At 41.7% G+C, this 60,948-nt stretch overlaps 3 protein-coding genes and 1 pseudogene across 6 annotated transcripts; all 4 read right to left on the minus strand.

The window, feature by feature from the left end:
- Positions 1-29,412: 29,412 nt before the first annotated feature.
- On the minus strand, positions 29,413-35,607 carry LOC129821819 (hepatitis A virus cellular receptor 2 homolog; annotated as a pseudogene).
- Positions 35,608-36,003: 396 nt separating this feature from the next.
- LOC129868932 (T-cell immunoglobulin and mucin domain-containing protein 4-like) lies at positions 36,004-39,657 on the minus strand. The gene is made up of 7 exons (XM_055943285.1): positions 39,464-39,657; positions 38,859-39,200; positions 38,230-38,304; positions 38,044-38,111; positions 37,851-37,944; positions 37,681-37,717; positions 36,004-36,613 (listed from the first exon to the last, which is right to left on the minus strand). The coding sequence occupies exons 1-7, from the start codon at positions 39,510-39,512 to the stop codon at positions 36,475-36,477; spliced, it is 804 nt and encodes a 267-aa protein (XP_055799260.1). The 5' UTR covers positions 39,513-39,657; the 3' UTR covers positions 36,004-36,474.
- A 2,813-nt stretch (positions 39,658-42,470) lies between these two features.
- Positions 42,471-46,797, minus strand: LOC129821843 (T-cell immunoglobulin and mucin domain-containing protein 4-like). Of its 2 annotated transcripts, none has more exons than XM_055879546.1 (7): positions 46,050-46,797; positions 45,445-45,786; positions 44,816-44,890; positions 44,630-44,697; positions 44,437-44,530; positions 44,267-44,303; positions 42,471-43,526 (listed from the first exon to the last, which is right to left on the minus strand). In XM_055879546.1, exons 1-7 carry the CDS (start codon positions 46,096-46,098, stop codon positions 43,355-43,357), a joined length of 837 nt encoding a protein of 278 aa, XP_055735521.1. In that variant the 5' UTR covers positions 46,099-46,797; the 3' UTR covers positions 42,471-43,354. The 2 variants fall into 2 exon arrangements, with proteins under 2 accessions (XP_055735521.1, XP_055735513.1); XM_055879538.1 differs by having other exon boundaries at positions 42,471-43,529.
- havcr2 (hepatitis A virus cellular receptor 2) lies at positions 46,791-56,700 on the minus strand. Of its 3 annotated transcripts, none has more exons than XM_055879517.1 (8): positions 56,618-56,700; positions 56,107-56,451; positions 52,083-52,199; positions 48,174-48,272; positions 47,849-47,959; positions 47,648-47,718; positions 47,350-47,446; positions 46,791-47,076 (listed from the first exon to the last, which is right to left on the minus strand). In XM_055879517.1, exons 1-8 carry the CDS (start codon positions 56,676-56,678, stop codon positions 46,934-46,936), a joined length of 1,044 nt encoding a protein of 347 aa, XP_055735492.1. In that variant the 5' UTR covers positions 56,679-56,700; the 3' UTR covers positions 46,791-46,933. The 3 variants fall into 3 exon arrangements, with proteins under 3 accessions (XP_055735492.1, XP_055735484.1, XP_055735500.1); XM_055879509.1 differs by having other exon boundaries at positions 47,350-47,449; XM_055879525.1 differs by lacking the exon at positions 52,083-52,199 and having other exon boundaries at positions 47,350-47,449.
- Between the last annotated feature and the right edge of the window lie 4,248 nt (positions 56,701-60,948).

Raw genomic sequence — 60,948 nt, forward strand, 5'->3', positions numbered from 1 at the left:
ACATGAGGGGACTGAGCATCCACCCCTGAGGGGCCCCCGTGTTGAGGATCAGCGTGGCGGATGTGCTGTTACCTACCCCTACGACCTGGGGGCGGCCCGTCAGGAAGTTCAGGATCCAGATGCAGAAGGAGGTGTTTAGTCCCAGGGTCCTTAGCTTAGTGATGAGCTTTGAGGGCACTATGGAGTTGAACGTTGAGCTGTAGTCAATGAATAGCATTCTCACATAGGTTTTCCTTTTGTCCAGGTGGGAAAGGGCAGTGTTGAGTGCAATAGAGATTGCGTCATCTGTGGATCTGTTGGGTATGCAGATTGGAGTGGGTCTAGGGTTATTGGGATAATAGCGTTGATGTGAGCCATGACCAGCCTTTCAAAGCACTTCATGGCAACAGATGTGAGTGCTATGGGTTGGTAGTCATTTAGGCAGGTTACCTTAGTGTTCTTGGGCACAGGGACTATGGTGGTCTGCTTGGAACATGTTGGTATTACAGACTCAGTCAAGGACAGGTTGAAAATGTCAGTGAAGATACTTGCCAGTTTATCAGCGCATGCTCGTAGTACACGTCCTGGTAATCCATCTAGTCCTGCGGCCTTGTGAATGCTGACTTGTTTAAAGGTCTTACTCACATCGGCTACAGAGAGCGTGATCATACAGTCATCCGGAACAGCTGATGCTCTCATGCTCTCGTGTTATTTGCCTCGAAGCGAGCATAGAAGTCCTGTAGCTTAGCATCTGCTTCATCTGACCACTTTCTTATTGACCGAGTCACTGGTGCTTCCTGCTTTAGTTTTTCTTGTAAGCAGGAATCAGGAGGATAAAATTATGGTCAGATTTGCCAAATGGAGGGCGAGGGAGAGCTTTGTACGTGTCTCTTAGATTTCGTGCACCAGATGTTGTTTACAAATATACATAGACCGCCACCCCTTGTCTTACCGAAAAAGCTTAAAACCCACCAGCTATATGTTATTCATGTTGTCGTTCAGCCACAACTCGGTGAAACATAAGATATTCCAGTTTTTAATGTCCTGTTGGTAGGATATACCTGATCGTAGTTTGACAATTTTATTATCGATTGTACATTGGCTAAAGGGACCGATGGTCAAGGTAGATTACCCTCTCGGCAACGAATCCTTATGATTCACTCTTCGTCCTCAATACCTCCATCTCTATCTCCTGCACATGACGGGGATGAGGGCCTTGTCGGGTGTCTGAAGTAAATCCTTCCCGTCTGACTTGTTGAAGAAAAAGTATTCCTCCAGTGTGGGGTGAGTAATCGCTGTCCTGATATCTAGAAGCTCTTTTTGGTCATAAGACAAGGTGGCAGAAACGTTATTTACAAAATAAGTTACAAATAACACGAAAAAACATACACAATAGCACAATTGGATACGGGATTGTAAAACGGCAGCTGTTCTCATAATGTCTATTGCTCGTATTCCTTTGCCCAAGCAAGTCTCTTCTTATTATTGGTGTTCTTTTGTAGTGGTTTCATTGCAGCTATTCGACCACGAAGGCCTGATTCATGCAGTCTCCTCTGACCAGTTGATGTTGAGATGTGTCTGTTACTTGAATTTTGTGAAGTATTTATTTGGGCTGCAATCAGAGATGTAGTTAACTCTAATGAACTTATCCTCTGTAGCAAAGGTAGCTCTGGTTCTTCTTTTCCTGCGGCGGTCTGTAACAGCTCTCATTGGTGGTAGAATGAAGAGTGGACCAAGGCGCAGCGCTGTAGGCGTACATCGTCTTTTTATTTGATGACACCAAACAAAATAACAAAGTCAAAAAACGAAAGCGCACAGTTCTGTAAGGCTAAGAAACTAAACAGAAAACAAGATTTCACAAAATCAAAAAGGAAAATGACAACTTATATATGATCCCCAATCAGATAGACAGCTGCCTCTGATTGGTAACCACACTCGCCAAAAACAAAGAAATAGAAAACATAGACTTTCCCATCTGAGTCACACCCTGACCTAACCAAACATAGAGTATAATAAGGATCTCTAAGGTCAGGGCGTGACACTGTCCTCATGAGAGCCAGTTTCATCATAGCACTTCATGGTTTTTGAAACAGCACTTGAAGAAACTTTCAAAGTTCTTGACATTTTCCGAATTGACTGATCTTCATGTCTTAAAGTAATGAAGGACTGTTGTTTCTCTTTGCTTATTTGAGCTGTTCTTGCCATAATATGGAGTTGTTTTTTTACCAAATAGGGCTATATTCTGTATACCACCCCATACCTTGTGACAACACAGCTGATTGGCTCAAACACATTAAGAAGGAAAGAAATTCCACAAATTAACTTGTAAGAAGGCACACCTTTAAATTGAAATGCATTCCAGGAGACTACCTCATGAAGCTGGTTGAGAGAATGCCAAGAGTGTGCAAAGCTGTCATCAAGGGTGGGTGGCTACTTTGAAGAATCTCAAATATAAAATATATTGATTGGTTACTACATGATAAAATATATTTTTTGGTTACCATATGATTCTATATGTGTTATTTCATAGTTTTGATGTCTTCCCTATTATTCTACAATGTAGAACATAGTAAAAATAAAGAAAAACCCTTGAATGAGTCAGTGTGCCCCAAACTTTATGACTGGTACTGTATAAAATAAGGGACAATGGCTTATATACATAAGGGATGGCATCAACATATATAGTGAATATGCATCTAAGGGATGGCATCAACATGCCAACAAGCTAAACATAGCACACAATGGAGACAATATATACAATAGCTAAGGCAGCAGCTATGCATTGACAATAGGCTAATGCCCTAGTCTAGGCCATTGGCTAGTAGGCTAAATACCTTTCATGGTATATACAAAGCAACTAGCATCAGCAGGGCTAGGCTAGCATTGTTGGCTAGCATTGCTAACATAGTACACAGTAACATATTCAACAGCAGCTAGCCCACTAGGCTAGGCTACACAGCGGGGTATAGCACAGTGATATGGCAGTATACAATTAGCAGCAAGCAAAGTGCTAGCATGCTAGGTGGCTAAGCTAATACTGTATGTACACGGTAGTCCTCTAGGATATGAGCATGGGGGTAGCCATATTAGGTTAGGCAACAATGTGTCATAGACAGGTTGTTATACATACATAACATATATAAATAAATGTGCCCAGTCCGAGTAGAGTTCACATACGTAGGTCACAGGGCCAGGGCTGCAGGAGAAAGGTCAATTGGTTGTGGCCCATCTGTTGGTGTGCAGGGAAGAGGTTTATGAGAGAGCCCCTCCCTCTGCCACTGATTGCTGATCTCTGTAGCAAGATGGTGCCGACATCTACTTCCGGCGCCGACAGAGATGGCCGCCTCGCTTCGCGTTCCGAGGAAACTATGCAGTATTTTGTTTTTTTATGTATTATTTCTTACGTTGTTACCCCAGGAAATCTTAAGTTTTATTATATACAGCCGGGAGGAACTATTGGATATAAGAGCAACGTCAATTCACCAACACTACGACCAGGAATACGACTTTCCCGAAGAGGATCCTCTGTTTGGTCCACCACCCAGGACAATGGATCGGATCCCAGCCCGCGACCCAAAACAATGGCGTCACAGAAAGTGCAGACGGAGCGGTCTTCTGGTCAGGCTCCGTAGACGGGCACATCGCTCACCGCTCCCGAGTATACTACTCGCCAATATCCAGTCTCTTGACAACAAGGTAGACGAAATCCGAGCAAGGGTTGCCTTCCAGAGTGACATCAGAGATTGTAACGTTCTTTGTTTCACGGAAACATGGCTCACTCGGGATACGTTATCAGAGTTGGGTACAGCCACCTGGTTTCTTCACGCATCGTGCCGACAGAAACAAACATCTCTCTGGTAAGAAGAAGGGCGGGGGTGTATGCCTTATGATTAACGAGACGTGGTGTGATCATAACAACATACAGGAACTCAAGTCCTTTTGCTCATCTGACCTAGAATTCCTTACAATCAAATGCCGACCGCATTATCTACCAAGAGAATTCTCTACGATTATAATCACAGCCGTGTATATCCCCCCAAAGCGGACACATTGACAGCCCTGAAAGAACTTAAACTGGAAACCACATATCCTGAGGCTGCATTTATTGTAGCTGAGGATTTTAACAAGGCTAATCTGAAAACAACGCTCCCTAAATTTTATCAGTATATCGGATGCGCGACCCGGGCTGGCAAAACCCTGGATCATTGTTACTCTTCTGCGACGAATACAAAGCCCTCCCCTGCCCTCCTTTCGGACAATCTGACCACGACTCCATTTTGTTGCTCCCAGCCAATAGACAGAAACTAAAACAGGAAACGCCCGTGCTCAGGTCTGTTCAACGCTGGTCCGACCAATCAGATTCCACGCTTCAAGATTGCTTCGATCACGTGGACTGGGATATGTTCCGCATAGCATCGGACAATAACATTCGGTGAGCGAGTTTATTAGCAAGTGCATCGGTGATGTTGTACCCACAGCGACTATTTAAACCTTCCCAACCAGAAACCGTGGATTGATAGCAGCATTCATGCAAAACTGAAAGCGTGAACCACTGCTTTTAATCAGGGCAAGGCGACCGGAAACATGACCGAATACAAACAGTGTAGCTATTCCCCCTGCAAGGAAATCAAACAAGCTAACCGTTAGTATAGAGACAAAGTGGAGTCGCAATTCAACGACTCAGACACAAGAGGTATGTGGCAGGGTCTACAGTCAATCACGGACTATAAAAAGAAAACTAGCCCTGTCGCGGACCACGATGTCTTGCTCCCAGACAAACTAAACAACTTATTTGCTCGCTTTGAGGACAATACAGTGCCACCTACACGGCCCGCTACCAAAACCTGCGAGCTCTCCTTCACTGCAGCCAATGTGAGTAAAACATTTAAACGTGTTAACCCTCGCAAGGCTGCCGGCCCAGACGGCATCCCTAGCCACGTCCTCAGAGCATGCGCAGACCAGCTGGCCGGTGTGTTTACGGACCTATTCACTCAATCCTTATCCCAGTGTGCTGTTCCCACACGCTTCAAGAGGGTCACTATTGTTCCTGTACCCAAGAAAGCTAAGGTAACTGAACTAAATGACTATCGCCCCATAGCACTCACTTCCGTCATCATGAAGTGCTTTGAGAGACTAGTCAAGGACCATATCACCTCCACCCTACCTGACACCCTAGACCCACTCCAATTTGCTTGCCGCCCCAATAGGTCCACAGACGACGCAATCGCAATCACACTGCCCTAACCCATCTGGACAAGAGGAATACCTATGTAAGAATGCTGTTCATCGACTACAGCTCAGCATTTAACACTATAGTACCCTCCAAACTCATCATTAAGGGTCTCGACCACGCACTGTGCAACTGGGTCCTGGACTTCCTGACGGACCGCCCGCAGGTGGTGAGGGTAGGAAACAACATCTCCACCCTGCTGATCCTCAACACTGGGGCCCCACAAGGGTGCGTTCTCAGCCCTCTCCTGCACTCCCTGTTCACCCATGACTGCGTGGCCATGCACGCCTCCAACTCAATCATCATGTTTGCAGACGACACTACAGTGGTAGGCTTGATTACCAACAACGACGAGACCGACAACAGCAGAGGGAGCAGCCCCCTATCCACATCGACGGGACAGTAGTGGAGAAGGTGGAAAGTTTTAAGTTCATCGGCGTACACATCACAGACAAACGGAATTGGTCCACCCACACAGACAGCGTGGTGAAGATGGCGCAGCAGCGCCTCTTCAACCTCAGGAGGCTGAAGAAATTCAGCTTGTCACCAAAAACACTCACAAACCTTTACAGATGCACAATCGAGAGCATCCTATCGGGCTGTATCACCGCCTGGTACGGCAACTGCTCCGCCCACAACCGTAAGACTCCAGAGGGTAGTGACGTCTGCACATCGCATCACTGGGGGCAACTACCTGCCCTCCAGGACACCTACACCACCCGATGTCACAGAAAGACCAAAAAGACCATCAAGGACATCATCCACCCGAGCCACTGCCTGTTCACCCTGTTTCCATACAGAAGGCGAGGTCAGTACAGGTGCATCAAAGCTGGGACCGAGATACTGAAAAACAGCTTCTATCTCAAGGCCATCAGACTGTTAAACAGCCATCACTAACACATAGAGGATGCTGCCTACATACAGACTTGACATCATTGGCCACTCTAACAAATGGATCACTAGTCACTTCATTTTTGCCACTTTAATAATGATGTTTACATATCTTGCACTACTCATCCCAAATGTATATACTCTATTTTATACCATTTATTGCAGCTTGCCTATGCCGTTCTGTCATTGCTCATCCATATATTGATATGTATATATTCTTATCCCATTCCTTTACTTAGATTTGTGTGTATTAGGTAGTTTTTGTGGAATTGTTAGATTACTTGTTAGATATTTCTGCACTGTCGGAACTAGAAGCACAAGCATTTTGCTACACTCGCAATAACATCTGCTAACCATGTGTATGTGACCAATACAATTTGATTTGATTTGATTTGATGACTGAGCGAAACAGGCAGGAATGGGGGATCTATGACCCCAGATGACTGCCTGTGATCGGCTGACCCCATGGTGTTATCTGGCAACTTGGCCTAGCAACAAAGGTATGAAGTGTCAGTTTATGTCCCCTTAGGCTCAGGCAGGTGTGGGGTGTCTACTTGGTGCAGTTAGAAGTCACACAGAATTAGAAGTTGTGTCTCTGTGTACCAGTGCCAGAGAGAGGGTTTTCTACAATGACATTGTAATCAATAAATACATTCCTATTAGAGGATCATGCCAACACGGGCATGTTTGCAGGAAAGTATTGGCTTATTTCAGGCAAAGTGAGGTCTGCCTTCACCAGATATATTGCCCACAATGCGCCACACTGGGAAAATGCCTTCGGGGCCAATGTGGAGCCGATAATCAAAGGCGAATTGGTCTAATATTGACAACCTACATGGGGCCAATATTTGTAGACGTACTTGCTGGGTATCCCTCCCATTGATAAACCATATGGGGGAAAAAGTAAGCTAGTCAGCTAGCCTCAAATACGTAACATAGTAAATGTAAATATGTGACACCCAAAAATAGTATGATATGTTATGTTTTGTATGATTACATAAAAGAGAAGGTTTCTTACTGTAAGCCAAAAAAACTAAAGGAGGGAGGCTGGTCGAGGAGGATAGAAGGGCACGTAATGGGAACATCTAGCAACCCAAAGGTTGTGTGTTTAAATCACACCACAGACAACTTTGGTATTTGAGCAACTTTGCAACTACTTACTACTTTTAACTACTTTGCAGCTACTTAGCATGTCATCTAACCCTTCCCGCTAACCATAACCCTAACTTGACCCATAACCCTAACTCCTAACCTTAACCTTAACCCCTTACCCTACCCTAACCTTAACCTTAACCCCTATCCCTAACCCCCAGCTTAGCTAACGTTAACCACCTAACCACCTACAGTAGCTAACGTTAACCAAAACAAAGTGGAATTCGTATGATATGTTATACAGTATATTGCGAATTCGGAACATATCATACTAAATGGATGATGGATACCCATGAAATGAATACATAACATATGAAACATATCATTCTGAGTGGAGGGAGATAGATTTACGTTTACTATGTTATGTCTATCCCTAAGTCCAGGTTGCAGTAGTAGAAAACTGTGCGAGGCACAGATGCAACATTAGGCTACCTGCTCTCAATTCATTTGGAAAAAATACACATTTTGCCCATTAATCAAATAAACGACATGTCTTTTACTTATCAATGTAAACCCATTTCTTTATATTTATTCTTCCAATTGAATTAACCAGTACATTATTAGCTAAACTATTGACCGACATCTATTTGGAGCTATTTCTGACAAAGTGATTACTTGGTGTGATAAGAATCCCTTCACCACCAAGGAAAGAAATCACAGAGATTCACATACAGCTGCATGGCACATGTGAAAGGCAGCGAGAGTATTACTTAAATCAAGCATGGCTGTGGGGGAAATCCTCTAAGTGCAACTGCCAGGGAGGCAGATGTGGAACCGCACAATATCTGTGAGATGTGAGAGAGCAGGAGTGTGGAGAGAGAGAGAGAGAACAGATGGAAAATTCCACGGTACTGGAATTATGCTGAGACTCAGATTTTTAATTTAAAATGTGTGCCAAACAAACAACATTGAATTCAAAGTTTAACAAACCATACAACTCCATGCAAGAGGACTACTTCGAACAATTTACATAGAAAATGTCACAAAAACACATATGCAGATGCAAAGTTTGGTAACCGAATTATGGTAAAATCCACCTCGGTTTTTTATGCGACCACATTTTCCAAAAACTCTGTTAGCTATCTTCTACGCATTAAGATTGAAAGATGTCTTGAGGAAGAATGGGATGTCAGCCATGACATGACACCTTGAGTTTGAAAAAAAATCTATCTTTGGTTATTGAAATACAGTAAGTTAAGTGGATTTACACCCTGTAACAGAATTACGATAACGGAATTACATCATGGGTCCCTGATCTGTACCACACATAAATCATTATGGATATCATTATCTTCATGGTGATGTATCCTGAATAGGTACACAAAGGTAAACATGTGCAATATCATCCTTTACATATTTGGATATTATTCTACATACTGGCTATTATTCTAATGAGCTCCGCCCCCAAACAAGGCCAAATTTGGTTGGTCTGGACCGGACCAAATCTGAACCAATCATAGACGTCTATGTTTCACAAGTTTGGACAGTACAGCACTTCACAGTAGAGTAGAGTTCAGTGCAGTAGAGTTCTGTATAGTACAGTAGAGTACAGTAGAGTAGAGTATATTATACTGTACTCTACTCTCGTGTAATCTAGTGTACTGTACTGAACTCTACTCTACTGTACTCTACTCTACTGTACTCTACTGAGATCTACTCTACTTCTATTTACTGTACTGTACTCTACTGTGCTTCACTGTACTGGACTGTATTCTACTGTGCTGTCTAAACTTGTGAAACATAGACGTCAAGGATTGGTTCAGATGTGGTCCGGTCACCAATCACGGACATCTGTGTTGAGCCAAATCAAGGCGGTCTGGAACGGACCAAAAATCTACATCTGTAGATATTGAAATCAAGTGCATTCCGGACCAAATAACGATATCTGTGTATCTTGAAAGACCAGAGTGGAGTGTCCAAAATTGAACTACTTTCCAACGTCCATGGACGTCCAGTGTCGGTCAGTGCTTTTACTGGTATCAGTAAAAACAGTACAACTAATTGATAGGTCTACCTTGTTACTTCTGTGAACCTTTCATGATCCTCCCTCATGTGAGAGAGAAATAAAAAATATCTTAAAGATATGTGGGGGGGGGTTTTGGTAACGGAATTACAAGGCACAAGGGATGTTTCTTAAACTTACAGAAGGCAAATAATTTCTCCAAAACGAAATATAAGTGTTGATATTAGCAAAAATATAAATGCAACATACAACAATTTCAACAATTTTACTGAATTGCAGTTCATATAAGAAAACCAAGCAATTTAAATAAATAAATTAGGCCCCAATCTATGGATTTCACATGACTGGGAATACAGATATGCATTGGTTAGCCACAGATATCTTAAAAAATACGGTAAGGGTGTGGATCAGAAAACCAGTCAGTATCTGGTGTGACCACCATTTGCCTCATGCAGCGCGACACATCTCTTTCACATAGAGTTGATCAGTTTGTTGATTGTGGCCTGTGAAATGTTGTCCCACTCCTCTTCAATGGCTGTGCGAAGATGCTGGATATTGGCGGGAGCTGGAACACATTGTCGTACATGTTGATCCAGAGCATCCCAAACATGCTCAATATGTGACATGTCTGGTGAGTATGAAGGCCATGGAAGAACTGGGACATTTTCAGCTTCCAGGAATTGTGTACAGATCCTTGCGACATGGGGCTGTGCATTATCATGCTGAAACATGAGGTGATGGCGGCGGATGAATGGCATTACAATGGGCCTCAGGATCTCGCCACAGTATCTCTGTGCATTGAAATTGCCATCGATAAAATGTTATTGTGTCCGTAGCTTTTGCTGCCCATACCATAACCCCACTCTGTTCACAACATTGACATACAAGCATGCCTACAAAATCTGCTTGGTACAGTTGAAACTGGGATTCATTCGTGAAGAGCACACTTCTCCAGCGTGCCAGTGGACATTGAAGGTGAGCATTTGCTCGCTGAAGTCGGTTATGACACTGAACTGCAGTCAGGTCAAGACCCTGGTGAGGATGACGAGCACGCAGATGAGCTTCCCTGAGATGGTATCTGACAGTTTGTACAGAAATTCTTCTGTTGTGCGAACCCACAGTTCCATCAGCTGTCTGGTTGGCTGGTCCTAGACAATCCCGCAGGTTAAGAAGCTGGATGTGGCGGATCCTGGGCTGGCAGTACGTCAGGGATGGACGTACCGCCAAATTCTCTAAAACGACTTTGGAGGCGGCTTATGGTAGAGAAATGAACAAGGAATTGTCTGGCAACAGCTCTGGTGGACATTCCTGCAGTCAGCATTCCAATTCCACGCTCCCTCAGAACGTGAGACATCTTGGTATTGTGTTGTGTGACAAAACTGCACACTTTAGAGTGGCCTTTTATTGACCCCAGCACAAGGTGCACCTGTGTAATGCTCATGCTGTTTAATCATCTTCTTGATATGACACACCTGTCAGGTGGATGGATTTATCTTGGGAAAGGAGAAATGCTCACTAACAGGGAGGTAAAAAAAATTGTGCACAACATTTGAGAGAAATACGCTTTTTGTGAGTATGGTTCAGCTCATGAAACATGGGACAAACACTTTACATGTTGCGTTTATATTCTGTTCAGTGTAGTTGGCAGCGGTCTTTACTTCAAAATTATTGTGTTATATGTATTTCTCACACATTTTAAGACTTTTTTTGGTAGATGTTCTGTTTGACCAGAAATCAAAGCCATTACTTTTTCATTTTTAAGATGGAAAATGTTTTTTAAAAAAGTATATATTAGTTGGTTGACTCATAATCCACCCATGGGTTTAGCGTCATAAAATGCGTGGCCATGCACGCCTCAAACTCAATCATCAACATTACAGACGACACAACAGTAGTGGGCTTGATTACCAACAATGACGAGACAGCGGTCTGCACAACACATCACCGGGGGCAAACTACCTGCCCTCCAGGACACCTACAGCACCCGATGTCACAGGAAGGCCAAAAAGATCATCAAGGACATCAACCATCTGAGCCACTGCCTGTTCACACCGCTACCATCCAGAAGGCCAGGTCAGTACAGGTGCATCAAAGCTGTGACCGAGAGACTGAAAAACAGCTTCTATCTGAAGGCCATCAGACTGCTAAACAGCAATCACGAACTCAGAGAGGCTGCTGCCTACATTAAGACCCAATCACTGGCCACTTTAATAAATGGATCACTAGTCACTTTACACAATGCACTCTAAATAATGCCACTGTTAATGTTTACATATTTTACATTACTCATATCACATGTATATACTGTATTTTATACCATCTATTGCACCTTGCCTATGTCACTCGGCCATCGCTCATCCATATACTTATATGTACATATTCTCATTCACCTCTTTTAGATTTGTGTGCATTAGGTAGTTGTTGGGGAACTGTTAGATTACTTGTTAGATTTTACTGCACTGTCGGAACTAGAAGCACAAGCCTTCCGCTAAATTCGCATCAACATCTGTTAGCCATGTGTATGTGACAAATACAATTTGATTTGATTTGATTTGAAATATTGTGCGGATGATGGGCAGGCAGGTGGGTGGCAGGCGGGTAGGTTGAATAAAGAGAAAACAGAAAATCCGTAAATGTATTATTCTTGTGCAATTTATATCTATAGACTACATGGAGGGTTTTCTTTCATTATTTTAGGCTATCTGGCATTAGTGCTAAAGCCTAAGCTTTAGAGCTTAACTGGAGTTATACACGCAGACGACAAATGTTTTTTGGAATGGACAGGAAAAGTTCATGTCATCCGCTGAGGCAAAAAAAGGACAATGTCAGAGTTTAGTTCAATGAGAGAATAGCAGTGAAATGGAGAGTTGAAAATAAAGAGAAGGGAGGGGCCAGAAAAGTAATGTTTGGGAAAGATTTGGTGAAGTGGTACAGAGGATGATAGCAGTGTCTCTATGTTATGTGTGATTGTGAGGCGCTATACAAATTCGACAGTCACAAGACGGGGACTTCAAATAGGCCTATGGCACATCAAGGGAACTGTAGCCTACTGTTTAGATGGGTTAAATGGAAACTGAAATCTGGACACTGACTGTGGGTCTACAACCTCTCACATTGCTGAAATATCAACTCCTGCAGAATTAAAAGATTCTTGCAAAAAGTATACACTAATTCTAGGCAAAATTTGGACTCGGGAACAAGAGAAATATGATGCATTTCTTTCAGCATCTTGAGAGAAGGCGAATGCGCACTTAGCGATTCTGTAGCGATTCTATCTTTATCAGCGTCATAAAAGCTGATAGTATTTAAACCACATAAAATAGGCTACGTATCCAAGCCAAACTGAAGTCTTATCAGAAACGTGTTGGTCGTTTTCACATGCAGCTTCTATTTCCTTACAATCGGTCAAACTGATGTCACTTGGAAATATCTTTTTTTCCCCTGGAGTTACTGCATTTTATCCATAAATGTCTTTGCTGGGATGAAAGAAGCAGGAGATTACAGAGGAAACTTGACCAATGTCAACTAGATTGAAGCATTCACTTTATCGTTTTATGACATTATTCTGTTGAGCAAGGGTTTATTTAGTCTTCTAGGGCAACTTACAGTACACTGAGTGTACAAAACATTAAGACCATGACAGACTGACATAGATTGACCAGGTGAATCCAGGTGAAAGCTATGATCCCTTATACAGTTGAAGTTGGAAGTTTACATACAGTTAGGTTGGAGTCATTAAAACTTGTTTTTCAACCACCACAAATTTCTTGTTAACAAACTATAGTTCTGGCAAGTCGGTTAGGTCATCTACTTTGTGCATGACACAAGTAATTTTTCCAACAATTGTTTACAGACAGATTATTTCATTTATAATTCACTGTATCACAATTCCAGTGGGTCAGACACTAAGTTGACCCTGCCTTTAAACAGCTTGGAAAATTCCAGAAAATGATGTCATGGCTTTAGAAGCTTCTGATAGGCTAAGTGACATCATTGGAGTCAATTGGTGTACCTGTGGATGTTTTTCAGATCCTACCATCAACCTTGGTGCCTCTTTGCTTGACATCATGGGAAAATCAAAAGAAATCAGCCAAGAATGTAAACCTCCACAAGTCTGGTTCATCCTTGGGAGCAATTTCCAACCGCCTGAAAGTACCACGTTCATCTGTACAAACAATAGTACGCAAGTATAAACACCATGGGACCACGCAGCCGTTATACCGCTCAGGAAGGAGACGCCTTCTGTCTCCTAGAGATGAACGTATTTTGGTGCGAAAAGTGCAAATCAATCCCAGAACAACAGTAAAGGACCTTGTGAAGATGCTGGGGGAAACAGGTACAAAAGTATCCACAGTAGAAACGAGTCCTATATCGACATAACCTGAAAGGCCACTCAGCAAGGAAGAAACCACGGCTCCAAAACCGCCATAAAAAAGCCAGACGACGGTTTACAACTCCACATGGGGACAAAGATCGTACTTTGTCGAGAAATGTCATCTGGTCTGATGAAACAAAAATAGAAGTGTTGGCCATAATGACCATCGTTATGTTTGGAGGAAAAAGGGGGAAGCTTGCAAGCCGAAGAACACCATCCCAACCATGAAGCACGGGGGTGGCAGCATCATGTTGTGGGGGTGCTTTGCTGCAGGAGGGACTGGTGCACTTCACAAAATAGATGGCATCATGAGTAGGATAATTATGTGGATATATCGAAGCAACATCTGAAAACATCAGTCAGGAAGTTTCATCAGGAAGTTTTTCATCAGGAAGTTTGGTTGCAAATTTATTTATTTTATTTTAATTTTACCGTTATTTTACCAGGTGAGTTGACTGAGAACACGTTCTCATTTGCAGCAACGACCTGGGGAATAGTTACAGGGGAGAGGAGGGGGATGAATGAGCCAATTGTAAACTGGGGATTATTAGGTGACCATGATGGTTTGAGGGCCAGATTGGGAATTTAGCCAGGACACCGGGGTTAACACCCCTACTCTTACGATAAGTGCCATGGGATCTTTAATGACCTCAGAGAGTCAGGACACCCGTTTAACGTCCCATCCGAAAGACGGCACCCTACACAGGGCAGTGTCCCCAATCACTGCCCTGGGGCATTGGGATATTTTTTAGACCAGAGGAAAGAGTGCCTCCTACTGGCCCTCCAACACCACTTCCAGCAGCATCTGGTCTCCCATCCAGGGACTGACCAGGACCAACCCTGCTTAGCTTCAGAAGCAAGCCAGCAGTGGTATGCAGGGTGGTATGCTGCTGGTAAATGGGTCTTCCAAATGGACAATGACCCCAAGCATACTTCCAACGTTGTGGCAAAATGGCTTAAGGACAACAAAGTCAAGGTATTGGAGTGGCCATCACAAAGCCCTGACCTCAATCCCATAGAAGATTCGTGGGCAGAACTGAAAAACCGTGTGCTAGAAAGGAGGCCTACAAACCTAACTCAGTTACACCAGCTCTGTCAGGAGGAATGGGCCAAAATTCACCCAACGTATTGTGGGAAGCTTGTGGAAAGCTACCTGAAACGTTTGACCCAAGTTAAACAATTTAAAGGCAATGCTACCAAATACTAATTAAGTGTATGTCAACTTCTGAACCACTGGGAATGTGATGAAAGAAATAAAAGCTGAAATAAATCTTTCTCTCTATTATTCTGACATTTCACATTCTTAAAATAAAGTGATGATCCTAACTGACCAAAAAGTAAATTTTTACTAGGATTAAATGTCAGGAATTGTGAAAAACGCAGTTTAAATTTATTTGGCTATGGTGTATGTGAACTTCCGACCTCAAATGTTGATGTCACTTGTTAAATCCACTTCAATCAGTGTAGATGAAGGGGAGGAGGCAGGTTAAAGGATTTTAAGCCTTGAGACAATTTAGACATGTATTGTGTATGTGTGCCATTCAGATGGTGAATGGGCAAGACATAAGATTTAAGTGCCTTTTAACGGGGTATGGTAGTAGATGCCAAGCTCACCAGCCTGGTCTCAAAGACTAGACGTAACATAGTAAATGTCAATCTGACACAAATTAGTATGATATGTTACTTTTTGGTATGGTTACATAAGACAGATGGTTACTTAAGGCAAAAACTAAAGTAGGGTGGTTTGTTGGGGTGGATGGTTGGACGTATAGCGCAAACGTCTAGCAACTCAAAGGTTGTGAGTTAGAATATCATCATGGACAACTATAGCACTTTAGCTAATTAGCAACTTTCAACTACTTAGCTTAACCCCTTTAACCTAACTCCTAAACTTAACCCTAACCCCTAACTTAGCTAACATTAGCCATCTAGCCACCTAGCTAGAATTCGAATAAATATGATACGTTTTGCACATTCATAACATATTGTATGTTTTGAAAAATTCTTAACATATAACACAAATTGAGTGTACAAAACATTAAGAGCACCTTCCTAATATTGAAATGCAATTTCGTATGATATGTTACGAATTACAGTGTATAATGATAGAAGAGAAGCCGTTTGGATCTAATTCTAAACAAGTTCACTAACATTTAGAATAGCAAAATGTCAGAGATTATAAGCAGAAACCTATCTAAATCAGGCAAAAATATATACTGCACTCCATGCCCCAAAAAATGTCCGCTGTCTCTGACTGTAGCCTATAGTGCATTTTCTATATTATCGGTTTAGGGTTGGGTGCAGGCCTCAGATTGTCACTTTTTCACATAAAGTGCATTCGGAAAGTATTCAGACCCCTTGAATTTTTCAACATTTGTTACCTTACATCCTTTTTCTCCACACACAATACACCATAATGACAAAGCAAAAACAGTTTTGTAGACATTGTTGGACATTTATTAAAAACAAAAAATGGAAATATAACATTTACATAAGTATTCAGACCCTTTACTCAGTACTTTGATGAAGCACATTTGGCAGCGATTACGGCCTTGAGTCTTCTTGGGTATGACGCTACAAGCTTGGCACACCTGTATTTAGGGAGTTTCTCCCATTCTTCTCTGCAGACCCTCTCAAGCTCTGTCAGGTTGGATGAGGAGCTTTACTGCACAACTATTTTCAGGTCTCTCTAGAGTTGTTGAATCGGGTTCAAGTCCGGGCTCTGGCTGGGAAACTCAAGGACATTCAGAGACTTGTCCCTATGCCACTCCTGCTTTGTCTTGGCTGTGTGCTTAGGGTCGTTGTCCTGTTGGAAGCTGAACCTTCGCCCCAGTCTGAGGTCCTGAGTGCTCTGGAGCAGGTTTCCATCAATGATCTCTCTGTACTTTGCTCCATTCATCTTTCCCTCGATCGTGACTGGTCTCCCAGTCCCTGCCGCTGAAAATGCTCAGTTTGGCCGGGCAGCCAGCTCTAGGAAGATTCTTGGTTGTTCCAAACTTCTTCCATTTAGGTATGATGGCCACTGTGTTCTTGGGGACCGTAAATGCTGCAGACAATTTTTGGTAGGCTTCCCCACATCTGTGCCTCCGCATAATCTTGTCTCGGAGCTCCATGGACAATTCCTTCAACCTCACGGCTTGATTATTGCTCTGACATGCACATGCACTGTGGGACCTTATATAGATAGGTGTGTACCTTTCCAAATCATGTCCAATCAATTGAATTTACCACAGGTGGACTCCAATCAAGTTGAAGAAACATCTCAAGGATGATCAATGGAAACAGGATGCACCTGAGCTCAATTTCATAGCAAAGGGTCTGAATACTAATGGAAATATGACTTTTCTGTAAGATTTCTAAAAATAAAATAGCAAAAAATAAAAACAATTTTAGAATTAGGCTGTAACGTAACAAAATGTTGAAGTCAAGGGGTCTGAATACTTTCCGAATGGACTTATAGTCAGGCTGTTGCTGACAGGTTACAGTTACGGGCGGGTGCCAATGAACAAACAGCTGACCTGCACACCACTAGTATCTATGTCTTAATTTCTCCAAAATATAGACTCTTGCCCACTGGGCAAAAACTGGTTGAATCAACATTGTTTCCAAGTCATTGAAAAAAACTAAACATGAAACTGAGTGGATTTTTTAAAGTCATCAAGGCAAGGGAATTTTGTCTTTTTATCACCCAACTTTGAACCTAAATCTAATGGCATGGTGAATTTCTTTGTTGATTTCACCTTGAATTCACGTTAGTTGACAACTCAATCAAATGTAAATCATTGAACTGACGCCTGTGCCCAGTGGTCAGTCTCTTTAATTTGACACCCAATTTTAAATGCTCCTCTGAACTTCACATTTATGCTCATGCGCCCTTTTACATGGAAATGGCCAGATCTAGGAAAACGGTGCTCATTCATCTTTGGGTGGTGATACGTTAACGAGATCACACTATTCTCCTCTTATTGCAGCTCATGAGATTACACTGTTCCCCTCTTATAGCAGGTCATCGATTTATGCCAGACAATGTGGCTCTCAAAGCGCACTGATCCAGAACTGGAGTCACTCCCTTTAAAACCATTAGCACACTTTCCCCCTATCAGTGCTCTGTTATCAATACACCTTGGCCTCACTCTTTAAAGGGGTAGTGGGGAAAGAGGAATTATCTTCAGAATTGTGCTACTGCTCTATTCAATACATTTTGTGTGGATTTCTAAGCGAACATGTCGAGAATTAATAGACATAGTTGCCATTGTAACAAGTTTATATTGATTCCTCGTGAGAGTTTTTAGTGAATAATTAGAGATTACCACATCAGCAGGAGCAGTAGGACTTGCGACAAACTTACATTTCAGGTCAGTATGAGATTGTCAGAGCTAGCTATCAAATATTTGACAAACACCACCAATAAAAGTCCTCATCTGTTTCCATGGGAACTCAGAGAATTGGGCTTGAGCCCAGACACATGCAGAGAGAGATAGAAGCAACACCAAGATCAAGTGCCTGATAGAAATTGTTGTCAGTGTTCTCTAGTCCCAAAGTATGTACTTTAGTTTTTATAATCACAATAACTGCATTGTACACAATATTATTGTTCTTGTAGGTATGACTTCAGCTACTTGATCTCCCTGATTAACTGTTGTCAAAAGGGAAACTTCACATTATCCAGCCACAAGTAGTGGCTGTAATGCATTTTCTGGGCTTAAACATGGTGGATAGCTATTCCACAAATAGCGCCTCAACGATTCCCAGAATAAGGTGATTAGTGGAACGAACGTTTTAGAGAGATTGGAACAGAGGAAGAAGTGACTCGTTTGATTAATTAGATATAAAAGCATTCTTCTGACCATAATGCTAGGGTATGCTGTAATGGTCCATTTCATTTCATGTATTACATTTATTTGACCTATCTGCTCAACGATATGTATAACAGTATGAAATATACTGTAATTCTGCATTAAAACTTATATCAAAAAGTGTACGCTTTTGAAAGAGAAAGGCGGGAAATACTTTCCTGTTTTTCTCTTTTTCCATGCTAAAGAGGAAAGCAGTGACCTACACATCACAAAGCTCAATGTTGTGGTGGAACAGACCACAGGCCGATTGGTGTGGCTGTGGCGAATAGCTCCACTCCGCAGGTGTAAGGTTACCTCAGGGAGCTGCACTCAGAGGATATTCTATCCTAATGTGTCTGGAGAGAGCAACTCACCCTCAAACACATACCTCATAGCAGAGGAACCATGTGTAAAGTCAGTGACCTTATACCTACGCTGTCATTACTTGCATTTTTTTTCTACAGAAGAGCTATTAATTATGACTAAAGTTAAAGAGCACAGGAGACATCTGCACTTCTTTTTTTGTTGGAGAGATAATTATCTAGTCTTACTCTAAGTATGTCTTCAGAGGGTCGCGATGGTAGCATTTCTGTCTGCCTATTGACTCAAAAACTCTACTGGTTAGTTATTATGTGTTGTACAACACGGTGTTCCTCTTGTGGAATGCTCAAACCAGATGAAAGTGCAGTGAGTGAGGAGGCCTATTCACGTTGAAGTGTACCGATGGTCAAAGCAGCAAACAAAGTCTTTCCATTTTCACAATGTTACTTCCTGATGACCTTCGTGGTGTGTATGTTCCTAATGTGTTTGTTTATGATGAGTCAACAAACTGCCCACTGAATCCACCTCATTCAAAGCCTCCACTTCAGAGGGCAAGAGCACTGCAATGCTGCTTTATGATGCTGTTTTGCTTTGACAGTGGGCGAAACGATCTTAGTCCCAATTTGTTGTGATGTACTCAAGTGGAGGGCTTGATTATACTGGATTGATCATACTTGAAGTAACTTATAATTCCTTATCACTTTGTTTTCAAAGAGGAAGTGAAATCCTTCAGATCCATGTGAAGACAAAGTGAATGCCCTGCTGCTGTTTTGTCAGCCTCTGGTTCAGTACACATGTTGTTCATGACTCGTTTCAAATGACTGAGAATTTAATTGCTTCCTTGTGTACAGTATTCAATATGTCAGGTCTGACATTTCGGTTACTTGAGAGTCAATAACTTTTTGTTATGGTCTCTTTAATCGTCCCCTCCCCGTTTTTATTTGTATTTCAATCTGTCCCCTGGCCTCCAGTGACTCCAGGCCTCTCCCATCTGGGATACCAAGTCCCCACATCTGGCTTCTCCTCTGGACCTTGCTGGGCAGGTTGTGTGTGTGTGTGTCTTTCTGTCTTTCTGTCTGTTTTTCTATCTGTCTCTCTGACTAGTCCTGGGACCAAGCTCTCTCTCCCTCCAATGGTGCACAGCCTTGAAGTGTGGCACATCCAGTCCCCGTTCCTCACTTCCGTCCATGTGGCTCCATGGTTGAGTGTTGATTATTCCCCATCTCTCAGTGGCTGCTGTTGCTGCTCTCCACTGGGGGCCTGATCTCCTTCCGCCACACAACTGTGTTTCTGTTTCTGCTGAGGAATGTGAGAAGCAATGTTTAGATTTACATCATTTGGTTTTTCCATCCAGTTTGCCACTGAGGTGTACTGGTTGTCAGCTTGAGGCTCTTGAGGGCACCCTGATCTGACACATCCAGACAGGCATTGTATTGCGTTGTCTGTCTGTCACAAACACAATGAACTGGGTGGTAGTAACATTATAGAGTCAACAATTAATCGTAAAAAAAATGATATTGGTTTAGTATCTTCATTCTGTAAATGAACTGTGAAATGAAAGTTTAATAGAAGTTGATGTTACAGGCAGAATTAAGCATATGGATATGTTAAAGCACATTCTGTACAGCTGAGCAACAGACCCTCAGGGTTACACTTCAAAAGCTCATTGACTTTGACCCTAAAAATAACTTGTACTTTGTATTGGTGCACTTTCATAACTATTTCAAAGAAGACAGTATTACCTGTTGCTGTGCAACATAAAATATCTTTGGCTTTCCTGACAGAAATCATCAGTACACTATGTAGCCTACGGTGTAGTTGCCTAACGTTCCATCTGTTTTACCACACATTTCCCAGGAAGACGAACTTGCAGTCAATACTTGCCCATCAAACACTCACTGTATAGTGCTGCCATCATGTGGAATATTTTTTAATTGCATCTTCTTTTTTTAACTTGATTTAATTTATTTAAGGAAAGTCAGTTAAGAACAAATTATTATTTTCAATGACGGCCTACCAAAAGGCAAAAGGCCACACATACAGTTGAAGTCGGAAGTTTACATACACCTTAGCCAAATACATTTAAACTCAGTTTTTCACAATTCCTGACATTTAATCCTAGTAACAATTCCCGGTCTTAGGTCAGTTAGGATCACCACTTTATTTTAAGAATGTGAAATGTCAGAATAATAGTAGAGAGAATGATTTATTTCAGCTTTTATTTCTTTCATCACATTCCCAGTGGGTCAGAAGTTTACATACACTCAATTAGTATTTGGTAGCATTGACTTTAAATTGTTAAATTTGGGTCAAATGTTTCAGGTAGCCTTCCACAAGCTTTCCACAATAAGTTGAGTGAATTTTGGCCCATTCCTCCTGACAGAGCTGGTGTAACTGAGTCAGGTTTGTAGGCCTCCTTGCTCGCACACGCTTTTTCAGTTCTGCCCACAAATTTTCTATGGGATTGAGGTCAGGGCTTTGGCCACTCCAATACCTTGACTTTGTTGTCCTTAAGCCATTTTGCCACAACGTTGGAAGTATGCTTGGGGTCATTGTCCATTTGGAAGACCCATTTGCGCCCAAGCTTTAACTTCCTGACTGACATCTTGAGATGTTGCTTCAATATATCCGCATAATTTTCCTTCTCATGAAGCCATCTATTTTGTGAAGTGCACCAGTCCCTCCTGCAGCAAAGCACCCCCACAACATGATGTTGCCACCCCCGTGATTCACGGTTGGGATAGTGTTCTTCGGCTTGCAAGCCTCCCCCTTCTTCCTCCTAACATAACGATGGTCATTATGGCCAAACAGTTCTATTTTTGTTTCATCAGACCAGAGGTTATTTCTCCAAAAATATCTTTGTCCCCATGTGCAGTTGCAGACCGTAGTCTGGCTTTTTTTATGGTGGTTTTGGAGCAGTGGCTTCTTCCTTGCTGAGCGGCCTTTCAAGTTATGTCTATATAGGACTTGTTTAACTGTGAATATAGGTACTTTTGTACCTGTTTCCTCCAGTATTTCACAAGGTCCTGTGCTGTTGTTCTGAGATTGATTTGCACTTTTCGCACCAAAGTACGTTCATCTCTAGGAGACAGAACGCGTCTCCTTCCTGAGCGGTATGACAGCTGCGTGGTCCCATGGTGTTTATACTTGCGTACTATTGTTTGTACAGATGAACGTGGTACCTTCAGGCATTTGGAAATATTCGGACATTTCACATTCTTAAAATAAACTGGTGATCCTAACTGACCTAAGACAGGGAATTTTTAAAAAAGGATTAGATGTCAGGAATTGTGAAAAAACTGAGTTTAAATGTATTTGGCTAAGATGAATGTAAAATTCCGACTTCAACTGTATATATATATATATACATTTAGCCATGTCCTGACTCCTGATGCTAAATCATGCTCATCAAGATTTTAATACCACTGTCATGACTCACAAAAAAATGTATAAATCGCCTAATAGGAGACCATTGATTCAACTTAAAATACGCGGCTATGAAAAATCATTTGGCAGGAGAATTTTGCATGCATCACCATTCCCTTCCCCCTACATCCATTCTGCCTGTGCCTTTGTTATCAAAGAGAATCCACTAGAGGAAAAAATAGGCTCTTTGTTTTCTTGGGGGTATAGCCTCTAGAAATTCTAAACGTTGAACACCATGAAAATCATGAACAAAATTACTGGTTGGGTTCACTTGATGTTTTATTGGAAAGAGGCTAAATTCAGACAGTTTGTAAAAACAATCCAATACTGTGCATCAAGAAAAAAAATCACACAGTACAATAACAATGTAGAAAAAAAGTGAATAAATACATTTTACATGGGGGGGAAAACACAAACCCTTTTTCATTAGGTCGAATCATCCTTCAAGGTGTCTCCCTGTACAACAGTTCCCTCAGTAGGTGAAAATAGAGCCTTTGAGATAGGTGTTCATTGTGAGGCAGGTTTCAGGCGACCGTGATCAGTCCAATGGACGTCAGTTAAATCAAATCAAGTTTATTTTATATAGCCCTTCGTACATCACCTAATATCTCGATGTGCTGTACAGAAACCCAGCCTAAAACCCCAAACAGCAAGCAATGCAGGTGTAGAAGCATGGCGGCTAGGAAATCTACCTAGAAAGGCCAAAACCTAGGAAGAAACCTAGAGAGGAACCAGGCTATGAGGGGTGGCCAGTCCTCTTCTGGCTGTGCCGGGTGGAGATTATAACAGAACATGGCCAAGATGTTCAAATGTTCATAAATGACCAGCATGGTCAAATAATAATCAGGAGTAAATGTCAGTTGGCTTTTCATAGCCGATCATTAAGAGTATCTCTACCGCTCCTGCGGTCTCTAGAGAGTTGAAAACAGCAGGTCTGGGACAGGTAGCACGTCCGGTGGACAGGTCAGGGTTCCATAGCCGCAGGCAGAACAGTTGAAACTGGAACAGCAGCAAGGCCAGGTGGACTGGGGACAGCAAGGAGTCATCGTGCCCGGTAGTCCTGACGCATGGTCCTAGGGCTCAGGTCCTCCGAGAGAGAGAAAGAAAGAGAGAAAGAAAGAGAGAATTAGAGAGAGCATACTTAAATTCACACAGGACACCGGATAAGACAGGAGAAGTACTCCAGATATAACCAACTGACCCTAGCACCCCGACACAAACTACTGCAGCATAAATACTGGAGGCTGAGACAGGAGGGGTCAGGAGACACTGTGGCCCCATCCGATGATACCCCCGGACAGGGCCAAACAGGAAGGATATAACCCCACCCACTTTGCCAAAGCACAGCCCCCACACCACTGGAGGGATATCTTCAACCACCAACTTACCATCCTGAGACAAGGCCGAGTATAGCCCACAAAGATCTCCACCACAGCACAAACCAAGTGGGGGCGCCAACCCAGACAGGAAGATCACGTCAGTAACTCAACCCACTCAAGTGACGCACCCCTCCTAGGGACGGCATGAAAGAGCACCAGTAAGCCAGTGACTCAGCCCCTGTAATAGGGTTAGAGGCAGAGAATCCCAGTGGAGAGAGGGGAACCGGCCAGGCAGAGACAGCAAGGGCGGTTCGTTGCTCCAGAACCTTTCCGTTCACCTTCACACTCCTGCGCCAGACTACACTCAATCATATGACCTACAGAAGAGATAGGTCTTCAGTAAAGACTTGAAGGTTGAGACCGAGTCTGCGTCTCTCACATGGGTAGGCAGACTATTCCATAAAAATAGAGATCTATAGGAGAAAGCCCTGCCTCCAGCTGTTTGCTTAGAAATTCTAGGGACAATTAGGAGGCCTGCGTCTTGTGACCGTAGCGCACGTGTAGGTATGTACGGCAGGACCAACTCGGAAAAATAGGTAGGTGCAAGCCCATGTAACGCTTTATAGGTTAACAGTAAAACCTTGAAATCAGCCCTTGCCTTAACAGGAAGCCAGTGTAGGGAAGCTAGCGCTGGAGTAATATGATCAAATTTCTTGGTTCTAGTCAGGATTCTAGCAGCCGTATTTAGCACTAACTGAAGTTTATTTAGTGCTTTATCCGGGTAGCCAGAAAGTATAGCATTGCAGTAGTCTAACCTAGAAGTAACAAAAGCATGGATCAATTTTTCTGCATCATTTTAGGACAGAAAATGTCTGATTTTTGCAATGTTACGTAGATGGAAAAAAGCTGTCCTTGAAAAAGTCTTGATATGTTCGTCAAAAGAGAGATCAGGGTCCAGAGTAACACCGAGGTCCTTCACAGTTTTATTTGAGACAACTTTACAACCATCAAGATTCATTGTCAGATTTAACAGAATATCTCTTTGTTTCTTGGGACCTAGAACAAGCATCTCTGTTTTGTCCGAGTTTAAAAGTAGAAAGTTTTCAGCCATCCACTTCCTTATGTCTGAAACACAGGCTTCTAGCGAGGGCAATTTTGGGGCTTCACCATGTTTCATTGAAATGTACAGCTGTGTGTCATCCGCATAGCAGTGAAAGTTAACATTATGTTTTCGAATGACATCCCCAAGAGGTAAAATATACAGTGAAAACAATAGTGGTCCTAAAACGGAACCTTGAGGAACACCGAAATGTACAGTTGATTTGTCAGAGGACAAACCATTCACAGAGCCAAACTGATATCTTTCCGACAGATAAGATCTAAACCAGGCCAGAACTTTTTTTTTTTTTTTTTTTTTTTTTTTTTTTTTCTTTTAGGGGTGGGTCAGCTTAGTATTGCGGAAAGAATGTTGCTTCCAATGTAATTGTCTGCATCATTTCCATTCCCCCATATTTTTTGGGGTAAATATATATATCCATACACGTATGCATACATATACACATATATACATACACATACCTATATAGACATACATACTTTTTTAAAGAATATGCCTTTATTATTATTCCCCGCGACCCTACCACCAATCCCCCAATTGGAGTAAACTTATAAACACTTCTGCTTTTACCTTCAATTTCTACATCTTATACCTATCTTACAGACACAGTCCACTTTACAATAGTTCTCTCTTATTTGTTCTTAGTCCTTCCTCTATTTCTGTTGTCCATCCAATTTTATTTCCACTTGTAACTGTGCTATTTCACAAAAGCTCCGCACCTATACACATTTCACAGATCCCGTATGCCCTATATTGTTTATCTTGTTATTAGTCCCACCCTTCAGCTCCACCCAACCCCTCCCATCTATCTTCCAACATCATCCATTTCGGATTTCTATTTGCCATACATTTCTCAACTGTGCTGTGATGCTTCACAAAAGACCTGAACCTTCCTATTCTCATAGCTTCTACAGATTGTAAATTAAAAATAAACATCTTTGCCAAAATAATTATTATATTATTGATTGATTGACTATGGCTTTTCAAATCCCCCAGTATTGCTATCTGTAGCGTTAGTTTTAGGCAAATGTTGCAATTCTTCAGCCATTCCTGGACCTGTGACCAAAAACGAGCTACATATGGACAATACCAAAATAAATGATCTAATGACTCTGCCTCCTCACAACAGAATCTGCAGAGCTGGGAAGATTGTATACCCCATATATATAACATTCTATTAGTTGCAAGAATTTTGTACAGTAATTTATATTGAAAAATTTGAAGTTTTGAATCCGGCGTTGTTTTGCGTATCAATTCATAAACCATGTGCCATGGAATGGGTACATCGAAAATCTCTTCCCAACTATTTTGCAATTTGTATGGCACAGCTGTTAGTTTTTTGGTCCTTAAATGAAATTGGTATATGTTTTTATTTATCACACTTTTCTTTAACCATTTTTGTTCTTTAATACAGGGCCGACATACAAGTTCCTTACTTTTTTCCCCTTCTACTTGCCTCTTCCATTTTTGTGGTAATGCTGCAATTAATTGGTTGTAATTTTGGGTAGAGCAGACTTTTCCATATGTCTGTGTTAGCTGCATGTGTGACATAACTCCACCAGTCCTATTTATGATATCATTCACAAAAATTATACCTTTTTTAAACATTTTTTCGATAAATACAGTTTTTTTATCAATTATTATATTTGAATTTAACCACAATATTTGTTGTACTATTTGTTCCATCCTTTCAGGTGGATTAAACTGAAATTGCAACCAACTTTCTAAGGCTTGTTTAAAGAATAAGGATATTTTGGAGATCATTTCCTTTTCAAACAACCGAAAATGAGCAGGTGTAATCTGAATAAAGGGAAAAAGGCCCTTCTTGAACATAGGATGAGACATTCGTACCAGTTTACTAGAGAACCAGTTTGGATTTAAGTATAACTTTTGTATGACCGATGCCTTTAGTGAGAGGTCTAATGCTTTAATATTTAATAATTTCTGCCCTCCGAATTCATATTCGTTATATAAATAGGCCCTTTTAATTTTATCTGGCTTGCCGTTCCAAATAAAATTGAATATTTTTTGTTCATATAATTTAAAAAGCAGGTCACTAGGTGTAGGCAAAACCATAAGCAAATAGGTAAACTGTGATATGACTAAAGAGTTAATTAGGGTGATTTTTCCACAAATAGACAGGTATTTTCCTTTCCATGGTAGCAAGATCTTATCTATTTTTGCTAACTTTCTATAAAAATGTATTGGAGTGAGATCATTTCTTTCTTTTGGGATTTTTATACCGAGTATGTCCACATCTCCGTCAGACCATTTAATTGGTAAACTACATGGCAATATAAAATGTGTATTTTTTAGTGATCCAATACGTAATATGGTACATTTATCATAATTTGGTTTTAATCCAGAGAGGATAGCAAAGGTATCTAGATCCTCTGAGGCCCTGGAGAGACTCTAGTTGTGGTTTTAAAAGAAAACATGAATCATCAGCGTACAATGACACCTTAGTTTTTAAGCCATGGATTTCTAATCCTTTAATATTAATGTTTGATCTAATTTTAACAGCTAACATTTCGATGGCAATAATAAATAGATATGCCGATAGTGGACAACCTTGTTTTACTCCTCTAGATAGTTTAAAACTTTCTGAGATGTAGCCATTATTTACTATTTTACACCTAGGGTTACTATACATAATTTTAACCCATTTTATAAGAGATTCCCCAAAATTGAAATATTCTAGGCATTTATATATAAACTCCAGTCGTACTTTATCAAAAGCCTTTTCAAAATCAGCTATGAAAACCAGGCCTGGTGTCCCCGATATCTCATAGTGTTCTATTGTTTCCAGTACTTGCCTTATATTATCTCCAATGTATCGTCCATGTAAAAAACCTGTCTGATTAGGATGAATAATATCTGACAAAACTTTTTTTATTCTATGCGCCAAGCATTTTGCTAGGATTTTTGCATCACAACACTGAAGTGTAAGAGGTCTCCAATTTTTTAATTGGACTGGATCTTTATATATACCACTTGGGTCCTGTTTCAGTAATAACGATATCAGACCTTCTTGTTGTGTGTCTGATAATCTACCATTTATATAGGAGTGGTTAAAACAAGTTAATAATGGTCCTTTGAGTATATCAAAAAACGTTTTGTATACTTCCACTGGTATGCCATCCAGCCCTGGAGTTTTCCCATCTTTAAAGGCCCCAATTGCAACAAGCAGTTCCTCCTCTGTAATTTGGCCTTCACATGAGTCTTTCTGTTCAGATGTTAATTTTACATTATTAATAGGAAAAAAATCCATACAATTAGTTTCAGTTAGTGGAGATGGAGGAGCCTGAAACGAAAACATATTCTTAAAGTACTTTACTTCCTCTTTCAAAATATCATTTGGTGAATCATGCGTGACTCCATCATTTGTCACAAGTTTTAATACATTTTTTTTGGTAGCATTTCTATATTGAAGATTGAAAAAGAATTTGGTGCATTTTTCCCCATATTCCATCCAGTTCGCTTTATTTTTATAATATATTACACTGGATCTTTCTTGAATAAGTTCCTCCATTTCTTTTTGTTTTTCCTCTAAATTATTCTGTGCCTCTATGGTACCGTTTTTATTGCTATCTAACTGTACTGTTAGTCCTTCAATTTCCTTTGTTAATATGGACTCTTTTGATCTAAATTGCTTTTGTTTTATAGATGAGTACTGAATTGCATGGCCTCTAAAGGCACACTTAAAAGTGTCCCATACAATAAGGGGATCTGCTGTACCTATGTTATGTCTGAAAAAGTCAGTTATAAAATCTTCTGTCCTAGTTCTAAACAATTTATCATCTAGTAGACTTTGATTAAATTTCCAATATCCTCGCCCACGTGGAAATTCTGTAAGAGAAATATATATGCCAATTATGTGATGATCCGACCGCATTCTATCCCCTATCAAACTTTTTTAACTTTTGGTGCCAGAGAGAATGGAATAAGAAAGTAGTCAAGACGACTAGCTTGATTCAGCCTCCGCCATGTATATCTCACTAAATCAGGGTATTTAAGTCTCCATATATCCACTAATTCCAATATATCCATGACATTCATGATTTCCTTAAGTGCCTGAGGGTGATAATTTGTAGTGTGATTTCCTTTCCGGTCTATAGAGCTATTTAAGACCGTATTAAAATCTCCCATTATAATAATAGAGTCTAGTGTTGCTTGTAGAGTTGATAAGTTCTTATATATATTTTCAAAGAAGCTTGGATCATCATTATTCGGACCGTATAGGTTAACAAGCCATATTTGTTTATTGTCCAATAACATATTTAAAATAATCCATCTACCTTGAGGATCTGTTTGGACAATTTGCACATTTGGATCAAAATTATTGTTAATTAAGATCATCACCCCTTTTGAATTTCTTTGCCCATGGGAGAAATATATTTTGCCCACCCAGTTCTTTTTCCACAAAACTTCATCTAAAACTGTTGAATGGGTTTCCTGTAAACAATAAATATTATAATCCTTCTCTTTTAGCCAGGTAAATACTGATCGTCTTTTCTTATTATCTGCTAAGCCATTACAATTGTAACTGGCTATACTTATTTCACCACTTACCATGAGACACACCTTTCATTCTTTTAATCAGAATATATTTTTGTAAACGTACTATTAAAAAGTAACATAATGATTGAGTGTCTATATAGTTGTACCATGATATTTGCATTTCTACTAAGTAAACCTCCAATTGGTCCCTACTATTCCACCCGCTAAAAGGCCTCATCTCGAGATGGCTTGTCATCCCAATGCCCGGCAGACCACCCTCGACCCCCTGTATCCCATAGCCCTGAACCGACTGGGATCCATTCTTTGAAAAGAGCATACAGTTCCATTTACCGAATTGAAGTAAATCAATTGCCATATGCATTTCCATTGCCGTCACCTCGATTTGTATTATATATAGCTGTGGATCATCCTCTATTGTACCTTACATCTTTTACTTCTTCTTTCGCAACAGTTGTGGGATACACACATACACACTCAGCCCTTACCCCCACACAACCATAAGCTCACTTTCTCAACAGTTGCACCATCCCAGAGCCCAACTCAAGATGGGTCATGATTTCCAAATGCCATTGCAGTTGCAGCTGCATGAGAAGGCCTGCAAGACCGCGCAAAAAAATAAGCAAAAATTGAAATTTATTTACCATTGTCATATCCTAGATAATGGCCGTCAAATGTACACCCTATTCCTGAAAAAAACACCCACAATACGGCCACCAGTCATGACCATGTCCCCACGCATCTCCATGCAGTCCGACCTTGATTCTGTGCCACCAGGGCCACAATAATATACCCCCTCTCTGAATGTCCAAGTGTGACCCCCTCCCCATGGGTTACTGCAGCTAGTGTTGCCAGCACTGCCACTGCCTGGGTGGGGGTACCCCACCGGAATCCCCACCGGCTAGGTACAAGGTCGTCAAGGTTCTCATTAGCAGCTTTGAGAAATTCCTTGTATATTTTCCTCTCCCTTTAGGGGGCTTTGGCTTTGCAGGACCAACCCTGCCAAGCAGGCTCAGAATCTTGAGGGGGCAGTGGTGCTCTTGGTCTCTGACCTCATTTTAGCTGCATATAGACCGCTTACAGCGAGCACATAAAACAGTTAGGGACTTCTCCTTAATATCTGGGTCATTCAGGTGGGTGTCTAGGGTATAGGGCCATAGACAGTACCATTAAAATAGGATAATAATTAGATATAATTTATTAAGATTTAAAAAATGTAGTTTTCCATGATAGGACAATAAATAAATAAGACGTATAATTCATTATAAAAGTATATCCATCATCTGAACAACATTGAAAGCCCTCTCAAACCCGGCTCACAGCAATACATTGGCTCTGGGATATGCAACCATTTCATTCCTCACTCACTCAACTAGAACTAGAGGCCAGAACTTGTTCGTGTAGACCAATTTGGGTTTCCAGTCTCTCCAAAAGAATGTGGTGATCGATGGTGTCAAAGGCAGCACTAAGGTCTAGTAGCACGAGGACAGATGCAGAGCCTCGGTCTGACGCCATTAAAAGGTTATTTACCACCTTCAAAAGTGCCGTCTCAGTGCTATGATGGGGTCTAAAACCAGACTGAAGCATTTCGTATACATTGTTTGTCTTCAGGAAGGCAGTGAGTTGCTGCGCAACAGCTTTTTCTAAAATTTTTGAGAGGAATGGGAGATTTGATATAGGCCGATAGTTTTTTATATTTTCTGGGTCAAGGTTTGGCTTTTTCAAGAGAGGCTTTATTACTGCCACTTTTAGTGAGTTTGGTACACATCCGGTGGATAGAGAGCCGTTTATTATGTTCAACATAGGAGGGCCAAGCACATGAAGCAGCTCTTTCAGTAGTTTAGTTGGAATAGGATCCAGTATGCAGCTTGAAGGATTAGAGGCCATGATTATTTTCATCATTGTGTCAAGAGATATAGTACTAAAACACTTAAGTGTCTCTCTTGATCCTAGATCCTGGCAGAGTTGTGCAGACTCAGGACAGCTAAGCTTTGGAGGAATACGCAGATTTAAAGAGGAGTCCGTAATTTGCTTTCTAATGATCATGATCTTTTTCTCAAAGAAGTTCATGAATTTATTACTGCTGAAGTGAAAGCCATCCTCTCTTGGGGAATGCTGCTTTTTAGTTAGCTTTGCAACAGTATCAAAAATACTGTTCCTCAATTTTCCTCAATTAAATTAACTTGATGATGTGAGGACAGCCAGTCTGATGTCTGTGTGTCACAGTGGTTGCGTCCCAAAAGGCACTGTGTTTCCTACATACGGTATATGGCACTACATTTGACCAGAGTCCTGGTCAAAAGTAGTGCATTATATCGGGAATAGGTCCCTCCTCCCTAGTCCAGAGTACAGATGTTCTCCTCCACAGGTCTCCTCATGCGAATCGCATAGATGATGTGGGGCGGCTCCTTGGCTGACAAACTAGGGAAGCAGCACAACATCATCGCACGCAGGTCTAATCGCATAGACAGGTCTAATTGTAACCTAGTACAGTACATTCTTGTACACATAAGTATACCAGACATGTAAACATATTGCACACAAAACATAAACATTTACCAAGACAATTATTGTTTATGTTTTGTGTTCAATATGTTTGCATGTCTCTTATGCTTATCACATGTTTGCTTACCAGCCTGTCTTTAGAGCTCTTCTGTGAATCCCTCACGAGAAGAAAATAAATAGTTCAAATCAACTTAAGCCAAATCAACGTTTATTAGTCATATGCACAGGAGGATACAGACAGCATACTGTACACAGTTCAATGAAACACTTACTCTTACTAAGTTAGTGGTTAGTGCACTTTTACATGGGCAAACATTTCACATCACAGCAAGATGTCTGAATAAGTGATCATTGGCACACTGGGCTTTTCTACAGAGGATGTGAGTTTGTGGTACATACGTTTGAACCCCAGTATGACCAATGCCCCCGCTATGAGTAGGAGTAGACTGAGGGAGAGAGAGAGCACCGGGACGTTGATCTGGAGAGAGAGGCTGGGGAAAGGGTCATCCACCTGGTTCCAGAGCACAGAGAGAGAAGCGGGCGAGTTAAACTCTTGGGGGCTTATTTTGTCCCTCATAATCTTCCATAAAGCTGAGTAAAGGGTGATTATATGCCGGTGGTGTTAGTTGACGGTATACAGTTTACTCACCAGTGTTACAGAATGCAAAGCACTGGTGTTCTGTCTTGGAATGGCTATGTGTGAGGACTCAACAGCTTTCCAGCGGTCTACAAAGGGAGAAACAACACAATGGAGATGATGATGACACAAATAAGTCATCTCTTCCCCATCACTTGTCAGGAAATCATGACATTTTATCACCCCTGAGACATCATCGACCACGGCTGCTTGATGCTCTTGAAATGAAAGCTGTACTTTCAACACTAGTTTGTGGTTTCCTATGAGGTCGGCACTTGCACTGAGCAACATAACGCGATTCAAGATAATACTGCATAGTCAAACAGCGCACCCTGTTTCGTCAAGGTTACGTCTGAGATGAGGCTCTTTCAGTGATCAATCAGCCCTAGAAAAGGAGTTAGAATTGTGGTCTGAGACTACTCTCCGAAAAGGGTCTCCTCATAGTCATTTTGAAAGTGAATGTTTGTAAGGCACAATGGTTAGCACATTTTACTCCATTTGATGAATAAGCACATCCGGGAACTGTGGGGAGGCAAAGTAGTTTAATAATTGACGTTATAGCACTGATGTGTGAATGAGGGGTAAACGTTGAAGTAGGCAGTTTTCTTTCCGATCCGCTCCTTCTTCTTCTTTAAAATGTTATCGCGGACTACACCTGCTGGCGTGTTTCCTCTGTGTTTCTAATCTCCTCTCTGTTTGTGCTGTGCAGTTGATAACCACAGTAAGAAACGCTATAAAGTCCACCTTCGTAACATGCAACACATCAGGATCCCTCTGTCGACAAGGAATATTATCCGGTGTCCCTACTCCTGCTACCATTACTTCTTCAACATCCCTCCTTTCTTCCACTCTTCTCACCGCCTCTGGATAGGAGACTTGCTGGACAGCCCTTGTTATTGCCACCTCTGTCTCCTTCAGCCTAACAGGGTACTTCAGGAATTCACGTGCATGCTCTCCGCCACAATTGCAGCGTTTAGGCTCGGCTGGCATAAAATACTCCTCCCGTCTGCATACACTTGACCCATGACCGAGTCATTTACATTCATCACACTGCGTGGGTTTGGGTGCGAAGGCTCTCACAGGTAATCTCGTATATCCCAAATACATGTGAGAAGGAAGAGACTCTTCATCAAAAAAACAATAGAATGGATGGAGTGGGCTTCCTCACTCCATCCAACATGTGGGTCAGTAGGTGTGCACCAACCAGTTGATCCAATTCGTCACGTATACCCTTTGCATTTACTTCTAGCGCCACCCCAGAGATAACACCCTTGATAGGCACCTTGCTTCGAAGTTCCACACACACCACATTCCAATCGGACATCTTCTTGAGTCGCGAAGCACGTTCCATAGAAACACAAAAAAAAAAAAAATAAGCCCACTTCTTGCTATTCTTATTGACGCCACCTCATCCAACACATCCACCATTTTAACTTCAAACGGATCTCCCAGGGAACAACCTTGATCCAAAACCCTTATTCCAACCAAAAAAAGACTCCAAACCTGGTTTTGATTTACTAGATTCCACTACCACTTTAATTCTCTTATTTCCTTTTGCATTCTCCACTGTAATCCGGGTCTTCTCACTCTCCTCTCCACGCCATCTGATTCAAACAGAACATCCGCTTCCTCCATTTTCCCCTCCTCCGCCATCTTTAAATTACTCTTCTCTTTCCTCTTCCCCATCTCGTTAGGGTTTCTCAACTTCTACTAACCACACGTGAATCATCATCATTATCACCATCATTATCAATGTAGAAATAATATTGATTTTAATATCATCTCTGATAAGGAATATGCATCACACACATCTGGATCACATTAGGTCATTTTTTTTTTTTTTTTTTTTAACAATATACTCACCTGTGGCAGGGTTAGCTTCTGTGGTTGTTGGCATAATGGTTACTGGAGCAGCTAAAAAAATAAATAAAAAATTATAACAGACGTATTGGGAGAGTCAATTGCATTTTAGGCCTAAAGTTCTGAGTTCACAATGTACGTCTGCTGTACAAAGCAAATGAAAGCTAGAAAGTCCATTGATCCCCATTTTTGCCCAAGAATTTTAAATAGGGACATAAATTAATATCTTGCCACAAATTACCTTTCATGACCCTCAAGTTTTGGATTACTTTTTTGTCGTTGAAAATGCCGTCTATGTCCACTCTGCAACAGTATGGCCCGCTGTCCGTCTGCTTGACGTCGAGAATTCCAAGATCCATTTCTCCCGCGAGGACATCACCTGTCATTCTGTATCTGTCCGAAACCTTGGAGATGACCCCATTTTTGTCTGTCTGCACGAGGATGTTATTGCACCAGAACGTGCCACATTGTCGGCCCCAACACACACCGCTCAAACCCAAATGGCCCACTGAATATTGGCAGGACAATGTCGCAGTAGCACCTTCCATCACCTTGAACGCCGACACCGAACACCTGGCTGTTGAGTAGGGGAAAGAAACACAGGTTTGACAAGGCTATTTCCTCGTTCCGGAGTTCCATACACATGTTGTAAACATCCCGAGGTCGACTACGAAACTTTCTCAACATCGCCTGAAGTTATGATCAAAAGGCTATATTTTGTAACTTGCTAGGTAGGCCCCTCATCTCGGTTGCTAGAATTAAAGTAAAAGTAGGGTAGTCTTCTAAATAGTATGTACAGTGCATTCGGGAAAGTATTCAGACCCCTTGACTTTTTCCACATTTTGTTACATTACAGCCTCATTCTAAAATGGATTAAACCAAACGTGGAAAAAGTCAAGGGGTCTGAATACTTTCCCGAAGGCACTGTAGGTTAGGCCTATGTAGGTGGGAATACAAGCTAATACACAGCCCTGCTAAATAACTCAAAGTAACATCTTAACACGTAGCCTACTTGTGCAAAAACGTCCATGTCTAGTTGAAGAGTTAGGCCTAGTCAATGTAGCTACAGACAGCAAAGTCCATCGCTTCCAACCTACTTGTCTAGAACAAAGCCATTGGAGAGCTTGTCACTATTTAGTGGCAAACAAAGACACAAAGAGTGAGCCTGCCCTTTCTGTGGTGTTTAAGTCAAATTATGGGGACTTCCAATTTAAACCACATCAACTTACCCAATCCCTCGACAGCCTAAACTCCAATTATTTGTAGTGTTTTAGATTTAAATGTTCTTGCCTGAGACTGGTAGGAGGACAAGGATCCAACGCAGGAAAGACGGTCCAGAACCAGCAGCCATTCTGTACATCCAGTGTGTAGGAGTGGAGGGCGCACACAACACTGCGTTGTGCTGGGCGCGGGCAGGGCGGCTCAGAGACAGGGCATCTGAATGGGCAACTGTGTTCTCGGTGCCACTGCCTGTGACATCTCCAGGTTGGACAGCCAGAGTTGCTTTGACCCTTCTGTCAAACTCCTCCCATTGTTGATGGGATTTCCATCTGCATTTTCCAGCATTAAAAAAAACTGCATTGATGAGTTAGGAAGCTCATCTCTCACGGTACACAGTGTACATATCTGCACACAGGGATGGACTTTTTAAAAGCTAGCCCCTAGCCTGAGGCTAGTAATAGCTTGGCTGGCCAGTGCCCAAAATCCTTAAATTGATTTTTTAGGGCTTTTAGTAGTTTATTACAATCTATAAGTGGAACAACAATGCTAAACTATCAATAATAAGACATGTTTGAGTGTCAAGTTAGAGTTTTTATTCATTATCATGCAGCAGGTTGGGCTTGAATAAGACAGTAGAGTACAAAGTTGGTTGGAGACAATTTGTGAAGAATGCTGTGGTTATGTTTGACCTTTCACTTAGCTGCCTTTCTATGCCTGGATCCTGTTGCAGATGGGTGAAGCTAAATGTCATGGTTAAAGGAGATGGAGGGGATAGAAAAGGCCCCTTCAGAGAAAAGTAATTGCTTTTCAAGTTGATGCCATTTTTTGTACCTTGTATTACATACAAAAAAATACAGTCATCGTAATTGAAACTTACACTTATAGTGCTGAATACACATAGATAGCCATACTAGCGAGCCTTTCGTTTCAAACAAACATTTCAAACATACAAATCAAGTAAAGTTTTACTCATTTATCACCAAAAGCATCTGATTTTGTTGTAGCTTGTCTTGTATGGTTGAATCATTAGCCTATAAGTTCAGACTCAGTCCTGTAACACAGAGCTACCGGGTTATGCACTGCACAGTGTTAACAGCATGACTGTGGTGATGTGTCCATGCTTTGTCAGGGGCACTCCTCATAGTCGTCTCTCTCGTTGTCATCTATTTGATAGACGTTCTCTACCGCCATCTCTCGAGTATGCACACCCAAGCTGGACTCTGAGTTGCTGTACAGGACTGTGCTGCCAGAGTGCTCTGGCCTGCTAAAGGAAAGAACAGTAAATACACAGCCAAGGGAGACATGCATGCTTTTATTGACTGCATTATGTAGCTTAGTTCCACTCTAGTGATTTTCCAATCCAGATGAATTAATGCTGAGAAAAGTTTGAGTTTTAGTGTACAAGCTGACATAGCAAATAAAGTTTGTATTGATTTAATATACTTATTTTGCGCTGCATTGCGACTATTGCGACTTTTTTTATTTTTGTAATTTGACCTCCCGGGTGGCGCACGGGAGGTCTGACCTCCCGACCACTGACCTTTCGGGTGGCGCAGTGGTCTAGGGCACTGCATCGCAGTGCTAGCTGCGCCACCAGAGTCTCTGGGTTCGCGCCCAGGCTCTGTCGCAGCCGGGCCGCAACCGGGAGGTCCGTGGGGTGACGCACATTTGGCATAGCGTTGTCCGGGTTAGGGAGGGTTTGGCCGGTAGGGATATCCTTGTCTCAGTATGTAAAATGTATGCACAATGTAAGTTGCTCTGGATAAGAGTGTCTGCTAAATGAATAAAATGTATGTAAAAATATTTTTTGAAATTTTTTTAAAAATATTTTTTATTTATACTTAAGAACTTAAGAACAAATTCTTATTTGCAATGACGGCCTACCCTGGCCAAAGCCTAACCCGGATGACGCTGGGCCAATTGTGCGCCGCACTATGGGACTCCCAATCACAGCCGGTTGTGACACAGCCTGGAAAATACTGTATGTGTAATGTGTATTAGATTCTAAAAGCAATACCTACTGGTCAGTTAGGTCATCTCAAGTCATATTTATTAACGACACAGACAAGAGTACCAACGGCTCACAAGATGTTCACATAAGTGTTCAGAAGAAGCCCGGTTGTTTCACTTCCTCAGAGTGTTGTGGTCTTGGCTCTCATTAGTCATAGTTTCAGTATTAACTCAGATCAGTTGCCATAATGTTTTTGCTAATTAGGCATACATGTCTCATGGAGGGACATTGCACTTTGACTCAGTTATTCTATTGGCATATTGTGGTATTTCATCTACTCTGTCAGTTGGAAAAGGTATAGTCATGATTAGCATACTTACATTTGGACTCCCGTAGCAATTGATTTCCATCGCTTTCCTGTAATTACGTTAACAGAGACTGTGTTAAAGTATTCAGAAAAACTTCTTGTAACACTGTCAACACCATCAGGGATATATTCACGAGAATTAGTACTTATTATGCAGGCAAATGTAGAGATGTGTGTACTTACTCAAGACAACAAGTACAGACACAATCACCACGCCTGTCAAAACCAGTAGCATGGACACCAGGATCACAGGCAGCTTATGGCCTGTCATCTGCTCCTGTTAACATCACAGATTCAGTTAAAACGACATCTCAGTACCATGTCACACAGTGGGATTTCTTATTTGCCAGAATTTGCCGTGTGGAACTATGCATACCAAAATTGATTCGCTGTAAGGTAGCGTGGATGTGTCTGAATACTCTGTGGAATTTGTGGTCACATGACCTACACAGTGAGGAATTTACAGGTTGTATTTTCAGATGTAAGAATAATGCTGCAATATAAACAATATACAATTATGATTTTGATGGACTGATGTTATTCTGTGCGTTGTGTTCCATACAGTGTGTGTGGTTGTCCGTGGTCTGTTGAGTTATGGTCACTTTAGCAGGTGCCTGAGATGTTGTCGGGACAGGTACTGAAATCAGAAAGCAATACAATACTAACTGCTCAGCTTGAAAAATATAGATGCTAAGAAATCATAATATCTGTCAAGGCTGTGGGTAACTGGTGAAAGGTGTCAGGCACAGGAGAGCTGAGATGCGTGGACAAGGTATTTAATTCAAGAAAACACCAGTATAAACACAATACTATGGTGCTGGAAAAATACTGGTACCACGAAATAAACGGGCGTAATAACAAAACCCGGTAACAATATACCAGCCGTCAGATACAGCCTTACAATAAAACAAACACGCACACAAACATGGGGGAAACTAGAGGGTTAAATAATGAACATGTAATGGGGGAATTGAAACCAGGTGTGTAAAAAACAAAGACAAAACAAATGGAAAATGAAAAGTGGATCGGTGACGGCTAGAAGGCCCGGTGACCTCGACCGCCGAATGCCGCTCGGACAAGGAGAGGGACCGACTCCAGCAGAAGTCGTGACAATATCACTCAGTAGGCTGACAATGATCAACTGTAAAGCATCAAGTTACTGTATATCATAGCATGTTGTGCATTTCTTACCTTTCTCAATGTTCAAGTTGACATGATGTTTCTCATCATTCCACAATCCGTAAACATGCACACGACAGCCGTACAGTCCAGAGTCTTTTTCAGTGACATTGAAGATGGTTAGAGAGACATCCCCTGTCTTCAGATCACCGAATAAATGATATCTAACCGAAGATCTCCATGTCACTTTAATGCCATCAGATGAGATGATTTCCTCGTAACAACCAGAGTTCGGTATGGCTCCTCTCCCCCAACATATGGCTGATACACCATGCTTTTTGGTGTTATATTTACATGGCAGAGTGACATTCTGGCCCTCAATACCAATGACTTTTGTGGCAATGCATTCACTGACTAGAAAAGAGGGAGGGAGAGGAGGACAGAGATACTTTCAATTGTCAATTATTAATTCACTTATTATCAAGTAAATAACCAGCCTAAACATCAAATCAAACTTTATTTGTCACTTGCGCCAAATACAACAAGTGTAGACCTCACAATAACATAACAATATTGTGTTACTTTTAATTATTTTGTACTTTAGTTAATTTGGTAAATATTTTATTAAACCTTCTTGAACTGCACAAAAAGAGATGGGACCATCGTGCATCACGTACCTGAAAGTAGACAGAGGAGAAACCAGCCTAAAACACAGTGAGTCTCCATGATGGGGTCATATCACTTCACCCTTTGCCATTCAAACACCAACTGCATATATACACAGTCATCTGAACAGTCATATATACACAGTCATCTCTTTAATAAAGTCGAACCTCCTGAGCACATGACTTCATCTTGACATCTGATTTCAGATGTTTCCGTTGCACTCAGAAAGGCAGAGATGGTCATTGTGGTTATTTTTTTGTAGGTTTCAATTTCCAAATTATATAACACACAGAACTGTACAGGTTTTAGAATGTTCATTGAAAATAAATTAAAACCGAAACCTTTTGCTCATGTCAATTCTGTGGGAGGTTGTATTTAATGTTATGTAGTGTACTGTAGAATCAAGACTCAAGGGAACAAACTTTCTCTTGAGTGGTATTTATTCTTATTTTAATTTACACCTTATCACAAGAAACTATAGCTAGATAGTGTACACTGAGTATACAAAACATTAAAAACACCTGCTCTTTCCATGACATATACTGACCAGGTGAATCCAGGTGAAAGCTATGATCCCTTTTTGATGTCACGTGTTAAATCCACTTCAATCAGTGTAGATGAAGGGGAGGAGACAGGTTAAAGAAGGATGTTTAAGCCTTGAGACAATTGAGACATGGATTGTGTATGTGTCCCATTTAGAGGGTGAATGGGCAAGACAAAAAGCTCAGTATTAGTAACCTCTTATGAGTGGTCCTATATTAGCTACGTCACAACGTGTCGAAGAACTGAGTATGCCTACGCTAGAGGGGACCCAGATGTTTCTGTGATGGGCAGTGGTTGTTCTGTCGCGGTTGGGACAATAGTTGGGATGACAGTTGGGACGAGAGGTGCTAAAGGAGTAAAAAAACAAACAACAACATATATTTCTGTTTAAAAACACAACACTGCTGGGTCAGTTGTGACAACAGGTGCTAGAAATGAAAGCATAGATTTTATGGGATATTTTTTGGTTTACAAACATATAGCCTAACACATTGAAGGAAATTTCAAACTATAAGGAGAAACACGAGGTTACGTTAAAGACAGTGACAGACGAAACATACCTTGTCTGCTCTTTTCTGGACTACCAGAGGACGCAGGCGTGTCTGTGATGGGCAGTAGTTGTGCTGGTGCAGTTGGGATGACAGTTGCCACAGGAGTAAAAACAACAACATTGATTTCTCTTTAAAAACACATTAAATAAGGTGATATTACAGACGGTTTCAAAATTATAACTTAGTTTTTTATACACTTGTTGTTTCTGGAAAAAGTGCACATTTTGCATAGTAGCGATGGCTCGTATTGCAACAGAATAATCATTCATGATTCATGCGTCAATGAAACAGAAGCCACAATTGGGGAGGAAGATCAATACAGCTACATATCGGAAAATCATCTTTGATGCTATATCGTACCGTATCATTTTGACAATATTGCAATATTATTTTTGTGCTACTTGGCTGTACCTGCACAAAAACTCCAGTATGTTTCCTTCATAGCGTGTTCATCACTTTTATTTCCATGACTGATCAAAACTTGTTTTCTCATGGCTGGCTCTCTCTTGTTCCTCTGCAGCAGACATACAGTGCATACGAAAAGTATTCAGACCCCTTCACTTTTTCCACATTCTTTTACATTACATCAATCTACACACAAAACACCATACAGAGAAAGTGAAAACAGGTTAAGACATTTTTTTAAATGTACTAAAAGTAAAAAACATAATGACCTAATTTCCATAATTATTCAGACCCTTTGCTATGACACTCGAAATTGAGCTCAGGTGCATCCTGTTTCCATTGATCATCCTTGAGATGTTTCTACAACTTGATTGGAGTCCACCTGTGGTAAATTCAATTGATTGGACATGATCTGGGGAAGTCTACCAAAAACATTCTGCAGCATTGAAGGGGCCCAAGAAAACATTGGCCTCCATCATTATTAAATGGAAGAAGTTTGGAACCACCAAGGCTCTTCTTAGAACTGGCCGCCTGGCCAAACTGAGCAATCGGGGAAGAGGGGCCTTGGTTAGGAAGGTGACCAAGAAATCTATGGACACTCTGGCAGAGCTGCAGAGTTCCTCTGTGGAGATGGGAGAACCTTCCAGAAGGACAATCATCTCTGCAACACTGCACCAATCAGGCCTTTATGGTAGAGTGGCCAGACGGAAGCTACTTCTCAGTAAAAAGCACATGACAGCCCGAATGGAGTTTGCCAAAAGGCACGTAAAGGACTAACAGACCATGAGAAACAAGACTCTCTGGTCTGATGAACCAAGAATGAACCCATATAGAATCCTGAGAATCGGAATACATATTGGTGAGGGCACTTAGAGTGTGGTGTCAGGAAAACAACCTCTCACTCAACGTCAACAAAACGAAGTAGATGATCGTGGACTTCAGGAAACAGCAGAGAGATCAGCCCCCTATTCACATCGACGGGACAGCAGTGGAGAAGGTGGAAAGTTTTAAGTTCCTCGGCGTACACATCACGGACAAACTGAAATGGTTCACCCACACATTGTGGTGAAGGTGCAACAGCGCCTCTTCAACCTCAGGCTGAAGAAATGTGTCTTGTCACCTAAAACCCTCACAAACTTTTATAGATGCACAATCGAGAGCATCCTGTTGGGCTCTATCACCGCCTGGTATGGCAACTGCACCGCCCACAACCGCAAGGTTCTCCAGAGGGTGGTGCGGTCTGCACAACGCATCACCGGGGGCAAACTACCTGCCCTCCAGGACACCTACAGCAACCGATGTCACAGGAAGGCCAGAAAGATCATCAAGGTCAACAACCACCCGAGCCACTGCCTGTTCACCCTGCTACCATCCAGAAGGTGAGGTCAGTACAGGTGCATCAAAGCTTAGACCGAGAGACTGAAAAACAGATTATATCTCAAGGCCATCAGACTGTTTAACAGCCATCACTAACACAGAGAGGCTGCTGCCTACATACAGACTTGAAATCATTGGCCACTTTTATAAACGGATCACTCGTCACTTTAATAATGCCACTTGAATAATGTTTACATATCTTGCATATCTCATATGTATATACTGTATTTTATAACATCTATTGCAGCTTGCCTATGCCGTTCTGTCATTGCTCATCCATATATTGATATGTATATATTCTTATCCCATTCCTTTACTTAGATTTGTGTGTATTAGGTAGTTGTTGTGGAATTGTTAGATTACGTGTTCGATATTTCTGCTCTGTCAGAACTAGAAGCACAAGCATTTCGCTGCACTCGCAATAACATCAGCTAACCATGTGTATGTGACAAATACAATTTGATTTGATCGGCACCTAAGTACACTACATGGCCAAAAATATCTGGACACCCCTTCAAATTAGTGATTTCAGCTACTTCAGCCACACTCGTTGCTGACAGGTGTATAAAATCAAGAACACAGCCATGCAATCTCTATAGACAAACATTGTCAGGAGAATGGCCCGTAATTAAGAGCTCAGAGATTTTTTACGTGGCACCGGCATAGGATACCACCTTTCCAACAAGTCAGTTTGTCAAATTTCTGCCCGGCTAGAGTTGCCCCGATAAACTGTAAGTGCTGTTATTTTGACGTGGAAGCGTCTAGGCTCAACAATGTCTTGCTACATTGAAAAAATACAGTAATTGTAATTGAAACCTACGCTGTTAGTGCTGAATATACATAGATAGCTATATTAGTGAGCTTTTCCTTTTAAACACACATTTAAAATATACAAATCAAGTTTTACTCATTTATCACCAAAAAACATCTGATTTTGTTGTAGCTTGTCTTGTCCGGTTGAATCATTAGCCTACAAGTTCAGACTCAGCCCTGTAACACAGAGCTACCGCTATGCACTACACAGTCTTAACAGCATGACTGTGGTGATGTGTCCATGCTTTGTCGGTGGCACTCCTCATAGACGTCTCTCTCGTTGTCATCTATTTGATAGACGTTCTCTACCGCCATATCTCGAGTATGCACACCCAAGCTGGACTCTGAGTTGCTGTACAGGACTGTGCTGCCAGAGTGCTCTGGTCTGCTAAAGGAAAGAACAGTAAATACACAGCCAAGGGAGACATGCATGCTTTTATTGACTTCATTATATAGCTTAGTTCCACTAGTGATTTTCCAATCCAGATGAATTAATGCTGAGAAAAGTTTGAGTTTTAGTGTACAAGCTGACATAGCAAATAAAGTTTGTATTGATTTAATATACTTATTTTGCGCTGCATTGCGACTTTTTTGTAAATGTTTTATTTAACCTATATTTTACTAGGCAAGTCACTTAAGAACTTAAGAACAAATTCTTATTTGCAATGACGGCCTACCCTGGCCAAAGCCTAACCCGGACGACGCTGGGCCAATTGTGCGCCGCACTATGGGACTCCCAATCACGGCCGGTTGTGACACAGCCTGGAGAATACTGTATGTGTAATATGTATTAGATTCTAAAAGCAATGACCTACTGGCCAGTTAGGTCATCGCAAGTCATATTTATTAACGACACAGACAAGAGTACCAACGGCTCACAAGATGTTCACATGAGTGTTCAGAAGAAGTCCGGTTGTTTCACTTCCTCAGAGTGTTGTGGTCTTGGCTCTCATTACTCGTAGTTTCAGTATTACCTCAGGTCAGTTGCCATAATGTTTTTGCTAATTAGGCATACATGTCTCATGGAGGGACATTGCACTTTGACTCAGTTATTCTATTGGCATATTGTGGTATTTCATCTACTCTGTCAGTTGGAAAAGGTATAGTCATGATTAGCATACTTACATTTGGACTCCCGTAGCAATTGTTTTCCATCGCTTTCCTGTAATTACGTTAACAGAGACTGTGTTAAAGTATTCAGAAAAACTTCTTGTAACACTGTCAACACCATTAGGGATATATTCACGAGAATTAGTACTTATTATGCAGGCAAATGTAGAGATGTGTGTACTTACTCAAGACAACAAGAACAGACACAATGACCACGCCTGTCAGAACCAGTAGCATGGACACCAGGATCACAGGCAGCTTATGGCCTGTCATCTGCTCCTGTTAACATCACAGATTCAGTTAAAACGACATCTCAGTACCATGTCACACAGTGGGATTTCTTATTTGCCAGAATTTGCCGTGTGGAACTATGCATACCAAAATTGATTCGCTGTAAGGTAGCGTGGATGTGTCTGAATACTCTGTGGAATTTGTGGTCACATGACCTACACAGTGAGGAAAATACAGGTTGTATTTTCAGATGTAAGAATAATGCTGCAATATAAACAGTATACAATTATGATTTTGATGGACTGATGTTATTCTGTGCGTTGTGTTCCATACAGTGTGTGTGGTTGTCCGTGGTCTGTTGAGTTATGGTCACTTTAGCAGGTGCCTGAGATGTTGTCGGGACAGGTGCTGAAATCAGAAAGCAATACAATACTAACTGCTCAGCTTGAAAAATATAGATGCTAAGAAATCATAATATCTGTCAAGGCTGTGGGTAACTGGTGAAAGGTGTCAGGCACAGGAGAGCTGAGATGCGTGGACAAGGTATTTAATTCAAGAAAACACCAGTATAAACACAATACTATGGTGCTGGAAAAATACTGGTACCACGAAATAAACGGGCGTAATAACAAAACCCGGTAACAATATACCAGCCGTCAGATACAGCCTTACAATAAAACAAACACGCACACAAACATGGGGGAAACCAGAGGGTTAAATAATGAACATGTAATGGGGGAATTGAAACCAGGTGTGTAAAAAACAAAGACAAAACAAATGGAAAATGAAAAGTGGATCGGTGACGGCTAGAAGGCCCGGTGACGTCGACCGCCGAACGCCGCTCGGACAAGGAGAGGGACCGACTCCGGCAGAAGTCGTGACAATATCACTCATTAGGCTGACAATGATCACCTGTAAAGCATCAAGTTACTGTATATCATAGCATGTTGTGCATTTCTTACCTTTCTCAATGTTCAAGTTGACATGATGTTTCTCATCATTCCACAATCCGTAAACATGCACACGACAGCCGTATTGTCCAGAGTCTTTTTCAGTGACATTGAAGATGGTTAGAGAGACATCCCCTGTCTTCAGCTCACCGAATAAATGATATCTAATCGAAGATCTCCATGTCACTTTAATGCCATCAGATGAGATGATTTCCTTGTAACATCCAGAGTTCGGTATGGCTCCTCTCCCCCAACATATGGCTGATACACCATGCTTTTTGGTGTTATATTTACATGGCAGAGTGACATTCTGGCCCTCAATACCAATGACTTTTGTGGCAATGCATTCACTGACTAGAAAAGAGGGAGGGAGAGGAGGACAGAGATACTTTCAATTGTCATTTATTAATTCACTTATTATCAAGTAAATAACCAGCCTAAACATCAAATCAAACTTTATTTGTCACTTGCGCCGAATACAACAAGTGTAGACCTCACAATAACATAACAATATTGTGTTACTTTTAATTATTTTGTACTTTAGTTTATTTGGTCAACATTTTATTAAACCTTCTTGAACTGCACAAAAAGAGATGGGACCATCGTGCATCACGTACCTGAAAGTAGACAGAGGAGAAACCAGCCTAAAACACAGTGAGTCTCCATGATGGGGTCATATCACTTCACCCTTCGCCATTCAAACGCCAACTGCATATATACACAGTCATCTGAACTCTCGCTCTTTAATAAAGTCGAACCTCCTGAGCACATGACTTCATCTACTTGACATCTGCTTTCAGATGTTTCCGTTGCACTCAGAAAGTCAGAGATGGTAATTGTGGTTATTTCTTTGGGCGGCTGCACATCCAAATCATATAACACACAGAACTGCACAGGTTTTTGGAAAGTTCACATAGTTCTTAATTGAAAAGAAATTCAAACAAAAACCATTTGCTCGTGTCAATTCTGTGGAAGGTTGCATTTAATGTTATGTGGTGTAGAATCAAGACTCAAGGGAAAAAAAACTTTCTCTTGAGTGGTATTTACTTATCTTTTCAATTACACCTCATCACAAAAAAAAACATGGCTCGATAACATAGCTAGAGTATACAAAACATTTTTAAAATCCTGCTCTTTCCATAACATAGACTGACCAGGTGAATCGAGCTGAAAGCAATAATCCCTAATTGATGTGACTTGTTAAATCTACTTAAATCAGTGTACATGAAGGGGAGGAGACAGGTTGAAAGATGGTTTTTAAGCCTTGAGACATGGATTATGTATCTGTGTCATTCAGAGGGTGAATGGGAAAGACAAAAAATGTAAGTGCCTTTAAACAGGGTATAGTAGTAGGTGGGGGGGGGGGGGGGGGGGGGCAACTCAGTGTTAGTAACCTGGTCCTATATAAGCAATGTCACAACGTGTTGAAAAACTGAAGAACTGAGTATACTTAATTAATTATTGAGTGAAATAGTATATATGATCATATATTTTGATGAGTCTATACATCTGTAGGTGCATCATAGATCCAGGCATCTGTATCATGGTGACTGAGAGGTATTTCCACTCTAGAGTTCCTGCTGCTGACAATGGGGGAACTGGCAGGTTCTCCTCTGACTCGGCTATTTCTGGACCGCCTCAGACCTAGATGGAAAGAGACAGACATTTAATGCATACCATGCAGAAAAAACATGAGTCAACACTTTCACATCCACTTTGAGAGGCAAACTGTTTTAAGCAGCTCAATTCTTCTCTGACATTATTAACCCCTGAACAAAGAATTGCTCCAATAGGATCAAGAACAGACAGTTGCGACACATTGATTAAGCTAATGCCCTGATAGAACAAGAAAATGTATTATATCCATGTCATGATTGATGAAAGAAATGTAATTGCTGTGACTGCTCCACCACTCACTAAGAAGAACTGCTAGGATCAGACCAGGGATGAAAGCGATTGCTCCCACTCGGACAGTGTGTCCTATGTAGCTTTCCAGAGATGGAGATGCCATTTTCTGCTGTGGGTTACAGTCATAGTGTTGTTTCAGGCACAGTGATTGAAGACAAAGTTGAAACAGAAATGTTGAAGTATTTGCATAAGATTTGCATTTTGCTACCTTATAAAGGCATTTAGGTTTTTATGTACAAATATTCTGGTTGTATGTCGCTTAGGGGAATTTTGGATATAATTTGCTTCATATCCAGTTGCACTGTACCTTAATTCCCTTGACAAGACCTATTACTGGGCCTGTGGTGCAGTCATAAAGCATAGCAGGACCTTGCTCACCTAGTAAGAAAAAAGATGCCGACATCTCAAACCTTGACTAACTGTAGTATCAATGACTTTTTCCTGATCTATCTTCATGTGCAATACAGATTTATCAAACATATTCAGTGTTGGTGTTGATATCAGATACCTTCTCTGCTCTTCTCTGGTGTGAAAAGGGACCCAGATGTTTCTGTGATGGGCAGTGGTTGTTCTTTCGCGGTTGGGACAATAGTTGGGATGACAGTTGGGACGAGAGGTGCTAAAGGAGTACAAAAAACAAACAACAACATATATTTCGGTTTAAAAACACAACATTGCTGGGGCAGTTGTGACAAAAGGTGCTAGAAATGAAAGCATAGATTTTATGGGATATTTTTTGGTTTACAAACATACAGCTTAACACATTGAAGGAAACTTCAAACTATAAGGAGAAACGTGAGGTTACGTTAAAGACAGTGACAGACAAAACATACCTTGTCTGCTCTTTTCTGGTATAACAGAGGACCCAGGTGTGTCTGTGATGGGCAGAAGTTGGGCTGGTACTGTTGGGATGACAGTTGGTACGACAGGTGCTACAGGAGTAGAACACAACAACATTGATTTCTCTTTAAAAACACATTAAATAATGTGATATTACAGACAGTTTCAAAATTAGAACTATGGTTTTCATAGGCTTGTTGTTTCTGGGAAAAGTGCACATTTTGCGTGGTAGCGATGGCCTTTATTGCAACAGAATAATCATTCATGATGTATGCGTCAATGAAACAGAAGCCACACTATTTGTGATGGGGAGGAAAATCAATACAACTACATATCGGTATATTATTGTTGTTACAGTACCAGTGAAAAGTTTGGGCACACCTCATTCAAGGGTTTTTCTTTATTTTTGACTAATTTCTACATTGCAGAATAATAGTGAAGACATCAAAACTATGAAATAACATATATGGAATAATGTAGTAACTAAAAAAGTGTTAAACAAATCAAAATATATTTTATATTTGAGATTCTTCAAAGTAGCCACCGTTTGCCTTGATGACAGCTTGCACACTCTTGGCGTTCTCTCAACCAGCTTCACCTGGAATGCTTTTCCAACAATCTTGAAGGAGTTCCCACATATGCTGAGCACTTGTTGGCTGCTTAGCCTTCACTCTGCAGTCCAACTCATCCCAAACCATCTCAAGTGGGTTGAGGTCGAAGGGGGCTGCAGGGCCTGGATTAACCTCTACATCACCAGAGGAACAGAGATGACGTAGCAGTCAGATGTGTGTATCTACACCAAGATGGCGTAGCAGTCAGACATGTGTATTTGTCTTGTCCCGTCCTGTAACGTGTTTATATCATTTTCTTCGTATATATTTTAATTTCTTATGTATATATTTTAATCTCACTTTCCATCTACGGACTGAATATACTCTCCTGCAACCCGCCTCACCACATTTGGTACAGATCTGCTATTTTTATACTATAGAACCGGAACCCTGATCAGAAGCTAGCCAGCTAACTAGCTACTAGCTAGTAGTCAGTTAGCTACTGCTAGAGGTCCTCACCGTTAACTCAGTCATCAGCCAGCCTCAACCCGGTCAATTCCTGCCAGTCTGCACAGCACGATATCAACCCAGAGCATATCGGACTGCTTTTTCTCTACCACATCTCCGGATTCCTACCTCAAGCTCTGAACCTTTACACCGGATAATCACAGCTAGCTAGCTGCTATCCGAGTGGCTACTCCTGGCTAACGTCTCTGTCCCAAAGCAAGCATCAGTTAGCCTGGAGCTAGCCTGGAGCTAGGCCCATCTCCCGGCTAGCCAAAGAGGTCCACCAGCCAATTATGGGATACAAAAGGCCTGGACCCTTTACTGCCGACACGGCGCCCCGCAGAGCTATCACGACTGGTCTGCCGACATAACCGTCCGAGGTGGTTTCAACAGGCTCTTCCATTGCGACGTCGCCAGATGCCCATCTGCTAGTCCCGGCCTCCTAGCTTTCTGAGTCGCCGTGTCTCCAGCTTGCCTAGTGTAGCAGTGACTACGGAATTGGCTCCCTGACTCATCTAGTGCTACGCTTTGGACCCTATGATCACTCGTCTACACATGCCTCCCCCTAATGTCAATATGTCTTGTCTATTGCTGTTTTGGTCTGTGATTATTGTCTTATTTCATTGTAGAGCCCCTAGCCCTGTCCAATATGCCGTAGATAGCCCTTATGTTGCAACCCCACACATGCGGTGATCTCACCTGGCATAACTGGTGCCTCTAGAGACAAAACCTCTCTCTTCGTCACTCAATGCCTAGGTTTACCTCCACTGTACTCACATCCTACTGTACCCTTGTCTGTACATTATGCCTTGAATGTATTCTTCTGCGCCCAGAAATCTGCTCCTTTTACTCTCTGTTCCTAACGCACTACACGACTCGTACTTATAGCCTTCAGCCGTACCCTTATCCTACTTCTCCTCTGTTCCTCTGGTGATGTAGAGGTTAACTCAGGCCCTGCAGCCCCCAGCATCACGCCCATTCCCCAGGCGCTCTTATTTGTTGACTTCTGTAACCGTAAATGTCTTGGTTACATGCATGTTAACATTAGAAGGCTCCTCCCTAAGTTTGTTTATTCACTGCTTTAGTACACTCCCCAAACCCTGATGTCCTAGCCATGTCTGAATCATGGCTTAGGAAGGCCACCAAAAATCCTGACATTTCCATCCCTAACTATAACATCTTCTGACAAGATAGAACTGCCAAATGGGGCAGAGTTGCAATCTACTGCAGAGATAGCCTGCAGAGTTCTGTCATACTATCCAGGTCTGTGCCCAAACAATTTGAGCTTCTACTTTTAAAAATTCACCTTTCCAGAAACAAGTCTCTCACCGTTGCCGCTTGTTATAGACCCCCTTCAGCCCCTAGCTGTGCCCTGGACACCATATGTGAATTGATTGCCCCCCATCTATCTTCAGAGTTCGTACTGTTAGGTGACCTAAACTGGGATATGCTTAACACCTCGGCCGTCCTACAATCTCACACAAATTATTTCTGGAACCTACCAGGTACAACCCTAAATCCGTAACCATGGGCACCCTCTTAGACCAACTTGCCCTCTAAATACACCTCTGCTGTCTTCAACCAGGATCTCAGTGATCACTGCCTCATTGCCTGCGTGCGTGATGGGTCCGTGGTCAAATGACCACCCCTCATCACTGTCAAACGCTCCCTAAAACACTTCAGCAAGCAGGCCTTTCTAATCAACCTGGCCCAGGTATCCTGGAAGGATATTGACCTCATCCCGTCAGTAGAGGATGCCTGGTTGCTCTTTAAAAGTGCTTTCCTCACCATCTTAAATAAGCATGCCCCGTTCAAAAAATGTAGAACTAAGAACAGATATAGCCCTTGGTTCACTCCAGACTTGACTGCCCTTGACCAGCACAAAAACATCCTGTGGTGTTCTCTGCATTAGCATCGAATAGCCCCGGCGATATGCAACTTTTCAGGGAAGTCAGGAACCAATATACTCGGTCAGTTAGGAAAGGTAAGTCTAGCTTTTTCAAACAGAAATTTGCTTCCTGTAGCATTAATTCCAACTTCTCTTTCGTATCGTCTGAGATCACCAAAGATTGGAAAGCTGCCGCGATCATCGCCCTCTTCAAATGGGGAGACACTCTAGACCCACACTGTTAGACCTATATCCATCCTGCCTTTCTAAAATCTTCGAAAGCAAAGTTAACAAACAGATCACCGACCATTTCGAATCACATCGTACCTTCTCCACTATGCAATCTGGTTTCCGAGCTGGTCATGGGTGCAGCTCAGCCACGCTCAAGGTCCTAAACGATATCATAACCGCCATCAATAAAACACAGCACTGTGCAGCCGTCTTCATAGACATGGCCAAGGCTTTCGACTCAATCATCGCATTCTTATTGGCAGACTCAACAGCCTTGGTTTCTCAAATGACTGCTTCGCCTGGTTCACCAACTACTTCTCAGATAGAGTTCAGTGTGTCAAATCAGAGGGCCTGTTGCCCGGACCTCTGGCAGTCTCTATGGGGGTGCCACAGGGTTCAATTACCGGGCCGACTCTTTTCTCTCTATATATCAATGATGTCGCTCTTGCTGCTGGTGATTCTCTGTTCCACCTCTATGCAGACGACACAATTTGTTATACATCTGGCCCTTCTTTGGACACTGTGTTAACAAACCTCCAAATTAGCTTCAATGCCATACAACACTCCTTCTGTGGCCTCCAACTGCTGTTAAATGATAGTAAAACTAAATGCATGTCAATAAGATTGAAACCGAAGTGAATGAACATGAAAAAGGAGAACGCCGTTCTGAGAGAAGCCTTACTTGACATACAGACTAGATCCATGAGAGAGAATCTGGTACTTACAGGTATCCAAGAGAAAGAAGGAGAAGTTCCTGAATCTGTAGTTAGAGAGTTCCTCCTCACAGCGCTTCAGATTCCATGCGAAGCTATCGACAAAATCCAACTCGAACGTGTACACCTCTTCGGACAGAGAGGACAAAGGTATGAACGCCCAATCGTTGCCAAATTTGCTTCCTTTAAAGATAAAATAATGTTTAAAAGCCTGGGTAAAAGACTTGCTGGGACCCAAATTGGCATGAATGACAAGTTCCCGAAGGAAATTGTAGAACGGCGTAAAGTTCTATATCCAATTTTCAAAGAAAATAGATTAAAAGGGAAACGATTAGCTCTCGTCGTCAATAAACTATATATTGATAACCAGTTGTTCAGAGACGCAAAAATTACTCCATGGTTATTTTAAAATATTACAAAGTTCTCATTGACGAGGAAAATAATGAAACACAATTCTAGCCCGGTTATGGATTGTAACAATACAATAAAAAATATAGCTTTTCTGTATATCTTCAAATATAACTCATTGGAACACACAAGCACTAATTCAACATGGTGAAGATTAAAACTCAGTAAACAGAAGGCACAGTATGTGTGGTGTGGTGTGTGTTTTTTTATATTTTTTTATTTGTTATGTTTGGGAAAGTGTGGCGTTGAGTGAGAAATGAAATGGTTGCATATCCCAGAACCAATGTACTGCAAAGAGCAGGGGTGTGAGAGAGCTTTCAATGTTGTTCAGATGATGGATAAACTTTTTATAATGAATTATACGTCTTATTTATTTATTGTCCTATCATGGTGAAACAACTTTAAAATAAATTATACCTTTAATTTATTTATTGTCCTATGATGGGGAACAAAATGTTTCAAATAAATTATATTTAATTAATTAATTAATGATCCTATATTAATGGAACGGTCCACAAGCCCCCTAAAGGGAGAGCATACTACACAAGGAAATTCTCAAAGCTGCTAATGAGAACCTTGACAACCTTGTACCTAGCCGGTGGGGATTCCCCCACCCAGGCAGTGGCAGTGCTGGCAACACTAGCTGCAGTAACCCATGGGGAGGGGGTCACATTTGGACATTCAGAGAAGGGGTATATTATTGTGGCCCTGGTGGCACAAATTCAAAAGTCTGACTGCGTGGAGATGCTTGGGAATATGGTCAATACGGGGGACCGTGTTGCGGGTGTTTCAGGGAAAAGGTGTACATTTGACCTCCATCATCTCCTCATACGGCTGCAACTGTAAATGCATTTGTAAATCAAAACCTTTCTTGAGTTGGGCTCTGGGATGTGCAAGTGTTGAGAATGTGAGCCTATGGTTGTGTGGGCGGAAAGGGTTGAGTGTGTATGAGTGTGTGTGTGGGTGTATGTGTGTATCCCACAACTGTTGCGAAGGAGTCAAAGATGTTAGGGACAATAGAGGATGATTCACAGCAATTGTTTGCTAATATAATAATTGCTTGTAATAATGTAATTTTGATAATGGCGAGACTGGTGAGCGGTAAAATCATTTTCATAAATTGCCAAAATGACTACAAATATTAATAGCTAATTATGGAAAATAAGAAACAGGATTCTTAAAATATATACAGTATATATATGTTTTGATGGCTATATATAATACAAATCGAGGTTAGGGCGTTGGAAATGCATTTGGCAGTTGATCTACTTATGTTCTGTAAATGGCACTGTATGCTCTTTTCGAAGGATGGATCCCAGTCTTTTCAGGGCTATGGGATACGGGGGTCGGGGGTTGTCTGCCGGGCACTGGGATGACAACCCAACTCGGGATGAGGAGGGCTTTTAGAGGGTGGAATAGTGGGGACCATTTGGAGGTTTACTTAGTTGCAATGCAAATATCATGGTACAACTATATACAGTAGACAATCAATCATCATGTTACTTTTTAGTGGTACGTTTACAAACATATATTTTGATAAATAGAATTTAAAGTTGTGTCTCATTATGGTAAGTGGTGAAATAAGTATAGCCAGTTATAATTGTGATGGCCTAGCAGATAATAAGGAAAGGCGATCAGTATTTACCTGGCTAAAAGAGAAGGGATATAATGTTTATAGGAAACCCATTCAACAATTTTAGAAGAAGTTTTGTGGAAAAAGGACTGTGGGGTGAAACATACTTCTCCCATGGGCAAAGAAATTCAAAAGGGATGATGGTTTTAATTAACAGTAATTTTGATCCAAAATGTGAGAATTGTCCAAACAGATCATCAAGGTAGATGGATTATTTTTAATATGTTATTGGACCATAAACATATATGGCTTATTAACCTATACAGTCCAAATAATGATGATCCAAGCTTATTTGAAAATATATATAAGAATTTATCAACTCTACAAGCAACACTAGACTCTATTATTATGGTGGGAGATTTTAATATGGTCTTAAATACCTCTATGGACCGGAAAGGAAATCACACTACAAACTATCACCCTCAGGAAATCATGAATTTCATGGATATATTGGAATTAGTGGATATATGGAGACTTAAATACCCTGACCTAGTGAGATATACATGGTGGAGGCTTAATCAATTTCTTATGCCATTCTCTCTGGCACCAAAAGTTGAAAAAGTGTTGATAGGGGACAGAATGCGGTAGGATCATCACATAATTGGCATATATATATTACTCTTACAGAATTTCCACGTGGGCGAGGATACTGGAAATATAATCAAAGCCTACTAGATGATAAACTGTTTCGAACTATGGCAGAAGAATTTATAACTGAATTTTTCACACATAACATAGACATAACAAGTATGTGGACATACCTTCAAGTGAGTGGATTCGGCTACTTCAGTCACACTCACTGCTGACAGGTGTATAAAATCGAGCACACAACCATGCACTCTCCATAAACAAACATTGGCAATAGAATGGCCCGTAATTAAGAGCTCAGTGACTTTCAACGTGCCACCGTCATAGGATGCCACCTTTCCGACAAGACAGTTTGTCAAATTTCTACCCTGCTAGAGTTGCCACGGGCAACTGTAAGTGCTGTTATTTTGAAGTGGAAGCGTCTAGGAGCAACAACGACTCAGCCGCAAAGTGGTAGGCCGCACAACCTCACCAAATGGCACCGCCGAGTGCTGAAGCACATAGCGTGTAAAAATTGTCTGTCCTCGTTTGCATCACTCACTACCGAGTTCCAAACTGGAAGCCACATCAGCACAATAACTGTTAGTCGGGAGCTTCATGAAATGGGTTTCCATGGCCAAGCAGCTGCACACAAGCCTAAGATCACCATGAGCAATGCCAAGCGTCGGCTGGAGTGGTGTAAAGCTTGATGCCATTGGACTTTGGAGCAGTGGAAATGTGTTCTCTGGAGTGATAAATCACGCTTCACCATCTGGTAGCCCGACAGACGATCTGGGTTTGGTGGATGCCAGGCGAACGCTACCTGCCTGAATGTATAGTGCCAACTGTAAAGTTTGGTGGAGGAGGAATAATGGTCTGGGGCTGTTTTTTATGGTTTCTGTTAGGCCCCTTAGTTCCATTGAAGGGACATCTGAATGCTGCAGTATACAATTACATTTTAGACAATTCGGTGCTTCCACCATTGTGGCAACAGTTTGGGGAAGGTCGTTTCTTGTTTCAGCATGACAATGCCCCCGTGCACAAAGCGAGGTCCATACAGAAATGGCTTGTCAAATTGTGGAAGAACTTGACTGGCCTGCACAGAGCCCTGACCTCAACCCCATCGAATACCTTTGGGATGAATAGGAACGCCAACTGTGAGCCAGGCATAATTGCCCAACATCAGTGCCCAACCTCACTAATGCTCTTATGGCTGAATGGAAGCAAGTCCCCGCAGCAATGTTCCAACATCTAGTGGAAAGCCTTCCCAAGAAGAGTAGAGGCTGTTATAGCAGCAAAGTGGGGACCAACTCCATATTAATGCCCATGATTTAGGAATGAGATGTTCGACGAACAGTTGTCCACATACCCATGGCCAAATTCCCAGCCCTAACCTTTGTATTCATGATAACAGTTGTATATTCTCACCTTGTCGAACAATTAAATGAACGGTGTGCGTCAGGTCGTTGAACAGTCCTGATTGCGCCACACGACAGTGGTAGAACCCAGAGTCTCCCTCTTCGACGTTGTAGATAATGAGAGAGACATCTCCACTCCGAAGCTTCCCTGGTAACCTGTGTCTGTACGACCTCCTGTAGGTCACCTCTACTCCATTAGTAGCAATGACTGTGTTCTCACAGCCGAATAGAGACGGATGTGCTCCTCTCCCCCAGCACACCTCTGTCAGACCCAGGGTAGCGGTGTCATACCTGTAGATCAGAGATACCGTCCTACCTGCAACACCAACCACTGTCTCCATGACGCCATCACACACTGCAGGCAACAGAAACACAATCGCGGACACGTTAGTGGGACCTCAATAGTGCACCAGTCTCAGACAAACAGAAGAGCGCATTAGACATTTCCTTAAGTTTTTGATTGATTCGTTTTACCTGACTGAGGTTCATGATTTACACAGATTAAGACAGGCAGGACTTACATGCCAACAGAGAGACTGTGATAAGGGTATGAAGTGTAGACCGCATTGTCGTTGTGTTCATCGAAACCAGACAGACAATCAGTTTTGTCTCACAGTCTAGCACTGCTTCCCTTTTTAACTGAATGTATAACGGATGGCTTTAAACAGACTGTGTGCCAATCAACCTCAAATACCACACCACTTCTCTACCATCGCCCACAAGCCTTGCCAGGGATGTCAGCATTCACACACCAGGGGGAGTAGTGAGACTGTCTTTTATATCCATGACAACAGGCCAACGCTTCAGAAATCAACATTACTGGGAAAATGTGTATTAGCAGGATCTTGAAATGACTGATTTACTACATTTTCTTTGTTTGTCTCCATCCCTACGAATATAACTTGGCAATGCCAAAATAACTGTCTTTCATAGTGTCATTGTGAAGTGATGATTTCCCATGATGACTCTGTGGTTTTTATATCTTTAACCTGCAGTTTGTTTAGACACTTATCCAGGAACAAAATCTATCTCCCACTTGACGGCAGAGTTGTAGTTTGATCACACAGGGAGGAGTGAGAATAGGATAGAAAGAAATGTCCGTTATAAATGTTTGGCTTGTACTTTTCATCGGAGTGATCTTCTCTGAAGGATAGTGTGTGTGACATATCCCACAGATAGTTGAGACACCGTTCATAGCCGTTGCCTAATGTGGCTGATCTACTTATTCCGTTATGTCCAGACGTTCCAGTTGATGATTTAAATAAGAGAGCAGACCTAGAGAAGGCTACATGGGTTTTAGCCTTGCTGAGTGCTGTAGCGCTACACAGAGGCGCTGTCGACGTATACCGAGGCCCAGCATACCTTCGCTACGCATGCTGTTCCACATTCCAAATCAAGACTGAGCGACTCAGTATATTAGCTATGAATAGATCTGTTGTTACGAGACAGTTGTTTTCCTAGTCACTGAAAAGCAGTAGGACCAGGTCCCTGTTCTGAGAAAGAAGTTAAGAGGGGGTTTCAGATGAGTCATGAAAGTTTATGTCTAACTGCACTGGAATTGAGAGTGTTACAATCAGTCGCAAACAGTAAATGTCCCTCTAGTGCCTTATTCATCTCATGTCTCATAGCTTCACGATGAGTAGAACACGCTGTGTGTGACGTGGTGAGGTTGGACCCAGGTGCAGATTAGAGACCAGACGAGGAATCAGTGGTTAAGGATAAACATAATACTTTACTGAAAAAACAACAAACACTAAGTCTCGAAAACTCACTCAGGAGACAACCGCATACGGTAAACAATTCAAGCTTCAGCTGAAAGGAAGGAAGGACAACAGAAAACACACCGCTTTCAACAGGGAAATCATAATGAGTAAATAGGATACACCTGAGTGTCGTTAACCTGTTGGGGATGGGGGCGCTGTTTAGACTATTTATGCTAATTTGGCTAATTTTTTAAACGGCTTCCCACAAAATCCTTGATCGTACAATATGCATATTATTATTATTATTGGATAGAAAACAGTCTATAGTTTCTATAGGAGTTGAAATTTTGTCTCTAAGTGGAACAGAGCCCATTCTACAGCAATTTCCCTGACATGGATTCAGATTTCAGAAATGTTGGCCACTCTTCTGAAGTCATTTAAAAGGGCACTGTCGTTGCTATGACTATACGGACACTTCTTACGTCTTCCCCTGGATGCCTTTACGTGATGACGATTCCAATGGGGTCGATTGCGCGTTCACAGGCCCTACAAATGAAAAAAACCTTTAGCTAGCAAGTCTTTTCTTGCTGCGTAACGCGCGTGGAAGACACCGACCCTCTCCTGTTCCAAGCGTTAGTTTAGCCTGTTATATTTCTCCGGTCATCTTTTCACTCGTTATAGGAGTTAAAAACATCATAAGGTAGTTAATTTAAAGCGTTTTATAGCAATTTATATCCGTTTAGTGCGATTTTGGGACATTTATTTTTGCAACGATGTGAAAAGTTGGGCACGCTTTTCAGTTCATCCCGAACGCAGTTGACATTTCCACATGGCAAGAGGACAGCTTTCCACCAAAAGACGATTTCTCCCAAGAAAGGATCCTTTGCCCAAGATACTGATGGAAGAACAGCTCAAGGTAGGACATTTTTATTATGATAAATCGTGTTTCTGTCGAAACATTTTAGTGGCTTAGGACGCCATGTTTTTTGACGTAGCTTCGCTTGGCGCAAACTGTATTGAAAAGTAAGGATAAATTAAAAAATGTAATAACGCAATTGTATTAAGAATTAAATTGTCTATCAATCCCTGTCCACCCTATATTTTTTAGTCACGTTTATGAGTATTTATGTATAAGAGTAGATCACTGTCTAAGTGGCGCAAGGACTTTTTCTTTACCAGCTTTCACATTTCACATTGTCTAACCATGATTTTGGTGGCTAAATATAAACATTTTCGATCAAACTGTATATGCATGTTGTAATGTGATGTTACAGGAGTGTCATCGGAAGAATTCTGAGAAGGTTAGTGAAAAAATTAATATCTTTTGGCGATGTTGACTTTTATCGCTCACTTTGGCTAGAATCAATGCTGGGCTGCTAATTGCTATGTGCTAAGCTAATATAACGATTTATTGTGTTTTCGCTGTAAGACACTTAGAAAATCTGAAATATTGTCTGTATTCACAGGATCTGTGTCTTTCGATTCGTGTATGCTGTGTATTTTTACGAAATGTTTGATGATTAGTAGTTAGGTAAACACGTTGCTCATTGTAATTATTCTAGTCCATTTGTGATGGTGGGTGCAATTGTAAACTATGCCATCTACCTGAAATATGCACTTTTTTCTAACAAAACCTATCCCATACCATAAATATGTTATCAGACTGTCATCTAATGAGTTTTTTTGTTGGTTAGGGGCTATAAATATCTTAGTTTAGCCGAATTGGTGATGGCTACTGGTGTTGGTGGACAAATAAAAGATGGTGGATTATGCTAATGTGTTTTTAGGTAATAGATGTACATCTTTACATATTGTGTCTTCCCTGTAAAACATTTAAAAAATCGGAAATGTTGACTGGATTCACAAGATCTGTGTCTTTCATTAGCTGTATTGGACTTTAATGTGTGAAAGTTAAATATTTAAAAAAAATATTTTTTTTGAATTTCGCGGCACTGGTTTTTCAGTGGGGGGGGGGGGGGATGCCGCTAGCGCCACGCTGATCCTAGACAGGTTAACAAAGAAAAACCCCGCTCCGGCGGGAGAGGAAGAAGGCACCACGGTACCGGCGTCGAGAGAAACAGACAGATAATCCTCGAGAGCCTTACGTTCGGGAGCCGACAGAGAGAATAGTCTACCCCGAGGGGGAGTGGTCCCCGGAAGGAGATCGATACAACAATCATACGACCGGTGAGGAGGAAGAGAGTTGGCTCTGGACCGACTGAAGACCGTGCGTAGATCATGATATTCCTCCGGCACTCCTGTCAAATCCCCAGGTTCCTCCTGAGTAGAGGGGACACAAGAAACAGGAGGGATAGCAGACATTAAACACTTCACATGACAAGAAACGTTCCAGGATAGGATAGAATTACTAGACCAATTAATAGAAGGATTATGACATACTAGCCAGGGATGACCCAAAACAACAGGTGTAAAAGGTGAACGAAAAATCAAAAAGGAAATGGTCTCACTGTGGTTACCAGATACTGTGAGGGTTAAAGGTAGTGTCTCACATCTGATACTGGGGAGAGAACTACCATCTAAGGCGAACATGGGCGTAGGCCTCCCTAACTGTCTGAGAGGAATGTCATGTTTCCGAGCCCATGCTTCGTCCATAAAACAACCCTCAGCCCCAGAGTCTATCAAGGCACTGCAGGAAGCAGCCGAACCGGTCCAGCGTAGATGGACCGACAAGGTAGTACAGGATCTTGATGGAGAGACCTGAGTAGTAGCGTTCACCAGTAGCCCTCCGCTTACTGATGAGCTCTGGCTTTTACTGGACATGACATGACAAAATGTCCAGCAGAACCGCAATAGAGACAAAGGCGGTTGGTGATTCTCCGTTCCCTCTCCTTAGTCGAGATGCGAATACCTCCCAGCTGCATGGGCTCAGTCTCTGAGCTGATGGGAGAAGATGGTTGAGATGCGGAGAGGGGAAACACCGTTAACGCGAGCTCTCTTCCACGAGCTCGGTGACGAAGATCTACCCGTCGTTCTATGCGGATGGCGAGTGCAATCAAAGAGTCCACGCTGGAAGGAACCTCCCGGGAGAGAATCTCATCCTTAACCTCAGCGTGAAGTCCCTCCAGAAAACGAGCGAGCAACGCCGGCTCGTTCCAGTCACTGGATGCAGCAAGAGTGCGAAACTCTAT

The sequence above is a fragment of the Salvelinus fontinalis genome, chromosome 2, assembly GCF_029448725.1.
Source record: "Salvelinus fontinalis isolate EN_2023a chromosome 2, ASM2944872v1, whole genome shotgun sequence".
NCBI lineage: Eukaryota > Metazoa > Chordata > Actinopteri > Salmoniformes > Salmonidae > Salvelinus > Salvelinus fontinalis.

Excerpts from the sequence above, each read along its gene's own strand:
- LOC129821843 (XM_055879538.1), bottom strand. The coding sequence starts at position 46,098 with ATGGAGACTCACTGTGTTTTAGGCTGGTTTCTCCTCTGTCTACTTTCA. Across the intron at positions 45,787-46,049 it reads TCTCCTCTGTCTACTTTCAG|TCAGTGAATGCATTGCCACA; the intron begins GTACGTGATGCA and ends CCTCTTTTCTAG. Across the intron at positions 44,698-44,815 it reads CACGGACAACCACACACACT|GTCATGTGACCACAAATTCC; the intron begins GTATGGAACACA and ends CTCACTGTGTAG.
- LOC129868932 (XM_055943285.1), bottom strand. The coding sequence starts at position 39,512 with ATGGAGACTCACTGTGTTTTAGGCTGGTTTCTCCTCTGTCTACTTTCA. Across the intron at positions 39,201-39,463 it reads TCTCCTCTGTCTACTTTCAG|TCAGTGAATGCATTGCCACA; the intron begins GTACGTGATGCA and ends CCTCTTTTCTAG. Across the intron at positions 38,112-38,229 it reads CACGGACAACCACACACACT|GTCATGTGACCACAAATTCC; the intron begins GTATGGAACACA and ends CTCACTGTGTAG.
- havcr2 (XM_055879509.1), bottom strand. The coding sequence starts at position 56,678 with ATGAACACAACGACAATGCGGTCTACACTTCATACCCTTATCACAGTC. Across the intron at positions 48,273-52,082 it reads CTTCTTTCTCTTGGATACCT|CACCTGTCGTACCAACTGTC; the intron begins GTAAGTACCAGA and ends CTACTCCTGTAG. Across the intron at positions 47,960-48,173 it reads ACCAGAAAAGAGCAGACAAG|CACCTCTCGTCCCAACTGTC; the intron begins GTATGTTTTGTC and ends GTACTCCTTTAG.